General features: G+C 40.6%; 2 protein-coding genes across 3 annotated transcripts; both read left to right on the forward strand.

Moving 5' to 3' along the window:
• Positions 1-8,559: 8,559 nt before the first annotated feature.
• Positions 8,560-32,464, forward strand: LOC112431935 (protein NLRC3-like). Of its 2 annotated transcripts, XM_076881347.1 has the most exons (5): positions 8,560-8,689; positions 15,216-15,268; positions 26,420-26,704; positions 27,546-29,343; positions 32,077-32,464. In XM_076881347.1, the coding sequence occupies exons 2-5, from the start codon at positions 15,220-15,222 to the stop codon at positions 32,276-32,278; spliced, it is 2,334 nt and encodes a 777-aa protein (XP_076737462.1). In that variant the 5' UTR covers positions 8,560-8,689; positions 15,216-15,219; the 3' UTR covers positions 32,279-32,464. The 2 variants fall into 2 exon arrangements, with proteins under 2 accessions (XP_076737462.1, XP_076737463.1); XM_076881348.1 differs by lacking the exon at positions 8,560-8,689 and having other exon boundaries at positions 14,813-15,268.
• On the forward strand, positions 32,459-60,587 carry LOC143416079 (NACHT, LRR and PYD domains-containing protein 12-like). Its single transcript, XM_076881455.1, has 7 exons — positions 32,459-32,463; positions 37,179-37,358; positions 40,319-40,498; positions 44,878-45,057; positions 48,002-48,181; positions 54,731-54,904; positions 59,783-60,587. The coding sequence occupies exons 1-7, from the start codon at positions 32,459-32,461 to the stop codon at positions 59,973-59,975; spliced, it is 1,092 nt and encodes a 363-aa protein (XP_076737570.1). The 3' UTR covers positions 59,976-60,587.
• The last annotated feature ends 3,417 nt before the right edge of the window (positions 60,588-64,004 follow it).

Genomic DNA, 64,004 nt, shown 5'->3' on the forward strand with positions numbered 1-64,004 from the left:
GGTTCCATACCGGGACCAATTTTCTTTTCTTTTTACATTCATGATTTACCAAATGTCTGTCAGAACATCAATAACCAGCTGTGTGCAGATAATGCTGTTATTTTTACACAGGCAGAGTTTCTCCGGATTATAAACCATACAAACCTCAGGCTGTTCTTCCTGCTCAGGTCAAAGGTCCTCATCCCAGTCTGTGCAACCGCTTAGCAACTCCACTTCCTGTTTTTAACACCTCTCTCAGTCACTAACAGTCACATGAACACACACAGGAAGTTGACAAACTAGATGAAACTAGAAACTACTTCCTGTGCTTAAACAGACAGATGTACAGACACAGCTTTGCTTTCAGCTCTGTGGGTCTTCAGGTTCATGTCTGATTGGTCTGATTCTGATTTCCTGTCCAACCTGTTTAGTCCCAAAATAAAAGAACTTCAGATCTTACTTTCAATAACACACAGTACAGAAAAAAGTACCAAGCAGGTAGCTGGTAACAAAGATGTGTTTTCAAACAGTTTCAGTAAACCATCCTATTAAAACTGTAACTGTGTTTAACAGGAACATGAAAGCACCACATGATGCTGCTGTCTCCTGTGTCTGTACAGAGTTTGAAGAAGAAAGTTGAATCTTCTTCAGTCACACAATGTTCCTCTGTCTCTGCATCTGTTTCTCTGACTGCAGCTGTCCAACTCTGCAGCACGTTAACTCTGCTGATCCTCTTTGAATCCTGGATCAGGAAGTAAAGCCGTTGAATAACTGGTGGGGTTTTTTGCTTTTTTTTACTGTAGCAATCAGAATTATTGTCTGAAGGCCAAGAAAGATGCCCAACAGATTTATTTAATCCAGGTGGATCATTACTTGATTGATCTTTGTTATTATTATTTGTTTATTCATTTTAAGTTATTACAAAATGGACAGACATGACGGGGGAAGAGAAAGAAGAAAAGGGAAGGAAAGAAAACAGAAGGGAAGAGGGACAGTGAGAAAAGGCAAAAATAAAAATCTGCTGGATCACCTGTTGAAAGAAAAAAAAGAAAACAAGCAAAAAGAGAGCAACTCAGTACGGAGACCACAGCAACAACCTTCATAAGTATAAGTAACTAATTATACTAAAGTAATACTAAATATTAAATGTTATTGGGAAACGCGCAAGACCGACAGCACACAATATGCTCTGCGGTAGCAGCCAAGAAAGGTATAGTTTGTGTCTGTGTGCCCACACCTGTGTGGATGAGCGCGCTTGTATTCAAACGGTTTCTCAGTAAAGCTATCTACTAGAGGGTGTGGGGAACCATAGGCCCCCCAGGGCCCCAGAAATCCAGAGCACGAGAGCCCAAGGAGGACCACCAGAGGGGCAGCTGCGCCACCCTCCACTTCTCTACCATTGATTCATTAATGTTGAATTCTCTGCAGCTGCTCTATTCCCATGTTGTTGCAGTATATTAATAACTAACCTCATATTGTGGATGAATAATCTCAGTTGTTCTCCTGACTGAAGTTTGGCCCGTGTACAGCATCCTGCTATGCGACTGCATTTGTCCCTGACCACCAGAATCCCTCACGTTAACTTTTATTGAGTGGAAAACAGTTGGCTTCATCCTCCAGCTTCACTGTGCTAATGTTATGCTAACATAGCTGTGTCGCTAGCAATCACAACATTATATACCAGGTAGTCCAACTTCAGTAACCCTGCAAACGCCACTGCTTTTTAGTTTCCTGTCTTCATTTATGTTGGAAGTGGTAGCAGAGCTGTTTGAATTAGTTTCAAAAATCTCTGTCAGAACATGGTATGAAATGTTTAGGTGTAAACTAGCGAGCTAACTTCCTGTTAACTTCTAACTCCATTAAATTTAATAAATTCTGTTTTCATGGATATTAAACTTAATCAAATTAACAAACAATTAACAAAATCGGTTCGAGGTCAGTAAGCACAACCAGAATTCATACATAAGGCACAGTCTTGATTTTTGAGAAAATTAAAGGACTTTAAGTGGAAAATACGTTATACAGAACAAAAGAATATATCGTGATATATATTGTTACCGCACATGCTTCAAATTATATCGCGATATGAATTTTAGGCCATATCGCCCAGCCCTAGTTTAAGGGGTAAAAGTAGAGTATCAAAATGGAAAGAAAAATGTGATAATTTCTAAGTCATTACTACTGTTGAAATCTCCCAATTCTTTGAATCTTTGGGCTGAAGGAAGGACAGTACTCGGTGTATAAATGCTCAATCAACAATTCTTTATTTCCATACGATTCAACAATCAGAGCATTTACAGCGTCCGGACGGGAGAGATGCCTGCAGAGGGTCAGCAGCATGTCTCAAAATGGTAGCAACTTTCACAGACTTTTATAGCTCCTGACAGCCCCCCTCCTAGTCATAAAAGCTGCATCTTCACATGTTTTTCTAATTCTTAGCAAGACTGGCTCCTGGTTTTTCTAATTCTTAGCGAGACTGGCTCCTGACCTTGCCTCCCTGTCTTTCTGTTCTACAAGGTGGGGGTATGGAATGTGGTTTTATCTCTTCTCCCCAGACACCAAGTCTCCTGCTTACAACCTTCTTCATATGAAACATTCAGTAAAACATTTCAAGAAAACAGTGTAAGACATTCACAGCCGATCAAGGATACAGAGTGATGCACACTTTATCTAATGAACTACAAAATGATTATGTTCTTTTATTCAAACGTATAATGAAGACTAAACTACATACATAGCACACCATCTGGACTAAAGGATAATATATGGCCTACAGCTGTTAACCTAATTCACTACATTGACTACTGGTCATAAAATAACATATGTTTTACTACTAGTCTCAACACTACTCAATTACTTAAGTATTAACCGTTAATATCCAAGTAATACCATAGTAGATGGTGGTTACAGGTGAGTAATATTATACTGACATGTATGTAATTGAATAATAAGGGCCCAAAACTGGCGGTAGAAATTGGGAAATACGGCTGGTGGTAATAGTAGGGTAACCAGTTAGAAATGACCATAATGTGGTCATTTCTAAGTTATTACCACTGATTAAAGCTGGTAGTTTCTGTGTAGAATGCAAAATGCAAAACTGCCTGTTTCTATTTAATAACATGTTAATAACTTTTTAAAACAAAGTTAATAGTAATAGTAATAACTGCCAGGCAACACCTGTGGCAGTTTCTCTGTGACACGCAGGAATTTAATACCATGGTCATGATAGCTGAGTAAAACAAGCATTAGGAAGTCTGTAATGATGAAATGGAAGCATATTATGCAAAAAAACAAAACAAAACACACATATGAACTTACTTGCACTGGAGTGTAGAGAACTCTCTGAAAACACATAACGTTGTAAATATATTTCGGGTAAGAAAGTGCAGCACATTTTAAAAATGTCCAGTAGACAAAAATAAGATCCACGGTTCCTCTTTCCTACCGCTGTCCTGCAACACCTCCATCATTAACTGACCCCTAAAATTCAAAGATTCAGCTTCACCTGCAGCATGTAGCACCAATGTATAATGAATATTTTGACGTTTTAATGTTAATGCAAGTGTGATGTAATTAGCAATTTATTGAGCAACAATGTCACAGTTATAGATTGTGCTTTTGGAAAGAGAAAAAACAAACAAACAAACAAAAACAACATACACTGCTCAAAAAAATAAAGGAAACACAAAAGACGTCCCAGACCTAAATGAATGAAATATTCTAATTAAATATTATTTCATTTTATTAAATATTATTAAAATAATATAAATAAATATATAATAAATATAACATTTTTTGTCAAAACATTCAACTAACAAAAAATGTGGATGTGTGTGTGTGTGTGTGTGTGTGTGTATTGTGTCATTTACATTTAGTTGTGATTTTCATTGCTGTGGTTGAGAGACACCATCTACCGGAACCAAATTCCTTATATGTGTGCGCATATACTTGGCCAATAAACGCAATTCTGATTCTGAAAACTTAAGTGGAAACACACTACAGGCTGATCCAACTTTGATATAATGTCCTTAAAACAAGTCAAAATGAGGCTCAGTAGTGTGTGTGGCCTCCATGTGCCTGTATGACTTCCCTACAATGCCAGGCCCTGGTCCTGAAGAGGTGCTGGATGGTGTCCTGAGGGATCTCCTCCCAGACCTGGACTAAAGGATCCGCCCATTTCTGGACAGCCTGTGGTGCAACGTTGCATGTTGGTTGGAGCGGTACATGATGTCCCAGAGGTGCTCAATTGGATTCTGGTCTGGGGAACAGGCGGGCCAGTCCATAGCATCAATGGCTTTGTGTTGCAGGAACTGCTGACACACTCCACCCACTAATGGCAGTCAGGCTACCTTTGGCGAGCATATGGAGGGCTGTGCGACCCCTCAAAATGCCGCCCCACACCATTACTGTCCCACTGCCAAACCGGTCATGCTGGAGGATGTTGTAGGCAGCAATGGTCACCAGACTGTGAAGAGCACAGGGCCCCAGTGGCGAAGTTGCCAATCTTGGTGTTCTCTGGCAAATGCCAAACATCCTGCACGGTGTTGGGCTGTAGCACAACTCCCACCTGTGGATGTCCGGAGTATGTTTCTGACAGTTTGAGCATACACATGCACATTTGTGGCCTGCTGGAAGTCATTTTGCAGGGCTCTGGCTGTTCTCCTCTTTTTCCTCCTTGCAGAAAGGCAGAGGTAGTGGTCATGCTGCGGGGTTGTTGCCCTCCTACAGCCTCCTCCACGTCTCCTGATGTTCTTGTCTGTCTCCTTGTAGCGCCTTCATGCTCTGGACACAACGCTGACAGACAAAGCAAGCCACTTTGCCATAGCTTGATGTGCCATCCTGGATGAGCTGCACTACCTGAGCCACTTGTGTGGGTTGTAGACTCCGTCTCATGCTACCACTAGAGTGAAATCACCGCCAGGATTCAAAAGTGACCAAACCAAAAAGCAAAGGTACTGAAAAGTGTGGGCGATCGTGGCAAAAGAGTTGGCAGTTCGTCTTATAATCGGAAGGTTGCTGGTTCGAGCCCTAGCTTGGACAGTTTCATCGTTGTGTCCTTGGGCAAGACACTTCACCTACCGCTTACTGGTGTTGGCCAGAGGGGCCGATGGTGCGATATGGCAGCCTCACTTCTGTCAGTCTGTCCCAGGACAGCTGTGGCTACAACTGTAGCTTTCCTCCACCAGTGTGAGAGTGAATGAATAGTGGTATTGTACAGCGCTTTGAGGTTCTTGAAAAGCGCTATATAAATGCAATCCATTATTATTATTGAAAGTGGTCTGTGGTCACCACCTGCAGAACCCCTCCTTTATTGGGGATGTCTTGCTAATTGCCTATAGTTTCCACCTGTGGTCTATTCCATTTGCACAACAACGTGTGAAATTGATTCAGGGGGCCAATCAAATTTCAGCTGGGATCAGTGCCCCTGTGGCGCCACCCCTGGAACCACTCCTGGCACCATCATACCCGCCACAATGGTCATTTAACTCATCTCGTCAGCACACAGATGCAGTTGTTTCTAACTGTCCTTAAGGCGGGAGAAGGCGCTGCACTATTCTCCTAAATTAGACCATTCAGACAAGATCACACCACACGAGCTGATAAGGAGAAGCCAAAACTGGAAGCCACGACTTTGTTGAGGGTGTTTTTTGCAAAGTTCTCTCCACAAATTCAAGTTTTCAAACTGCTTCAACATCTCACTCTGTGTATTCGTGTGTCTCTGAGCTTCGGTGCAGGATTATCATTAAAATGGTGGCAAAATGAGCATGATTGCAACGACCACGGCACAATGGATCAAGTTACAAAAATTAAGCGATACTGACCAACGCACCACAACGATTATGTCGCACGACACAGGATGTGATGTCACAACTGGTGCGAGACTTGCTGGCCTGCTCCTATGAGGGTTTTTTCCGGGGATGTCTTGTTCCTCTTAGCTGCGCGGTCGGGGTTCCCCCAGGTGTCGGGTGGTTCTTGGGGTCCAGGGTCCCGTCTTTGGCTTTCTCTGAAGTGGCCGGCCTCTGCAGTGGCTGGCTGGCCGCTGCACTGGACCGCTAGTACTCCTTCCCCTGACTGTGGGAGCTCCATCTGTGGCAGCATGTAGAGACCCATTGTGTACATCTGCTTCACCCTCGACTTTTCCCCACCACCCTTCTTTTCTGTCCCTTTTCTTTCTTCTATTCCTTTGCTTTCTTCTATCTTTCACTGATCTGGCCTTCACTCTGTCCACGCTATAACATCCACACAGGTGGCTAACGGCATTCTGGCCAGACAGGAGCTCTTAGTGGTAAATCCTGTGGTTTATGCATTTATATGACACATTTAGACCAGAAACACTGGATCTTTCTTAGGCGCAAATAATGATTTTAACTGTCTAAAACTGAACGTCAAAGCTCTTCAGAGGTGACAACAGCAAACAGATCCCATCCTGGTCTGTTCCACTGCAAAGGTGGACTCCAGTCCAGACCTGGTCTACAGATCTGGTCCAGAGTCATGTTGCTATCGGGGCTGTGTGACAGTATATGCTGCTCTTCTTCACTGCAGTCATCACATGGTTCTGTAATCAGCACAAACACAACCTGAACATCATCCACTGGATTTAGAAGATTCACAGCAGTCATTTTTATTATGAACTATGTGATTTTGTATCTGTTGTCACTGTTTTCAAATCAAAACGTAATCGTTTATTTTCTAGTTTTTTGGTTTTTTTTGTTTGTTTTTTTGCCTCCTATTTGGTTCTTTAGCCGTCAGAATTGTTGTCTGAAGACCAACAAGGAGACCCAATGGATTTACTTTGCCAAATAGATCATCACGGCCTTGCTTTATTGGTCCATTTGATCTACCTTTGTTGTTATTATTTATTTTATTTTCAGTTGTTACAGACGGGACAGACAGAAGCAGGCATGGAGGCTGGATCTCCTCCATGCCTGCTTCATGCCCTGGGGGCGGGGCTATGGCTCTCTACATCCTCTAGCAGACCATTACATGGGGAAACCTTTTGAATACAAGCGCGCTGATCCACACAGGTGTGCACACGGGTGTTCACTGTTCATAGACATAAACTACACCTCTATTGGCTGCTACTCCCAACCACATTGTGCGCTGTCGGTCCTGCTTGCTACACAACAACATTCAATATTTAGTATTTACTGCTGTTTACACTTAGCTAGATTAACGTGATGGTGTTGTGTTTAGTATGTTGCTCTGAGATGTTTTTCTCTTCTTTCTCTTTTTAAGTGCCCTTTCTCTCTGTCCCTCTTCCCTTCTGTTTTTCTTTTCCTTCATCTTTCTTTCTCCCTTTCCTATCCCTCAGTCATGTCTGTCCCGTCTATTATCTAGTTTTGACCCTTTCACGCATGAATTATGACAACCTCAATCAGGATTTTGTTCTTAAGTGTTTTTATTCATCTTTAGGCATGAAAAAAGATTTTTGAACTTCATTTAAACGTGTACTTTTCAAAGAGTGTTTTTTACATGTCCAGTTAGGTGGACAACAGGTTTTGACAGGGTATGGAGGGACACATCAGTGTCGAATGTAGTGGTTTATGTGCAAGTATACCATCAACACTGACACAAATACAAGCCTTTGAATAGCTGTAACTGTAGTGACCACTGTGTGTGAAAGAGTTAAGTGATCAGGTTTAAGAGATCAGTGATAAATCTGTGCTGTTGGATCAATAATGAAACAGACTGCTGTTAGAAATAACTCTGATTCTGCTGTTTATATCCTGATCAAATAGATGATAAATTGTTTCAGTGCGTAACTCACAGAAAGAAGCAGAACAGTTCACATCAGGCTGAAACCTCTGCAGTGTCTTCTTGGCTTCGTCTCTAAATTTTAAAGTTCTGTAGTATTTTGTAAGAAACTCCTTTAAATTGTCCTTCAAGTTTGTTTCCAGTTAATTCCTCCATATAAAGAAGAAGAAATGACTTGTGTTTATAAAGGATCTTCCTGTTGTTCCACGTTTGTTGGAGAGAAGTTATGCTTATAAGTTTCCATGTGTAACAGTCGCAATAGTGTGGTGTCTCTTTAAGACAACTTTATGTTTCGTGATGTCACAAGCATGCGCCCTGCCCTCTGTTGTATGAACGCTGCTGGCTTCATGTATGATAAGACAGCAGCCGTTCAGTGTTTCAGTCATAAAAACACTTCCTGTCACTGTGGTGGTTACAGTGACATCATGCAGTTTGTGCTTTGACCTCCAGAGGGCGACAAATCAGCACAGACAGAGCTCCATTCAAACTTTGCTGCCATCAGGAATAATTCTTCAAATATAATCATCAGTGTTTGAGCAGTTATGATATCAGGGACAATCTAGACATGTGTGACAATACTGAACATGTCACATGACACACCTCAAACATCATGTGATCCACTCTCAGTCTGCACTTTCATTCATGACTTCATGAATTTATGATCAGTTTAGTCCTGAAATATTCAAATGCTGCAGGGTGAAGAACAACAAAGTGCTGACACATGTTTGTGTTTCAAACAAGAAAACCAGCAGAAATAAATCATCTTTGGACAACATGACAGAGATTAGTGAGTTTCCAACTTGCACTTGCAGCACAGACAGATTCTGATGTTCGTGGTTGTAAACGTGTCCTCAAACGCCGCTCTGACTCTTTCCTTCCTGCTCAAAGTTCCTCTTTTCTGAACTTGGTGTTTGTGCCTGACGCTGATCGTCTCCGTGTGGAGCTCCGTGTGAAGGTAACGTTAGCAGTGTGTAATGTTTCCTGGCTAACATCAGCTGTGTGCAGCTCAGTTCCAGCACAAATCTGCCGCTCCATAGTTCATGGTAACGGACTCATGAGGTCGACCGTTAAACGCTCTCCCGCCTTTTTGTCTGTGTGCGCGGATGTGTATGTTTTTGTTACCACTGTCATCTCATCAATAGCCTATTTGTAAAAGATCTCTGTTCATAGTTTAGTTGGATTTTAAAACTCTGTAGTTGGACAGTTTTATTTTGGACTGATGCTAAAATTCTTGCTGATTGTTTCTGTCGAGGTTTTGTACTTGACATCCGCCATTTTGGATGTGATAAGCTGTAGAGAGTGCGTCCAAAAAGAGAAACCAGAAAGAGAACCTGTTTTATTAATAACCTCTTGCAAATAGAAGAATATGAAAAAAACAACAACAAATAGGATAAAACCTTTAAATTACTTGAATTTTTAAAATCACCATCATCTGTTAACACAAATTTGATCATTTCAAATTTGTGTTTTCATTTTCTCTTCCCAGTTACTTCTTTCTCATTCTCTTCATTCTCCTTGTCACCTTACGTCTCACTCCTTAACTGAAGTTATAGTTCTAACATAAGAAGTCCCACCAACATCCTTTATTTAATCTCTGTGTTGTCACAGTTATTATCATCAGATCAGACATGAGACCCAGACAACAACATAAGTTTACAAGCTAACATCATGTCAGCTAACATTAGACGATAGCATCATAAACTTTAAATTACTTTGCCTCTGATCAACAGTTTGATTACATTCTCACATCACAAGTTTATTTGCTAAGTGTGAGTCCGCCCACATTAGATCCACTTTTCAGCAGGTGGAATAATTTGTAGTACTGCTGTGTTTAGCAGCATGTTTTGCAAATTACTGCATTTTGTTTGACTTCCTTGTGAAATCCTGTTTCAAGATGCTGCTGTGAAAGAAAAGATTTGCCAGTTGCCTTAAATGATGAAAACTGGACTTCACCACTGCTCTGATTTGGTTCTCCAATTTCAAATCACGTCCAACTTAAAACCAAGATCAGTAACAACAGGTTTAAAATAAACTTCCATGAGTCCCAAATCTACAGAGGACTCGCAGGGACCAGTGGGTCCAAACACCAACAACTTGTTTTCTTTTTATTAAAATTTAAAAAGTTTAGAGCCAACCAAGCTTTAATGTCATCTAGGCATGTCATGAGAGGTTTTATGCAGATGACACCCTTCTGCTTCAGTGGCAAATGAATTTGGCAGTCATCGGCATAACAATGAAATGAGATCCCATGCCTTCTAAAGATGGAACCCAGAGGCAATAAATACAGTAAAACGAGCAATGGCCCTAAAATTGAACCCTGTGGGACGCCGCATGACAGAGGAGCAGAAGATGATTTGGAACCGAGAAGGCTGACAGAGAAAGTTCTGACAAATAAACCTAACCAATTGAGTGCAGTGCCACCAACAGTTTTGGGAAGGTTAGTTTTAAAATGTATTCCATTACAGATTACAGAATACATGCCCCAAAATGTATTCTGTAACGTATTCCATTATGTTACTCGATGAGAGTAACGTATTCTGAATACTTTTGATTACTTAACATATTATCATGCTGTTTACAACTACATGATGTTAGGTAATCTTACACGGATGGATTAAGTGGCAGAAACACACACGGGCACAGGATAGTTGTGATGTAAGTTTATATACCAGAATAGGGAATATTTACAAGGAAGGTGGCTATATACAGTGACAGATAAAAATGTGCCAGGAGAGTAACACCGAAGAGATGAGACGAAGCCGAGGTATGCAGATGACGCACCGGAGCTACCTGACAACGAGGAACAAAACAGAGTTTACGGAGTACCGTTGATAGCCGAAAGTTAAACAAAAGTGGACGGGGAGAGTTGGAGAGCTTACTTGAAACACAAACTACAGCTGCAGCAGTGATCACAGCCTGATGGAACGTAGCTCTCCGTCGCGGATCCACAGTAGCCAACACCAAAAACGAGGCAGGCGAGCAGGCAGCGGAACAGGCTAAAACAAAAGAGAAGCAGGCAAAAAGTGGATCCTTAAAACATGCAGCTCCACAGCGTGGAATCAGCAGATTCAGCTTGCACTAACACGTTACCACTTGTGACAGCAGCAATACTCCGACACCAGACGTCCGTGACTCGGCTCTATAAAAGCGCTCACTGATGACGTCCGATGTGCCGCAGGTGTGCCGGAATGCCATCAAGCCCCGCCTCACCTACCTATGCCAAAAAGGAAAACAAAACCCAAACAACAACAATACACCTACCCACCACCTCCTAACACATGAATGTACTATTGCTGTGACTTATTACTATTACTGAAGGTCCGCGGCTCCGAACCGTAGTAAAGGACCTCTGGCTAATACGTCGGGTTCGTGTCGGCTCGTAGCTGAAAACTAGCTTTACTCTGTTGTCTGGGTCAACTTTTCTTGCGAGAGACAGAGAGAGGCGTTGAAAGGCTGCTCCAACAGAACTTATTGTTTCGGAGGAAAACACGAACACGGTGTACAGTCGAGTCTTAATAGCTTACTTACAGCTGGGCTCGTCAGGCACTCTTCTTGGCTGCAGTGGTTATTATTATATTTACATGCTTCCAGCTCCCGTTTTTGCTCAATGACAACTCGTACTTTTCCTTTTTCTCCCTCCTCGCGCTCACAGACACATAACGGGTATGGCAGTCCATTCTCCCTGCAGCACGGACTACACTGCCCATGATGCTACATTCTTTAGAGCTATACCTGTAGCATTCTGCCTGTTAGCTTAGCACAACAACAACAACAGCAACAACAAAAAGGCGCTCTCTCAGCGTCACCCTGTAACCATGGCAACCGTAACGCTGCCGCCTGGAACAACAGAACGTAGCTGTCAAACAAAACCCAAACAGTCCTGACCCGCGACAAAATGAAACAGGAAAGTACCGCAGTGTAATCCATTTATTTCAACAAAGTAACTGTATTCTGAATACCACCTTTTTAAACGGTAACTGTAACGGAATATAGTTACTCATATTTTGTATTTTAAAAACGTAACGGCGGTACATGTATTCTGTTACTCCCCAACACTGGCCACCAATACCCATCACATCACTTAATTGAGGAATTAGAGTATTGTGGTCTTCAGTGTCAAAAGCAGCAGTTAGATCAAGCAAGACAAGAACAACATGGTTACCAGAATCACATGCCAGAAGGATGTCATTAAAAACCCTTAATAATGCAGATTCATTGCTAGGAAGGGTTTTAAAACCTGACTGAAAAACCTCAAGGATGCCGTTATCATCTAGTCATCTTTCAGTTGACTAAAAACAATTTTCTCTAAAACCTTGGAAACTAAAGGCAGCTTGGAAATAGGCCTATAATTAGCTAAAATGTTGTGATCAAGGCCAGGTTTCTTAGCCCTTTGAGGTCCTCACCAAGAAAAAAAGCAATGTAATTTTCTTTTTTGCATTTCTTATTGAGTTGGGTGAGTAATAACCACAATAATTTTTTTCAATAGACCCTGTAGTTTTTAAAATATTGATCTGTACCAAACGGTTGAGTGTCATGCAAATACAAGTACATTAGATAATACAGTTGAAAAAAATGAAATAAAGTGCCGAATTAAAATTAAATGAATAACAAAACCTATCCAGGGCATTGGATACAGTTTATTTCTAGCAGCATGCCAGTGAACATTGCTGTTTTCATTCCATCAAAGGACAGTATAATATCAAACAACAAAATACATAGTTTTTTCATCTGCAAATGTGAAAAATGTGATACAGCACAAAATACTCACATTCAGGCCGCTTCTGATTGAATGCTACTGTGCAAAATCATTTTTGTTTTTTTAAAAAAAGAGAAAAAAAAACAGTGCAAATCAAGCACATCTGCTTGTGGTTTTGGTCATTGGGGTCTTAGGGTGTAGCATTTATTCTGTGGTCTTGGAGAGCTGGATCATGTTAATCAAATTAACACTTAATTTGATTTATCAACAGCAATGGATAAACAATGATTTTATAGCAAATAATCAACATTAATAACATTTAGGTTATGTTAGCATTAGCACCATGAAGGGACAAATCAACTGTTCGGTTGACCACTTTTTAAAAAAAAAAATTAAATATTTAATTTCACTTTTTTAATGCTGTCAGGTGACATACATCTGTTTAGTAAGTCCTCTAACACTATCATATATCAAAATTATATCTTCCTATCTTAGTTTAATCAAAAACACTGAAAATATGTTGGATGTTTTTTTTTGTTTCTGACTTCCTGTTTGGGAGAGGTATAAGAAGAGCCAACTGTTTACATTCACAGCGCCTTCTGGTGGATTTTTTTGGCATTACAGATGTAAACCAGGCCATCTGTCAGCTCTTTGTTACTTCGGAAACATGGCTTAAACAATTTCTCTTCCACGACGCAATCCGATAAAAACCGATCTCTTTATCCGTCGGCTTCCTGTGGCTGTCATGCGACTATTGCACTTAATAACACAACAGCTTCTTGCCATTCTTTGTGTGTCTTTTTATCGCTGTGTGATTGTTTTCATGTGAAAGCCTGCTTGCACTAGTACCGCTTGCCACTCGTTCCCAGAATCCTTTGCGCTTTTACCCTGGACTGACGTCACATTTTCAGTCTCTATAATGGCAGTTGTTGATGGATGTGGCTCTGATGCAGCCGTGGTAGCTGCTGATAATCACGATGCTATCAGGTACTGGCAAAAAGGAGGAAATCTGTCTTAGCACATTTGCGCCGCTGTGTGTTTTTGTGGTCTTCTTTTGGAACTATTTCAATGAGTTTTAGTCGGAGTGCGGTGAAACTTGGTGTTTGGAATCGGTGATAGCTCTGGGAGCTAACTAGCCTTTCTTTAGCCGATTACATGAAGTCTGTTTGGTTTTGTTTGTTTATGGACTTTTGGGCATTTATGTAACTACTCTTTTAATCATTGCTTGTTTCGTGTGTTTGGTGGTTGTAGAAATGTTTTCTATCAGACTTTAGCAGAGATTTCTGTGGATACCACACATGTCTTTTGCCCCCGGTACGGGAGTGCGGGGCTTATTAAAGTAAATTTGTAAGAATCAGCAATTTATTTAAGCTTTTCTCTCTTTTTCATTTTCTTTTGCTAACTGTGTTTAATAGGAACGTGGTCATTGAGAGCATCTCAGTCGGTGCTGCTGTTTCCTGTGTCTGTACAGAGTTTGATCTTCAGCACATGATGTTCGTCTGTCTCTGCATCTGTTTCTCTGACTGCAGCTGTGTTTGGAACATCCAATCCTCCAACACCTCAACTCTGCTGATCCTTACTTACTTATTTATACTTATTTTCCACCCTGATTTACGAATAAATTCTTTACAAATCCTACCATGTGAATTCATGGATTTTTTTTTTTTTCACATTCTGTCTCTCACAGTTGAAGTGTACCTCTGGTGCAAATTACTGACCTCTGTCATCATTTTAGGTGGGGGAACTTGCACAATCGGTGGCTGACTAAATACTTTTTTGGCCCACTGTAAAATCAAAATTCACGTTTTATGCAACTGAAGTGTTTCATTATGTAGGCTACAGAACATAATTCAGTTATAGACGATATATGAAACATGTATACTTACTGCATTTGAATCATTTAAACCATATGTGATATAAACACCTCCACGTGTGTTTGAAAAAACAAACGCTTTGATTTTGACACCCCAAGAAAATCTTCCTAGATCTGCACGTGTTCAGAGTAAGAGCCGAATAAACAGCAGCAGAAGCTGATTGATGAACAGCTGAATGACATATCAGCTGTAGCTGCAGCATCTGCACAGAGTTTGATTGGCTAACGCTGATTTGTTTGTTTTTTCAAACAGTACAGCAGAGAGAGAGAGGAGGAGATGAAGAGTGCAGCAGATTGATGAGACAGTGAAGCATCTGACAGAGCAGAGCCAGTTTAAAGGAGCCTCACAAGCTCACACATGACAGCTTCATCAACATGGAGCTCTGAGTGTTTATTAAAGGATCATTGGACGCTCTGACACAGCTGACTGCAGCCTTTAGCTGTGAGCACACAGTGTCTCACATTTACATTCACTTCCCTGTCAAACTCAGTAACTTTAAACAGCTGCTGTTATCAGGTGAAGATAGCAAAGCTTTCAGGGCTGAGCCCCAGTGTTTCAGGATAATGGCCCCAGAGACCACAGTCACATATGTGGGGAAGGATTTTAAGTTTAAAACTTCCTTTAAGCACTAACAGCAGAGACGCACAAAGTCGCAGACAGGGAACAAAGTATTTTAGGTTTGTATTGTCAGATTATTTAATCATTATACTGAACAAATATGTGAAAAAGTAAAAACCTCTATTATGATGAGGTTATCACTACATTCACATGTCGTCGATGTGTTCTTTCACACAGATCAGTTTCAGTGTGTGTGGCCCGTACACTAAACCATGACACAAATTCATATGATGTGACACCCAGACTGTGTTCACTGTTTCTTTTGGTAAAATCATCTTCTCGTGTTTTTATAGAAAGATGATGGAAGAACCTAAAGAACAGCCAGCCAAAGCAGCTCCATCAGCAGGTAGGAGATCAGTGCTTTGTATGATGAGACGTATGGATGTATAGACTTCAGGCAGATTCTTTTTTGTAACTGTGACAAGTACATGAAATTCACGAGTTGTAACCTGTCCTAATCTTTGCCTTAATCTTTCTGTGGGACATTAATATAACATGAGAACTTCCAGTCTAAGGAGTTTGGCAGAGAAACAACTGGACTTTTTTGTACTTTGAACCCACATATGAGGTTAAAACGATGCCACCTTAAAATGAAACTGAAGAAATATTGAAACTGAAACAAATGTATTGAAAGTGAAATGATAGTGAAAAAACATAAATATAGAAATTTAAAGAAAAAACTCACTGTTCATGTGGTTTTCACACTTACATCGTTTTTTTCCACGTACAGTTATTTTTTCAGCTTCAATTAGTTGGCACTGCTTCGGCATCTGAGGGTGCGCTTGAGGGGCGGGGCTTCAGAGCCACATATATGAGCCACATATGTTTGCGCACATTATATTGCTGACCAGTGACTGTAGAAATCATGGACGACCTAATATCTGCAGCAGCCGCAGTCATGAAGAAACTTGCGTATCTCTGAACGGCACATAGAGCGGGGACGCTGAGAGGAGGTCCAGCGTTTACCGACTGTTTCAAACTGACAGACTCAGGTGTTCTTCAGTGTCTGCCTGACAGAAGGACCTGAGAGCCGCCACAATATTTTTGGTAAGTGAAAGGTGTTTGTAAGCTAATCTGTAGCTAACATCCTTAGCTAGCTAGCTAAGATGGGCACTCGGCTATCGGCAAAACTTGTTTTGTAAAGTTTGTTTAGCTAACCCGTGCAGGTGAACGAAATGAGCAGAAACGCACTGGGCTGCTCCGTCAGTAACTAACCACAGTTACTGTACTTTTATTACTGTATTACACTGTAAGAGCAACAGGCTGCACTCTGCTGCAGCTCCTGTGCAGAGCTGATTATTCAATATGTGCAAACAGCAGCATGTTTTCACTCTTTTGCCACATCTGTAAGGATATTAACACATATTTTAAAAAAGGCTTGCACTTCAGTAACCCCTCATTAATCATTAATTACAGATTAAATAGCAAAGCCTAATATTTATGTACTCAAACCAAATACTTCTGCTTGGCAGCTTAAGTTAAAATGTGTGTTTCATTTTTCCTCAGATTACATTTTTAGCACTGACTCTGTGTATTGTTTTTACTAAGTTTGTTTCAAATATTCAGGTTACATAAAACAGTCTGAATCATTCTTATTGAGGTAAGTTCACAAAGTTACATGTGCAGTACAGCTTACATCCTTTGAGAGGGAAAAAAGCATTAATATTTGTTATGATACCTCTGTATGTTGGTGACCACGGTGCAGCAGCAGACTGAACCAGGACTGAAACCTGCTCCGTCTGCTCATGTATGCAGATTCACATTCACAAAGCACCAACAACTCAAAGGTTAACATTATATTGGAAAATCTGTTGGTATATACGGCTTTAAGAAATAAACAGCTCGTATGTGAGCAGAGCTGAAGAACTAAAGAAATGTAAGAGAAGAACTTCAGATCCTGGGTGTGTGAGGACAGAAGGATCAGCTCTATTTCAGATTTGAGATAAACTTTATATTTCAGTTTGTGATGGTTCTGTTCTCTTTGTGATTACAGGAGCTGCCCTCAGATTCAGACCTCAGCACCACCCAGTGACAGCAGACAGATCATCCAACATGTTCACATGTTAACTGCAGAATGAACTGATGCAAACAGTACAAAGGTTAAAGCACCACATGTGCTGTAGTGAAAGCTGCAGCTGTTTTATGGATAAAAACAAAGTCAAAAGGATTAATCACCCATGTATCATATGAATGTTGGGTTTTTCTCTGTATCTGTTATTGTACGATCTACTGTACAATATAAAGCACCTTCAGGTGACTGTTGTTGTGATTTGGCGCTATATGAATAAAATTGAATTAAATTGAAATGTAACTGTGTCACTATATATCAGCATTAACAGGACCTCAGCTTGGTGTTTCACAAAGCTGCTGATCTCAGACCTGCACAGCTTCCGTTTTAAACACTGAATGTTGTAGTGGAGATATCAAAGATAGGCACGGCTGTGGCACTGATTCAGTCTTTGAGCACTACGGTCACCCCGGTGTGTCGGCCAGAACACCACTTAAGGCCAAATTGCCCAGAGCACGAAAGAAGGAGGGAGCTTGAGGTTCCGTTTGAGGCACTTTATTGTCACCACTTAATTTCTGGGGCTGTAAACACAGCGGGTGTACATAAGTGTATGTCTGGGTGTGTGTGTGTGTGTGGTTTCCTACAAGGAAATAAACAAGGGAAATAACAATCAATAAAGATAATAGACAAGTCAAATACTCAAATATAAACATAATACAACATAGTTAACATTATCAAATATAAAGATCAGAAAAATATAATACACTTCAAACTGCTCACACTATGCAACTAAATAGCATCAGTGCGAGGTTAAGCAACCGTCAGTACACAGGAACTACTTCCGGTAGTTATACAAAATAAAAGCATCCCCCGTTATAATCCGCTATAATGCTCTTATTGTGAAGGGCAAGCGGGACGCTATACTTCCGGTCAAACTACGTTCGCTATTTTATTAATCCACGTACCTAATTGTTCACTACAAACCCCGCTACTTCAAAGTAAACAATCACAAGCATCACATACAACATATAGAGAAGGTCTGATAACACAGGAATGACATTATGGACATACGAGCGACCGTACATGCGTCAACAAAGCTAAACCGGGGCCAAGCTAACAACATAAGTTAGCATATGAAATGAGGGTGAACTCACGCGTTGCATGCGTGGCCTACCGCTCCAACTATGGACTACATTAGCTCCTAAATGGTAACATACTACAGTACTGACACAACAAAGGCAAAATACGACACAGGTCACTACTTACTTGTCATTTACGCACACCTAACATGCCCCAGGAATCAGTGCACCCCCTCCAGACCAACACTGCTCAGCCGCCATTAAACTGCCCACCTTACTAACCGGATGATGTCACTAGAAGGTGGGCTGGCCCAAACTGACAGAAGACGGAACATTACATGAACTTATATAAACTTATAAACACCAGTAAAACTATTATATGAACTTTGGGGCCTTTTATACAGAATGTACTCAGCTGCATGAAGAGCACGTTTGAGTTTCTCTGACACAATTAAATAAAAACTGATGAAGGTCAAAGGTCGTCACTTGTATGTCGAACTACAGACTTGTCATCTGGAATTCTTTCACAGTTTGCAAATTTGCAAATAGTGTGTTATTTACCATTAAGTGATTCAGAGTCATTCATACCAGAGTAACCAGAGAGGATCATATATTTTTAAATATATAACTATCCACAGGACTGAATATAATATCTCTAAGTAAAAGTCCAGAGACTCTGAGGATTATCCAAGTATTTATAACATTACACAAAGCAAAGTTCTCCATCACACAATGCTCAAAAAGAGATTTCTAAGCCGAGTATGCATCATTCTCAGACTCCTCTCATACTGCCAATAAACTCTTCCAGCTCCTCCTTCCCTCCAGGAGGCGCTACAGGAGCCTTCAGACTAAAACCAGCAGGTTTAGGAACAGCTTCTTCCCCACAGCTGTCACCCTACTGAACTCAGTCCCCGCTGAGCCTTTCCATCCACACTCACCTAACCCTTCTACACTCCTCCTCCCAGTGACCATGATCCTTTCATTATCAACATTCACCACGTTGGTTACTGCTGTAGTTTTAGGACACTGACATGGTGTAGTCTCTGTTATAGTGCCTACACTGTTATAGTCTGTTCAGAGAGCTACGCTTCCACTACTGTAGATATTTTCATAGCACTCTGTAGATCTGTTTACCTCACAGTGCTTCATCTTTATATATGTATATTTGTTCATAGTATACCTGTATACTTGCCCGTCTGCAGAGGTGGGTAGTAACGAGTTACATTTACTCCGTTATATTTACTTGAGTAAGTTTTTGGAAAAAAAATTTACTTTTAAAGTACCCTTTTTGCACGATACTTTTTACTTTTACTTGAGTACATTTGTGAAGAAGAAACGGTACTTTTACTCTGCTACATTTCCAAAATTTGACTCGTTACTTTTTAAAAAATAATTAGTTTAACACATTAGATAACATGCCGCCAGTGGAGTTTCCGGTAACTTTTTTACCAATCAGATGTGGCCATGCAGTCACATGACCAGCTTGAAACTGTGGCGGGCAGAGCGGCCCAAGCGTTTCAAAGTAGCGGACACACGGAAAGAAGACACACATGAAAACATGGCAAAGCCAGTTGTCTACGCTAGAGCTGAAGAGGATGAACAGCATTTTCCTCACATACAAAGAATGTTTCGCTTAAAGGCAAGGCAAGGCAAGGCAAATTTATTTGTATAGCACAATTCAACAACAAGGTGATTCAAAGTGCTTTACAGAGACATTAGAAACAAAAACAAATAAAAAGCATGATTTAAAATTGATTAAAACAAGCAAACAAACAAACAAACAAACAAAACAGTATATAAAATCAAAACAGATAAAATCAGAACAGTAGATAAAATCAGTAGTTAATGTAAGTTTTGAAATTTAAGCTTAAAAGTGTGGATTTGGTGCTTTATTCAAATGCAGCTGAGAACAGGTGAGTCTTCAACCTGGATTTAAATAAACTGTGTTTCAGCTGATCTGAGGCTTTCTGGGAGTTTGTTCCAGATATAAGGAGCATAAAAGCTGAATGCAGCTTCTCCGTGTCTGGTTCTGACTCTGGGAACTGATAAAAGACCGGATCCAGATGACCTGAGGGATCTGGAAGGTTCATACTGGGTCAGGAGGTCACTGATGTATTTTGGTCCTAAACCATTCAGAGCTTTATAGACCAGCATCAGAACTTTAAAGTCTATCCTCTGATGGACAGGCAGCCAGTGTAAAGACCTCAGAGCTGGACTGATGTGGTCCACTTTTTTGGTCTTAGTGAGGACTCGAGCAGCAGAGTTCTGAATGAGCTGTAGTTGTCTGACTGATTTTTTAGGTAGACCTGTAAAGATGCTGTTACAGTAATCAAGCCTACTAAAGATGAATGCATGGACTAGTTTTTCCAGGTCCTGTTGAGACATCAGATCTTTTATCCTTGAAATATTCTTGAGGTGATAGTAAGCTGACTTTGTTATTGTCTTAATGTGTTTTTCTAAGTTTAGGTCTGCATCCATCACTACACCCAAATTTCTCGCCTGGTTTGTGGTTTTTAGATGTATAGATTGAAGTTCTCTGGTGACCTGTAATCGTTTTTCTTTGGCGCCAAAGACTATTACCTCAGTTTTGTTTTTGTTTAGCTGGAGAAAATTGTACGGGGCCTTGGTCTCCTGGTGACATTGTGATATATATTTGTGTGTCATCTGCATAGCTACGACAGTTTATTTTGTTGATCTTTATAATCTGTGCCAGTGGGAGCATGTAAATGTTAAACAGAAAGGGTCCCAAGATGGAACCTTGGGGAACTCCACATGTGATACTTGTCTGCTCAGATGTGAAGTTACCTATTGATACAAAGTATTTCCTGTTTTCTAAGTATGTTTTGAACCAGTTTAGTACAGTTCCTGAAAGACCTGTCCAGTTCTCCAGTCGTTTGAGTAATATGTTGTGGTCAACTGTATCAAATGCTGCACTGAGATCCAGTAAAACTAAGACTGACATTTTTCCACTGTCTGTATTCAGACATATGTCATTAAACACTTTGGTCAGAGCGGTTTCAGTGCTGTGGTTCTGTCTAAAACCTGACTGGAAGGCATCGTAGTAGTTATTCTGTTTTAAGAAGTAACTGAGCTGTTGAGAAACTGCTTTTTCAATGATCTTACTTAAAAATGAGAGATTTGAGATCGGCCTGTAGTTGTTCATTTGTGTCTTGTCAAGATTGTCCTTTTTCAGTATAGGTTTGATTACAGCAGTTTTTAGTGGTTCTGGAAACACACCTGATAATAAAGAAAAGTTGACGATCTGTAACAGGTCTGACTCTAAAGTCTTTGAGACCTTTTTGAAAAAACTTGTTGGCAGGACATCTAAACAGCAGGAGGAGGAGTTCAGTTGACCTAAGATGTCCTCCAGGTCTTTTACTGTTAATAGGTTGAAACTGTTTCATGGTGTTTAAACAGTTTTTTGGTGGACACAGTACATATCCTGGATCTGCTGTTGATGTACCAATTGCTTGTCTAATTTTTTGGATTTTTTCTGTGAAGAATTTGGCAAAGTCATTGCAGGCCATGGTCGAATGAAGTTCAGCTGCCACTGACACAGGAGGGTTTGTTAGCCTGTCAACTGTAGAAAATAAGACCCGAGCATTATGGCTGTTTTTAGTGATGATGTCAGAGAAGTAGGACCTCCTTGCATTCCTCAGTTGTAAATTAAAATTGTGAAGTTTCTCTTTATAGATGTCATAGTGAACCTGCTCAGCTTTCCTACACTCTCTTTTTTCATTTTTCACCAGTGTGGAGTTTCTCCATGGAGACTTTTTCCTTCCAGAGATAACCTTCACCTTAATGGGAGCAATAGTGTCCATTACATTTAACATGTTAGCATTGAAGCTATTGACGAGCTCATTGACTGACCCTCTGGACAGGTCAGGTGTTAATGGGAAGACCTGGTTAAAAATTGCACTACTGTGTTCAGTTATACACCGTTTTGTGATCACTGTTGTTGATATATTTGTGTGGGCTGAGATTTTACTTTCAAAGAAAACACAGTAATGATCAGACAGGCCCACATCAGACACAGTAACCTTTGAAATGCTCAGGCCTTTGGAGATCAGTAGGTCAAGAGTGTGTCCTCTATTATGTGTGGCCTCTGTTACATGCTGAGTCAGCCCAAAGTTGCCCAGAGTGTTACTCAGGTCTTTAGTCCCTTTGTCCTGAGGGTTGTCCACATGGATGTTAAAATCCCCAGCAATAATTACACAGTCAAAATCAACACAGATCACAGACAGCAGTTCACTGAGGTCATTAAAAAAGTCTGTGCAGTATTTGGGAGGCCTGTAAACATTAAGAAACACAACTTTGGATGGGGCCTTCAGCTGTAAAGCCACATATTCAAAAGACTGAAAACTTCCAGGAGATAGCTGCTTACATTGAAATGATTCATTAAATAAGACAGCAACCCCTCCTCCTCTCCTGCTCACCCTGGCCTCACTGATAAAACTGTAGTTAGGAGGGGTCGTCTCGATGAGAACAGCTCCACTGTTACTTTGGTCCAACCAAGTTTCAGTTAAAAACATAAAATCAAGGCTGTGCTCAGTGATTAAATCATTAATTAAAAATGTTTTCCCAGCTAGAGATCTAATGTTTAATAAAGCCAACTTAAGTGTTTTAGAGGCATTACTTGTCCCCTCGTGTTTGGGAGCAGTCTGTGGCACACAAGGTATGTTTACTATGTTTAAAGATCTTTTAGAGTGCAGCTCTCTGTGTTTTGACCAGGCCACATGTCTCCTTCTGTCACCTAAAAGTACAGAGATTTTAAAACCTTCTAGTAAACAGGGTCCCAGCTTCTCCTGGGAAAAGTCACCACTGCCATAATCCTCGCAGCCCGGACCCTAAACACATCAGACTGTGGAGACAAAGCATGAAGGTGGTAAGGAGGAACTAAGGGGGGCGAGGCTGGGCAATGTGACTTCGATTGCTCTGATGAGGGCGGGGCTCGATGGCGAACCTTTGGCCGCTCTGGTGGGGGGTTTATGGGGGACAAAAAGGGATTGGGACGGGGGGTAGATCTGAGCCCAGCTTTGACCCGCTCCATCATCTCCTCAGTGAATTTCAGGTGTGGGGAGGAGGGAGAAAGGGAGGGGGAGGAGGGTGATGGCCTGTCAGGGGTTTGGGGGACTGGGGAAGATCGTGGTCCCTGGTCCTGGTCGTTGGTGTTGTTGAGAGAGTTGGAGGCAAATAGGGACCCCTCTTCTTGCCTCAGATGTCTCTCCTTTCTGAGGCTCTTCCCCGGTGGGGGCAGATGGAGCTCCTCCTCAAGGTTTCTGCTGGGCTTTGTCTGTTCTTGGAGTACTGTTTGTTCCTCTTTATGAGATAACTCCTCGTTTATCTCAGCCTTGGCACCAAGCACATATGGATGACGTATGGAATAAAACAAGTTGGAGGTGAACAGTTTCACCCCTGACTTGTTAAAATTAAATCCATTTGCTTTAAACAGATGCCTGCGTTCCCAAAAAATATTAAAGTTGTTGATAAAATGCACCGAGTGGTCAGTACATGCTGATATAAGCCATTTATTCAGTGTAAACAACCTGCTGAATCTCTCGTCTCCTCCTCTGACCGGCGGTACAGGTCCACTGATGAATACAGCTGCATTCAGAGAGTTTACAGTATTTAGTAATCCAGTAAAGTCCCGTTTCAGAACCTCCGACTGTTGTTTGGACACATCGTTTGACCCTGTATGCAGAACAATGTTTGTCACAGTTGGATATTCATCTGCAATTTGAAGAATTCTCTCCTTCAGGTTGTTGACCATATCGTTAGGAAAGCAGAGGACTTTAGTTTTCTTACCGTACATCCTTTGTACATCCTTTACGGCAGAGTCACCCACAATCAGAGTTTCAGGCCTAGCCTTTAGCTTTCCCTGTGGTCTTTTACTTTTCAACAGATTTTCAGACCTTACTTCGCTGCTTTTAGATGGATGGTTGTCCGATATAGATCCAGGGTCCTTTGATAGTGGAGCAAGTCTGTTGTGCAGTTTCACATTCAGTTGTTTTGGAGGTTTGTTGTTAACCTTCCTATTCACTGTTGTCCAGTCCTGTTTCCTCTCGTATACAGGGGTAGAAGAGCTTCTCTGTCTCGTAGGAAGTGAAGGCCAGTCGGTTTCAGAGATTTCAGCTCGCTGTGCTCTGCCCGTGATACGTCCTCCGCCTTCCAGGAGACATGATTTATGTCTTGGTTTTGCACCAAGACAGTCCAAGGGGGGATTATCACTTGAGGATTTATAATAATGCACAGTCTACTTTCTTGGTCATGTTATCTGTGCTCCTTAGCTGTGTACTAGCTTGCTCATCGCCATTGTTTTGAATCAAAGGCAAGGTTGTTTCATTTCCACACAGTCCATTTACCTCCACGTTTACTTCTAAGCGATGAATTTTTGTCTCCAGTACTGCAATCTTCTGCAGGAGGCTGTGGTAGTCATCTGTGGATAGGGAAGGCATCTTGTTGCTAGTTAGCCTAGCGGTTAGCACCTTTCCAGGCTATTGGGGCTGTTCGGTGCCCAGACACTGTAATCAGGCTTCAGCTGTGTCTAGGCCACAGACACACGGAGCGCTGAGGATAAGGTAACTATAAAAATGTTGCTGTTTCTGTTAAGAACACTTTAGTCCTAATGATCTATAAGTGTCCAGAGGCTATCGCAGGTAAGCTCATACGGAAAAAAGGGAAAAAATCAGCATAAAAATCAATAAAAGAAGAAAAGCATTTAAGGAGCAAACAGATGACGCGTCCACACTCGCAAAAGATACCATTGGGTAAAAGCAGCACAAAAGAGTAGCTATGTCTTCAGTGAGAGCCAAAACAAACCAACTTTTCAGCGTGAAACAACTCAGTTCATGTAACCTGAGGAAACTGTAAGTTTTCTCTAAATATCTTTTAGCTGTGGTTAGCTGGATGTCAGTCTTATGTTACAGACGCTGTGTCGAGCTTGAGCTGCGAGTCATATTTTCGGCGCTACATTGTAGTGAGATAAGTTTGTGGGTATTTTGTGCAGCTTCAGCTGTCCTTTTAACTGCTCGCTGGTTAGCTAGCATGAGCTATAAGCTAACAGCTAGCATGGTTAATGACGCTAGAGTTCCACACACATGCAAACAGCTCGTATCTACTGCTTTAACTGTTAAAACAGAAGACAATACTGCAGCTGACAGGGTTTATTATGTGAAACAGCAGCTTGTTTAGTTTAAACAGTCTGCATTAAGCTGGGCAAACACTGTGCGATTTTTTTTTTTCAGTCGCGTTATTCAGCTCCTGCTCAAACTGTACAATTAAATCGCAGAGGTTAGAAGTTCATAGGTCACGATGCAGGGTCTCACACTATATGGCCTGATGCTCTGATGCGACCAGAGTGCTCAAACTGTGCCTTCATAACATGAAGCTTATCATACAAAATCTGTCCCTCGCTCTCCCTCTCTCTGTCTTACAGACACACACACCATCAACTTTGCTAAATTACTAATGAAAAACATTGACCAGGCAGCTGTGATTGAGTAGCAATGTCCATCCAACTCTTTTCATGGTTGTTGTAGTCATAATAATTTTGTGAGGCCACATTGAAAAGTGTTGGATACAAAAGCGTAGTACGGAAGCGTAGAGCCGCCACCCAGGCAAAAGAAAAATAGAGCTATGTCACATTATAACGTGAAAAGTTTATTATTATAGTATACTATTGTTCTAACAATATTAGATATAGTTCTAACAATATACTTTTCATGTTTGTACAATATACTATCATTTAGGTACAATATACCTATTACAATATACATAATTCTCACGTTCGTACTTGCACTCGTTCTTATTTTAAACTTAATCTGGAATGCAGGATATGAATGACAAGATTTTGTTTTTCATATTTTTCATTATTTTTCAGTTTCAATTTTTTCTTCGGTTTCATTTTAAGCTGGCATCATTTTAACCCTACACACCCTAAAATTTAGTATTTGTTGATGAGATGTTGAAGTGTTAATTGAACAAAGTTAAAATACAGTGGAACCCCGACTTACGAAATTAATCCGTTCCCGAGGGTCTTTCGTAAGTCGAAAATTTTCTTAAGTCGAAACAGCCATTGCACCTTTTGAGTGAGGTGATGCTGAACGATAGGCTAATTGCTAACTAGAACAACAATATGTCGTTCAAGTGGAACAGCGAAGCACGAGTACGGAAGCCAAGGGGTTGTCACATGATTCGGAAGGCCTTGTGGGCATTGTAGGCTCAGCCAATCAGAGCCAGCGGATTTCGTTACACCGGCATTTTGCCGTACCATGGGCAGAAATATTGCCGTTCATTGCCTTCGTAACTTGAATTTTTTGTTAAATGGGGTATTCGTAAGTTGGGGTTCCACTGTATTTTTCACATGATTTCGACTGAGAAGCATGTTTATGTCTCTTTCTTCTTCCTGTAGAGGAGGAGCTTGCCAGGGTACGGTCAGCCTTTGTCTGGAGGGTAACAATAGAAATCCTTAAACTGCTCCTTGAGGCCCTTGTAAGTGATGGTATCTTAAATAAGTTGGAGGAAGAATCGATACTGGAGGGGAACCCACTCAGAGCAGATAAGGCACGCAGCTTGATCGACACAGTGAGGAAAAAAGGAGACAAAGCATGCAAGATAACAATCAAGCATCTTCAGATCAAAGATCCTTTTCTTTTCTCTCAGCTGCGTTTGAACTCTGATCCATCTGCTCAACAAGGTGAGGTCATGCATCATATACCATGAATAAAAATGGTCACCTTGCAGTTTGTTGAGATGTGAAAGTGAAACCTCAGAATTCATTGTAAGAAAAAGGAGAGGGCAAGAACGTCATTCTACGACGAATGTTTGGATTTGTTACATGCCTGCAAATGTATTTTCTAAACTACATGGAGGAATTTTGATGATCATCATAAACCTGTGAAACTACTTAGATCTAATGTGAGCTGTATTTAATTAAACACAAGTGTTCTTTACTTTTAAAAACCATGCAAACTGATTGCCTTAAAGAAGAAAAGTCAGAGTGTTTCTCTAACAAGAGGACACTCTTTAAGCATCGGTCATTTGACTTAAATGTTTAATGAAAAAAATGCCACATTTATATATCATAAAGTAAAGCACGTGTTTTGTGTGGCCAGAAACGGTTTACATTGTCTTTCGCCATTGTAATATATGAGAAGAATTAATGAATCTCTCTCAGATGCGTCTTTAAATAACATAGCAGTGGGGAACATTATGAGACTTCAATGTTGTTTTTTTTGGTTACAAAGTTTGGAGAAGAGGCACAGAAAGCATAAACCTGTTTAGCCTGCACATGTTGGCATCAGGTACATATGAAAAGCTGCAAAGCAATGCAGATGTGGAGGTTCAAAACATTTAATGTGGCTGTTTTCAGGAAATACATTTAGGAATTCCTGTAGCGCCTTTTTGATGAATTTCTGGAAGAATGAGTATATTAAAAACTAAAATGTATGATAGGCTCAACAAAGGGCAAAGTATGTCAGATAGCTCCTTGAGACCAGATTTGTACTTTTCCTTCTTTTTTCCTTTTTTTGATTCAGATGCTCTTCAGAAGTGTCAGCCTAAACTTAAGTCTGTCTTGAAGAAGAAGTTCCAGTGTGTGTTTGAGGGCATCGCTAAAGCAGGAAACCCAACCCTCCTGAATCAGATCTACACAGAGCTCTACATCACAGAGGGAGGGACTGCAGAGGTCAATGAGGAACATGAGGTCAGACAGATTGAAACAGCATCCAGGAAACCAGACAGACCAGAAACAACCATCAGACAAGAAGACATCTTTAAAGACACACCCAAAAGACAATACCTGATCAGAATAGTGCTGACAAAGGGAGTGGCTGGCATTGGGAAAACAGTCTTAACACAGAAATACAGCCTGGACTGGGCTGAAGACAAAGCCAACCAGGACATCCAGTTCATATTTCCATTCACTTTCAGAGAGCTGAATGTGCTGAAAGAGGAAAAGTTCAGCTTGGTGGGACTTGTTCATCACTTCTTTACTGAAACCAAAGAAGCAGGAATCTGCAGCTTTGAAGACTTCCAGGTTGTGTTCATCTTTGATGGTCTGGATGAGTGTCGACTTCCTCTGGACTTCCACAAAACTACAATCCTAACTGACCCTAGAAAGTCCACCTCAGTGGATGTGCTGCTGATAAACCTCATCAGGGGGAAACTGCTTCCCTCTGCTCGCCTCTGGATAACCACACGACCTGCAGCAGCCAATCAGATCCCTCCTGACTGTGTCGGCATGGTGACAGAGGTCAGAGGGTTCACTGACCCACAGAAGGAGGAGTACTTCAGGAAGAGATTCAGAGATGAGGAGCAGGCCAGCAGGATCATCTCCCACATCAAGACATCACGAAGCCTCCACATCATGTGCCACATCCCAGTCTTCTGCTGGATCACTGCTACAGTTCTGGAGGATGTGCTGGAAACCAGAGAGGGAGGACAGCTGCCCAACACCCTGACTGAGATGTACATCCACTTCCTGGTGGTTCAGGCCAAAGTGAAGAAGGTCAAGTATGATGGAGGAGCTGAGACAGATCCACACTGGAGTCCAGAGAGCAGGAAGATGATGGAGTCTCTGGGAAAACTGGCTTTTGATCAGCTGCAGAAAGGAAACCTGATCTTCTATGAATCAGACCTGACAGGGTGTGGCATCGATATCAGAGCAGCCTCAGTGTACTCAGGAGTGTTCACACAGATCTTTAAAGAGGAGAGAAAACTGTACCAGAAGAAGGTGTTCTTCTTTGTTCATCTGAGTGTTCAGGAGTTTCTGGCTGCTCTTCATGTCCATCTGACCTTCATCAACTCTGGGCTCAATCTGATGGAACAACAACGAGCAAAATTATGGTCTAAATTATTTAAAAAGAAAAATAATTTAAAATCTCTCCACCAGAGTGCTGTGAACAAGGCCTTACAGAGTCCAAATGGACACCTGGACTTGTTCCTCCGCTTCCTCCTGGGTCTTTCACTGCAGACCAATCAGAGTCTCCTAGAAGGTCTGCTGAGACAGACAGGAAGTGGCTCACAGACCAATCAGGAAACAGTTCAGTACATCAAGAAGAAGCTCAGTGAGAATCTGTCTGCAGAGAAAAGCATCAATCTGATCCACTGTCTGAATGAACTGAATGATCGTTCTCTAGTGGAGGAGATCCAACAGTCCCTGAGATCAGGACGTCTCTCCACAGATGAACTGTCTCCTGCTCAGTGGTCAGCTCTGGTCTTCATCTTACTGTCATCAGAAGAAGATCTGGATGAGTTTGACCTGAAGAAATACTCTGCTTCAGAGGAGGCTCTTCTGAGGCTGCTGCCAGTGGTCAAAGCCTCCAACAAAGCTCTGTGAGTACATTTGTACTCATGTCTTTACTTTTAACATCCAACTGTGTCAATAATTTATTTCACCAGGCTTTCTGTCTTTGTATGAATTTGTAAAGTTTTGGGATTTCTCCAATACAACTGTGACCTCTTTGATGCCTCCAGAACTCGAGACGCTGGATTCACCATAAACTCTGATCATCACTGCTGCTGTTATGTTATCAGTCTTTGTTTAAACACTTAGGCTGCATGTGCCTGATGTTGTGATACTTTATCTTCACATGCATGCTCCTAGATACATTTCTACTGCAGGTCTATTTTAGTCACAAATGTTGGTGAAACACTTGCTTTTACATGCATGGTGGGTCCTGCATTAAAGAAAGCATTTGAATTACTCAGTGAATCCTGGCAGCCAGAGAAACATCCTTAGTTCCACTTTAAACTAAACTCTGCTTCGGTCTTCCACAGTGTGTTTGTTGTTTCTTTGTTGTTGTTGGCCTGCTCTCTCCTCTCACTCCAATCTGGTTGCAGCAGATGTTTGTCCCTCCCTGAACCTGCAGACTTGGGTGCAGCACCTCAGTTCATCTTCAGTCTGAAACCAGCTGTTGTAGCTATATCCCCTCAAGCACACCTTCCCTGGTCATCTCTGCTGTGGTTGCTATAAAATTTAATCTTGATTTAAAAAAAAAAAAAAAGAACAAAAAAACCTCAAGTCAGACTTGATGCCATTTGTTGGCAGCATGGTGCCTGTTTGTCTTTGATGATAAACTGCAGCACAGTCTAAAGCAAACCTTCTGACTTTATTGACTTTATGCATGTATATATTCTTCCTGTTCACCTTGGACACACAACAGCTCTCTGTTTGTTGTGATTGGATCTAGAACAGCCAACATATCCTAATCTAGATGATTTCTAAGGTGGTATCTGGGAGGAAAAGTTAAAATCAGCTTGGATGGCCTGTACTGTATGATGGCCTTGGTTGCACCACATTGATAGCCATGCAGGGTGGTTCACTCCTTGGGCAAGAAGACCGAGGAGTGAGCCACCCTTGGTCAAAGCTTGGTCATTCAAGCTCACTGTTTTCCCCTTGTTGGTTGATGATAAGTATTTTTTTTACCTGACTTATAGTCGTCATTGTCTTCAAATTAACTCACACACTGCTGACTGCTGTAGCTTACCTGGCTGAGCAGGTGACCCATGTACTGAAAGTAAGAGTCGTGACTCCAGGGCCTGGTTTGAGTCTGCCCAAGACCATTTCCTGTGTGTTATTCTCCTCACTTCTCCCTCCCTTCCTGTCTTCTTTGTCCTATACAGTGAAGACAAAAGGCCTCAAGTTGTGAAAACTCTTCCCCTTCATCATCTTCCATCTCTCTCATCTAAAATCTCCAGTATTCTCTGAGTAGAGAATCTCTTCACAATCTTGATTGATTGATTGTGACGATGATGATGATGTACAAAGCATGATGATGATGTACAAAAATGATGATGTACAAAGCATGTCATACTGGATGGCTGCAACAACCAGAGTTTTACCTACCTTTGGTATTTCTTGACAGCATGAGCGTAATATTTACTGAACAGAGTCCTCTTCTGTAATCTTTTCAGATTCAGATTCAGAACACTGTATTTATTTTCAAGGGGCAATTAGGATACTGACCTTGCCAACCGTACATACAATACACAAACATCACATTGGGGAGACAGGTCAGGCTAGGTAGCTGGCCGGTCAGCTGCTAGAGCAGCGACCCGGAACCGAACAGCAGAAAATGCACAACATCAGGAAAGATGAGGAGAAAAAAGAACTCCTCCCAGACTGAGCTCCAACAGGGAGATCAGTTTGAGAACAGACAAAAAAAATGACGTTAGCGCAGAACACATGAAAACTCTTAATGCGCCATAGAAACACATGACAAGCAACAGGGATGGGTAAAAGGTGAGAGACAGCCGGTGTAGACAGCGCATCCGGGCCTGCAGCATTTGCGCTGGTCCCCTCAACCCACCGTCTGCACCGGGAGGGGATAAGCATGCTTAGGATGGGAAGGAACAGTCTAAACACCGTCTGTTATCAGGGTGAGATTTGTTATGTTCAGCTCCAGCCTTGAGACCACAGCTGGCGCCGGCATGTTAGCCGCATGAATTGATGGTGGCTTTCTTTGGTGCGAACAACTGCATGTCAATTTCACAGCTGATCTAACAGTCCGTCACTCGTCTCTCAATCTCCCGTTGGAGAGCCACGAGCTTCTCTGAGAGGTTATCGGTTTTGTGCTCAAAGAGCAAAGTCTGAGAACTCACGACCGCCATGAGCTTCTTCAAGATCTTATCCGTGCTGCGTTCAGTGAGCCCATTTTGAGAAGTCACGACCCGTCCCATTGTTTCAGTCACAGCGGGCAGCCTTGTGGGGGTTTGAACAGCTGATTCCGCTTTCTTTAATCTTCAATAAGCCAGGGCCAAGCCAGCTCAGATCAGCAAGAACCCTTTGCTGCTGTGAATGTCCGTGCTGCTATATTTCAGGATCAGGCTCTAAATGTACAAATGGATCTGAGAAGATTTCCAATCATGTTTCTACTAGATTTACAGTTTGTTTTCATGTCTTCTGACTCAGATGGTGGAGCAGGTGGAGCTTACAAGGAGTAAGTGCTGCTATAGAAGAAGAGTTGTGTTTTATTGAAGCTATTTAGTTAACCAATAATTGTAATGCATGCTGGCATTAAAAATGTTTCATTTGACTGATTTAATTGTTTGTTTGTTTTCTTCCAGACTGAGTGGCTGTAACCTCTCAGAGAGAAGCTATGATGCTCTGTCCTCAGTTCTCAACTCCCAGTCCTCTAGTCTGAAAGAGCTGGACCTGAGTAACAATGACCTGCGGGATTCAGGGGTGAAGCTTCTGTCTGCTGCACTGCAGAGTCCACATTGTACACTAGAAACTCTCAGGTCAGGATCCAAACATATCATTAAATGATATTATTGTATAAACAACCAAGCTTTATAGAATTGGCAGGTGAACTTTTCTTTATCTTTGGATTGCTTAGGAGATTCTTAATTACTGTCTGAACATTTTTTACAGTCACATATTTTGTTTTAATGGTCAAACAGAATTATTGTTCAGTTCAATGAGCAGGTAGCTGTGAGATTCATAATAATGAGGTATATTTGTATTAAAGATGACTAAACGTGAACAGTAGCTGTGAGTTACTTTGTTTACTCATGTGTGCTGATGTTGTGAGTAATTTAAAGCTGAAGTAAACTTGTAATGAGTTTAATAGAGTTTCTGAAGTAAGTGTACTTGGAGACATTTATGTGTTTACTAAAGTCCAGGAGCAGGAGGCTGTGTGTAGCATAGAGGAACCCAGACCTCAGCTTTGTCTCCTGGTTTCTGTTGCTGCTGTTACAGTTTCCCCTCATCGTTCCTTCAACAGTCTCCTCACTGTAACAAATCAAAGTGTTACTGTATAGATTCACGTCTGAATGTTGCCATGTGCTATTAAAACTAAAAGCGATGTTTCATACACCCACGTGGTTCAGTCACACAGTAACTGATGGTAAATAATGTTTGTGTTGAGCACATCGTGCAGGTCAGCTGCTCTACACAGATCTCAGGTTTACATGCTGGAACAGTTTGTGATCATGAAGGATAAACCTCACTTCCTCTTTGTTTCATACAGATGTGACATGAACAATAACACGTTCATGAAATCCTTTTAGGAACACAAACACTATTGTAGCTGGAGAATATATTTGAATGTAGGATAATGTAGGGGATCATAAACAACAGTAATAACTAACCACCACCTCACCATTTGGGTTGGTAGCTGCATGTTGATTGATGAAGTCATTTTCTTCTTCCTCCATTTCTACCTTATTAACATCAGATTAAAAGCTGCACAGAGACAGGCACTGGACGTGTTTAGCCTAGCTTAGTACAAGGACTGGACATGGGGGAAACGGCTCTCATCACTGGATCAAAACATGAAAACAAATCTGAAGTAAAGTTTTGTTGAAGTGAACTGTGGTGGTGCCCAATGTTCCCTCTAAGCTGCGGTCGTGCAACTGCGCGCTGCTGGCACGTCTCTGCACACAGAAAATCTGTGTTGCACACAAAAAAAAAAATCAAATCTCAATTGAAATTAAAATTAAATCTTTAACAATTCTGTTTTGCAGTGTTAGTCAGTGACTGGCTGCTCCCATATGGGATTAGAACGATGCCACCTTATCCCGTAGTCCAGCCAATGATGCGATTCACATTCGTATATACGCAGCTAATCAACGTCGCTGACAGGCTATGACAGCGTCCTTATGTGCCGACAATGGTGTTATAGCGAGCAAAGTGGCTGATGATGAGGTGAAGCCACGTTAATGACAACGTGTACAACCATTGGAGATGTGAGCAGGACAGACGGAGCAACTGAGGGAAAAAGTGTGGACTTTATACCAGTTTTTAAATTGTGTTGATCGGCCGCGTAAAACCTGAGCTATGATAAAATATCTGCAATGTTTGGTTTTCTTCCTGAATAGTGTTGTTGTTTATAACAACGATAGTATTCAGTATTTATTGCAACAAACTTTGTTGTTTGCAAAACTCAGTAACTTTTTTGAAGAAGTAACTATATAATTAATTGTCCAACATTGGTCATTATATCCTGTATTTTGCAGACAGAGTTACAGACTCTCTCCCAGACCACAGACTCATAATACAAGTCAGAGCTTTATAAAAATAGAAAAAATAAAGTTGTGTTTTCAAAATTGGAGTTCAAGTTATTTTTACTTCCAATAGTGTTAACATGCTACAGGTCATGAACAAGGTTGTTTTTAATTTTCATTGTAAGTGGGCTAAAGCAGTTAATTAAAAGTAGTCTAACATAAATGTAAATGCTGTAATTTGATTACTTTAATAAACCGTGTAACTTGGATGGATAAGATGCTGGCGTGACCACAGTGCACACGTCTGCTGTTGCTCACAGTGGTCCAAGGGACGATCAGGGAGTTTGTGTGTTCGCTCAGACACATGAAACATTAGCGGTGACTGGCAGGGAAAAGGGGAATGATAAGACTTACTGTAAATATAATTATGTATGTATTGAAAAAGGAACAACTAAAATGTTCCAGCTGAAAAATGAAATCAGTTTCAGTTTGTTTTCTTTACAATTCCAACCTTTTATTTTGAAATGAGCTGCTCATTCCTGTTTAGAGTTGATGAGCTGATGTGGGTGAGAGGACTCAGGCAGCCTGACAGAGTTGATGTCCAGGTCTTCCCTGCTTGTCCTGATACACATAAACATGAGTATCCTTGCAGGTCAGATCTCATCAGTCACACCTGTTAGTGCAGCTCTCCTCTAGATTGTAGTGCTTGTAAAACTAGGATGATTTTAGGAGCCTGGACCGCAGATCTAAGGGAAGATATGACTTGGAAAGACTAAACCAACCTATTAGAGGTGTTTGCACTAACATAGATAAATACTCAGATTTACACCTTTAGTGTCTCACAAAGGGTTGAAAAGTGAATGTGCACAGAGAGGTTGGTGGTGAGACGGGCACTTCCAGCACTGTAGATGTGTTCCAGCTCAGTGTTCATGGAAATAATCCGGAGAGCAGGATTCCTTGATGAATGTTACATCTTCTTAAAGTTATAATCCACAGGGAAAACTGTGAAACTGTCGATCTGATATCTAGTCAGCCAATCAGGTGTTTACATGCCCTTCACTGATCTCCAGCCCCACCTTATTATCAGTTTCTCTCTCTTTTACATCTGAATTATCTTCACTTCACATTTCAGTCAGTTCAGATTTCATTAGCACGTTCACTTTAGCATAATCCATTTTAATCCAAACACCTTTCTCTTTAAACTCTGTTTGTCAGTCACAGTATATCCAGTACAATCCTCTTTTTCACTGCGTCACACACATTCAGAGATCAGAGTGTCCTGTGTGTGCTCTCATTCACTCACACTCACTCTCATATGGCTGAAGTCTGTTTGTACACAGGCTGTCAGCTGGCCTGAGTTAGGCCTGTCTCTAAAATCATTATTTTATTACTTTTATTCTGATTCATCAAAGCCAAACTCAAACATATTTATATTTACTGATTATGTTCTCATCAGTAATTAACAGTCAGTACATTCAGATATGAATCATAATTCGGTGTTTAACATATTATCACAGATGGACTGCACAGGAGATCTCCTTTATGAAGAAACTGTGAAAGTTTGTCCAACAGTGGGAAACATTTCAGAGAACATCTCAGAGAATATCTGTGAAGCAGAAACTAAACATAATAATAGAAGAAAAGCCAAATAATGATCCAAATCCTGCTCTGAGACTATCAGACAGTAAAGGCTTCCAAAGACTGCTCACCTCTCAGACTTACTTAAAGATGCTGGTGCTGTCCTCAGATCAGCTGACCTGCTGGGTCTCCATGATCAGCTTTGTTTCTTGGAGATAAAGGCTGAAGCCTTTAGAGCTTCAGTTCTCCAGAGCAGCAGGATGTCTGAGGTCCACAAAAACACAAAAACACAGCAGCTAAAAATAGTTGTTCAAAGAAAACGAGGTGGGAGCTGCTGATTCCTGAGCTTTGATACTGGATTAGCTTCAGTAGTTATTCAAATCACTGCTGTAGGAGCTACATTTAGTCACAGCCTACTGTCTTCTTTGAACAATCACAATGACTACTGTTCTAAAAAACAAGCACACAAAGAACCAATGAGAGTGTAGAACATGATAAAGAGCTCCTGTGATGGTGGCAAAGAAATGAGCAGCAGACGGCCGTCTACATGTTGTAGTGGTTTACAGTCACCAGGGGGCGCCGTCACGGCCACGCAGTCAGTGGGCTGCTCTGCTTGTGCTGTTGTTGGTGAAGCTGAAGTGAAAGCGAATGTTAAAACAATGAAAAGTGTCCACTGCAGCCTCCATCTGAGCTTGTCATGTTCTTCTTCTTTGATCCTTCGTGTTTGTGCTGAACACTGCTGTCGCTCTCTTCCCTGTTCCCGCCCACTTTCTAACCAATCAGCATTGGAGCGTGCACAGCGTCGTCCACACTGAGCTTTGTTGTGAGCGCATGGACTCGTCTGCAGAACATTTGTATGGGCTCAAAATGTGGTCATAAATATTTTGTACTTGTAAATCAGGATTTGTATGTGTAAAAAAGATTTGTGTGTGTGTAAAAAAAGATTTGTGTGTGGACTTAGCCAAAAAAAACCCCTGCAAGTTACAAGTACGAATTTTGACCCTATTTTTCTTCCTTTCATCTGATTGGTCAATGTCATGTCAATCACAAATGTAACTATCCAATCAGAGAACAGATGGGTTTGGCTGTCGGAGGGGCACTTTTTTGACCTGACGTTCCCGTCACAAGTGTCTTCTAAGTGAAGTTACCAGGTTCAGGTCCAGCTCTGTTTATCTGGAGCTGCAGTAAATGATCCGTCCTCACAAAGCAACACAGACACCAGATATGCAAACACAGCATCATACAACACAACCAAGAGATCCAAAGAATCATCTCTGCATTTCTGTGGCTGATGCTGCTGGAACGAAGCTGTTTGAAACCTTGTTGTTCTGCACTTTGGGACCTGAAGAGGAACCTGAACCTCTGTGCAGAGGGTTCAACTCTGAGGATTCCTGTTCAGTTTTGTTATTTCACACGGCAAAACTTGACAACTTTATGATAAATGTACGACTTCAATGTGAAAAATTCATTTTTTTCTCTTGTTTGTTTGAAGCTGCTTCCTGTTGGCTTCAGCTGTTTGGAGTTTCCATTTTCTAAACTTCTACATTCTGAACCTTCTTCAGCTCTGAACAGATGATGAAACACTGAATGATTTCAAGCTCACACTTTGTCTAATAAACTTACATCTTTCATTTTTTATTCAGATTGAAGGACTGTGATTTGTCAGAGATCAGCTGTGATTATCTGGCAGCAGCGCTGAAGTCCAACCCCTCGTATCCCAGAGTGCTGGACCTGAGTGGAACCTACAACAACCTGCAGGATTCAGGAGTGAAGCAGCTGTGTGTTCTTCTGGAGAATCCACGATGTCGATTTGAAACTCTGAGGTCAGTCACATGTTTTAGTTGTGCTGAGATGACTATGATGTGAAAGTTGTGCTGACACTGTGGATCAGTAGGCCCACACACCTCTATACAGGAAGTCTGGTTCTACTCTTTGTAGAATTTCTGATCCCTGATCCTCTGAGTCTGACTCAGTAGATAATGCAGAGTTCTGAGCTGATGTGGGTGAGAGGACTCAGGCAGCCTGACAGAGTTGATGTCCAGGTCTTCCCTGCTTGTCCTGATACACATAAACATGAGTATCCTTGCAGGTCAGATCTCATCAGTCACACCTGTTAGTGCAGCTCTCCTCTAGATTGTAGTGCTTGTAAAACTAGGATGATTTTAGGAGCCTGGACCGCAGATCTAAGGGAAGATATGACTTGGAAAGACTAAACCAACCTATTAGAGGTGTTTGCACTAACATAGATAAATACTCAGATTTACACCTTTAGTGTCTCACAAAGGGTTGAAAAGTGAATGTGCACAGAGAGGTTGGTGGTGAGACGGGCACTTCCAGCACTGTAGATGTGATCCAGCTCAGTGTTCATGGAAATAATCCGGAGAGCAGGATTCCTTGATGAATGTCACATCTTCTTAAAGTTATAATCCACAGGGAAAACTGTGAAACTGTCGATCTGATATCTAGTCAGCCAATCAGGTGTTTACATGCCCTTCACTGATCTCCAGCCCCACCTTATTATCAGTTTCTCTCTCTTTTACATCTGAATTATCTTCACTTCACATTTCAGTCAGTTCAGATTTCATTAGCACGTTCACTTTAGCATAATCCATTTTAATCCAAACACCTTTCTCTTTAAACTCTGTTTGTCAGTCACAGTATATCCAGTACAATCCTCTTTTTCACTGCGTCACACACATTCAGAGATCAGAGTGTCCTGTGTGTGCTCTCATTCAGTCACACTCACTCTCATATGGCTGAAGTCTGTTTGTACACAGGCTGTCAGCTGGCCTGAGTTCGGCCTGTCTCCAAAATCATTATTTTATTACTTTTATTCTGATTCATCAAAGCCAAACTCAAACATATTTATATTTACTGATTATGTTCTCATCAATAATTAACAGTCAGTACATTCAGATATGAATCATAATTCAGTGTTTAACATATTATCACAGATGGACTGCACAGGAGATCTCCTTTATGAAGAAACTGTGAAAGTTTGTCCAACAGTGGGAAACATTTCAGAGAACATCTCAGAGAATATCTGTGAAGCAGAAACTAAACATAATAATAGAAGAAAAGCCAAATAATGATCCAAATCCTGCTCTGAGACTATCAGACAGTAAAGGCTTCCAAAGACTGCTCACCTCTCAGACTTACTTAAAGATGCTGGTGCTGTCCACAGATCAGCTGACCTGCTGGGTCTCCATGATCAGCTTTGTTTCTTGGAGATAAAGGCTTAAGCCTTTAGAGCTTCAGTTCTCCAGAGCAGCAGGATGTCTGAGGTCCGCAGAAACACAAAAACACAGCAGCTAAAAATAGTTGTTCAAAGAAAACGAGGTGGGAGCTGCTGATTCCTGAGCTTTGATACTGGATTAGCTTCAGTAGTTATTCAAATCACTGCTGTAGGAGCTACATTTAGTCACAGCTGACTGTCTTCTTTGAACAATCACAATGACTACTGTTCTAAAAAACAAGCACACAAAGAACCAATGAGAGTGTAGAACATGATAAAAAGCTCCTGTGATGGTGGCAAAGAAATGAGCAGCAGACGGCTGTCTACATGTTGTAGTGGTTTACAGTCACCAGGGGGCGCCGTCACGGCCACGCAGTCAGTGGGCTGCTCTGCTTGTGCTAATGTTGGTGAAGCTGAAGTGAAAGCGAGTGTTAAAACAATGAAAAGTGTCCACTGCAGCCTCCATCTGAGCTTGTCATGTTCTTCTTCTTTGATCCTTCGTGTTTGTGCTGAACACTGCTGTCGCTCTCTTCCCTGTTCCCGCCTACTTTCTAACCAATCAGCATTGGAGCGTGCACAGCGTCGTCCACACTGAGCTTTGTTGTGAGCGCATGGACTCGTCTGCAGAACATTTGTATGGGCTCAAAATGTGGTCATAAATATTTTGTACTTGTAAATCAGGATTTGTATGTGTAAAAAGAATTTGTGTGTGCATGAAAAAAATTTGTATGTGTAAAAAAGATTTGTGTGTGTGTAAAAAAGATTTGTGTGTGCGTGAAAAAAACTTTGTATGTGTAAAAAAGATTTGTGTGTGTGTGTAAAAAAGATTTGTGTGTGTGTAAAAAAAGATTTGTGTGTGGACTTAGCCAAAAAAAAACCCTGCAAGTTACAAGTACGAATTTTGACCCTATTTTTCTTCCTTTCATCTGATTGGTCAATGTCATGTCAATCACAAATGTAACTATCCAATCAGAGAACAGATGGGTTTGGCTGTCGGAGGGGCACTTTTTTGACCTGACGTTCCCGTCACAAGTGTCTTCTAAGTGAAGCTACCAGGTTCAGGTCCAGCTCTGTTTATCTGGAGCTGCAGTAAATGATCCGTCCTCACAAAGCAACACAGACACCAGATATGCAAACACAGCATCATACAACACAACCAAGAGATCCAAAGAATCATCTCTGCATTTCTGTGGCTGATGCTGCTGGAACGAAGCTGTTTGAAACCTTGTTGTTCTGCACTTTGGGACCTGAAGAGGAACCTGAACCTCTGTGCAGAGGGTTCAACTCTGAGGATTCCTGTTCAGTTTTTTTATTTCACACGGCAAAACTTGACAACTTTATGATAAATGTACGACTTCAATGTGAAAAATTCATTTTTTTCTCTTGTTTGTTTGAAGCTGCTTCCTGTTGGCTTCAGCTGTTTGGAGTTTCCATTTTCTAAACTTCTACATTCTGAACCTTCTTCAGCTCTGAACAGATGATGAAACACTGAATGATTTCAAGCTCACACTTTGTCTAATAAACTTACATCTTTCATTTTTTATTCAGATTGAAGGACTGTGATTTGTCAGAGATCAGCTGTGATTATCTGGCAGCAGCGCTGAAGTCCAACCCCTCGTATCCCAGAGTGCTGGACCTGAGTGGAACCTACAACAACCTGCAGGATTCAGGAGTGAAGCAGCTGTGTGTTCTTCTGGAGAATCCACGATGTCGATTTGAAACTCTGAGGTCAGTCACATGTTTTAGTTGTGCTGAGATGAATATGATGTGAAAGTTGTGCTGACACTGTGGATCAGTAGGCCCACACACCTCTATACAAGAAGTCTGGTTCTACTCTTTGTAGAACTTCTGATCCCTGATCCTCTGAGTCTGACTCAGTAGATAATGCAGAGTTCTGAGCTGATGTGGGTGAGAGGACTCAGGCAGCCTGACAGAGTTGATGTCCAGGGGCCTGTTCTTCGTACCTTGCTAAGTAAGTTAGCTGGATTAGATTGTTGACGATTTCGCGTGATCCTGGATCGTTCGGTTCCCCGAAGCTCATCCGGGACTTGCTGTCATAGCAACAGAGCCGTAAGCGTAAACCTGCTCGGGAGCAGGTTTACTTTATGTAAACAGGATTAGATCGCGGCCACGCAGGTATGTCCGCTTCATGTATACGAAAGCAACAGCGATATTTTACCACTGTTTCACCATAAATAAATATTATCAATGTAACTAAAGATAATGCAGCACTTGATCCTTTTATTGATGTCACACAGATACATACAGGTCATTCCCTAAAAAAGGGAAATGTACTATTAACATTCTATTACATGTATGTGATTATTACAGATGTAATTCATATTTCACAGTAGTAATTGTAAATTACTTCGTGTAATCAAGATGAGAGACCACGGCTATAAAAGCGAAGGTGGATTTGGGAAGTCTGTCGCAGCCATGTCCTGTCCGTATACGCGACCAACCCATTGCGGAAGGTGCAGGATTGATAAGGAGAGTTGTCAGAATTCAGCGTATATTGCGGGACAGACAGGATCCTTTAGCTCAGCGCGACAGTGTGCTCATTGAGAGATATCGATATTCCCGTGAGGGTATTATTTACTTAACCAACTTGTTGACGAGGGGGTGCAGGACCACCACCTGTCTTTTTTTCCTCTGCCCTTTTCTTGGTTGCTGTTATGAACAAACTAACAGAGTATTACAGGCCAGTATTACCTTGCCAAGAGACGCAAAGCAATCTAAGAGATAAATATTACCATTCTGTAGAATACTCCTGTATTCCACTTTTACTTGTTCCCATGTTCTTGTGGGTCCTGTTGTGGCTCTAATGTGAAAGGGGATATAATATAACATATTATAATATAATATAATGCCATATGATATTGGACAATATAGTGTCATATGATAGATCTACCCTACCGCCTACTGGTGTTGGCCAGAGGGGCCGATGGCGCGATATGGCAGCCTGGCTACAACCGTAGCTGCCTCCACCAGTGTGTGAATGTGGGAGTGAATGAATAGTGGTATCGTAAAGCGCTTTGGGTGCCTTGGAAAGCGCTATATAAACCCAATCCATTATTATTATTAAATTACCTACGAGTTTGATTTGTCAGCAACTTTCTGCCAGCCCTCTCTCCTTGCTTTTGCAGCCTTTGCAGTGTTCTCTTGCGTTTTAATTAAACTCTGAAACTCCTGAAATCCCTCACTCATGAGTTCTTGCTCTGCTGCCGGAAAATACCGAGCACGCCCCTTCGACATTTTCGCCGACCAATCAGCGGGTTGCCGATCAATGTTTCTACTATCGATGCGTAGCCCCTTTTACGACACCCAGTGATGTCACATTACTGCGTCCAGCTGTACTAATCGTCAACAGCAGGCGTGTTCGGGGAACCGGATTAGCGAGCTCACGGTTAGCGCGATGGTTTGATCTTGGATGTAGTAAGCGAAGTACGAAGAACAGGACCCAGGTCTTCCCTGCTTGTCCTGATACACATAAACATGAGTATCCTTGCAGGTCAGATCTCATCAGTCACACCTGTTAGTGCAGTTCTCCTCTAGATTGTAGTGCTTGTTAAACTAGGATGATTTTAGGAGCCTGGACCGCAGATCTAAGGGAAGATATGACTTGGAAAGACTAAACCAACCTATTAGAGGTGTTCAAACTAACATAGATAAATACTAAGATTTACACCTTTAGTGTCTCACAAAGGGTTGAAAAGTGAATGTGCACAGAGAGGTTGGTGGTGAGACGGGCACTTCCAGCACTGTAGATGTGATCCAGCTCAGTGTTCATGGAAATAATCCGGAGAGCAGGATTCCTTGATGAATGTTACATCTTCTTAAAGTTATAATCCACAGGGAAAACTGTGAAACTGTCGATCTGATATCTAGTCAACCAATCAGGTGTTTACATGCCCTTCACTGATCTCCAGCCCCACCTTATTATCAGTTTCTCTCTCTTTTACATCTGAATTATCTTCACTTCACATTTCAGTCAGTTCAGATTTCATTAGCACGTTCACTTTAGCATAATCCATTTTAATCCAAACACCTTTCTCTTTAAACTCTGTTTGTCAGTCACAGTATATCCAGTACAATCCTCTTTTTCACTGCGTCACACACATTCAGAGATCAGAGTGTCCTGTGTGTGCTCTCATTCACTCACACTCACTCTCATATGGCTGAAGTCTGTTTGTACACAGGCTGTCAGCTGGCCTGAGTTCGGCCTGTCTCTAAAATCATTATTTTATTACTTTTATACTGATTCATCAAAGCCAAACTCAAACATATTTATATTTACTGATTATGTTCTCATCAATAATTAACAGTCAGTACATTCAGATATGAATCATAATTCAGTGTTTAACATATTATCACAGATGGACTGCACAGGAGATCTCCTTTATGAAGAAACTGTGAAAGTTTGTCCAACAGTGGGAAACATTTCAGAGAACATCTCAGAGAATATCTGTGAAGCAGAAACTAAACATAATAATAGAAGAAAAGCCAAATAATGATCCAAATCCTGCTCTGAGACTATCAGACAGTAAAGGCTTCCAAAGACTGCTCACCTCTCAGACTTACTTAAAGATGCTGGTGCTGTCCTCAGATCAGCTGACCTGCTGGGTCTCCATGATCAGCTTTGTTTCTTGGAGATAAAGGCTGAAGCCTTTAGAGCTTCAGTTCTCCAGAGCAGCAGGATGTCTGAGGTCCGCAGAAACACAAAAACACAGCAGCTAAAAATAGTTGTTCAAAGAAAACGAGGTGGGAGCTGCTGATTCCTGAGCTTTGATACTGGATTAGCTTCAGTAGTTATTCAAATCACTGCTGTAGGAGCTACATTTAGTCACAGCTGACTGTCTTCTTTGAACAATCACAATGACTACTGTTCTAAAAAACAAGCACACAAAGAACCAATGAGAGTGTAGAACAGGATAAAGAGCTCCTGTGATGGTGGCAAAGAAATGAGCAGCAGACGGCCGTCTACATGTTGTAGTGGTTTACAGTCACCAGGGGGCGCCGTCACGGCCACGCAGTCAGTGGGCTGCTCTGCTTGTGCTGTTGTTGGTGAAGCTGAAGTGAAAGCGAATGTTAAAACAATGAAAAGTGTCCACTGCAGCCTCCATCTGAGCTTGTCATGTTCTTCTTCTTTGATCCTTCGTGTTTGTGCTGAACACTGCTGTCGCTCTCTTCCCTGTTCCCGCCCACTTTCTAACCAATCAGCATTGGAGCGTGCACAGCGTCGTCCACACTGAGCTTTGTTGTGAGCGCATGGACTCGTCTGCAGAACATTTGTATGGGCTCAAAATGTGGTCATAAATATTTTGTACTTGTAAATCAGGATTTGTATGTGTAAAAAAGATTTGTGTGTGTGTGTAAAAAAGATTTGTGTGTGTGTAAAAAAAGATTTGTGTGTGGACTTAGCCAAAAAAAAAACCCCCTGCAAGTTACAAGTACGAATTTTGACCCTATTTTTCTTCCTTTCATCTGATTGGTCAATGTCATGTCAATCAGAAATGTAACTATCCAATCAGAGAACAGATGGGTTTGGCTGTCGGAGGGGCACTTTTTTGACCTGACGTTCCCGTCACAAGTGTCTTCTAAGTGAAGCTACCAGGTTCAGGTCCAGCTCTGTTTATCTGGAGCTGCAGTAAATGATCCGTCCTCACAAAGCAACACAGACACCAGATATGCAAACACAGCATCATACAACACAACCAAGAGATCCAAAGAATCATCTCTGCATTTCTGTGGCTGATGCTGCTGGAACGAAGCTGTTTGAAACCTTGTTGTTCTGCACTTTGGGACCTGAAGAGGAACCTGAACCTCTGTGCAGAGGGTTCAACTCTGAGGATTCCTGTTCGGTTTTTTTTATTTCACACGGCAAAACTTGACAACTTTATGATAAATGTACGACTTCAATGTGAAAAATTCATTTTTTTCTCTTGTTTGTTTGAAGCTGCTTCCTGTTGGCTTCAGCTGTTTGGAGTTTCCATTTTCTAAACTTCTACATTCTGAACCTTCTTCAGCTCTGAACAGATGATGAAACACTGAATGATTTCAAGCTCACACTTTGTCTAATAAACTTACATCTTTCATTCTTTTTACAGATTGAAAGACTGTGATTTGTCAGAGATCAGCTGTGATTATCTGGCAGCAGCGCTGAAGTCCAACCCCTCGTATCCCAGAGTGCTGGACCTGAGTGGAACCTACAACAACCTGCAGGATTCAGGAGTGAAGCAGCTGTGTGTTCTTCTGGAGAATCCACGATGTCGATTTGAAACTCTGAGGTCAGTCACATGTTTTAGTTGTGCTGAGATGACTATGATGTGAAAGTTGTGCTGACACTGTGGATCAGTAGGCCCACACACCTCTATACAGGAAGTCTGGTTCTACTCTTTGTAGAATTTCTGATCCCTGATCCTCTGAGTCTGACTCAGTAGATAATGCAGAGTTCTGAGCTGATGTGGGTGAGAGGACTCAGGCAGCCTGACAGAGTTGATGTCCAGGTCTTCCCTGCTTGTCCTGATATACATAAACATGAGTATCCTTGCAGGTCAGATCTCATCAGTCACACCTGTTAGTGCAGCTGTCCTCTAGATTGTAGTGCTTGTTAAACTAGGATGATTTTAGGAGCCTGGACCGCAGATCTAAGGGAAGATATGACTTGGAAAGACTAAGCCAACCTATTAGAGGTGTTCAAACTAACATAGATAAATACTAAGATTTACACCTTTAGTGTCTCACAAAGGGTTGAAAAGTGAATGTGCACAGAGAGGTTGGTGGTGAGACGGGCACTTCCAGCACTGTAGATGTGATCCAGCTCAGTGTTCATGGAAATAATCCGGAGAGCAGGATTCCTTGATGAATGTTACATCTTCTTAAAGTTATAATCCACAGGGAAAACTGTGAAACTGTCGATCTGATATCTACTCAACCAATCAGGTGTTTACATGCCCTTCACTGATCTCCAGCCCCACCTTATTATCAGTTTCTCTCTCTTTTACATCTGAATTATCTTCACTTCACATTTCAGTCAGTTCAGATTTCATTAGCACGTTCACTTTAGCATAATCCATTTTAATCCAAACACCTTTCTCTTTAAACTCTGTTTGTCAGTCACAGTATATCCAGTACAATCCTCTTTTTCACTGCGTCACACACATTCAGAGATCAGAGTGTCCTGTGTGTGCTCTCATTCACTCACACTCACTCTCATATGGCTGAAGTCTGTTTGTACACAGGCTGTCAGCTGGCCTGAGTTCGGCCTGTCTCCAAAATCATTATTTTATTACTTTTATTCTGATTCATCAAAGCCAAACTCAAACATATTTATATTTACTGATTATGTTCTCATCAATAATTAACAGTCAGTACATTCAGATATGAATCATAATTCAGTGTTTAACATATTATCACAGATGGACTGCACAGGAGATCTCCTTTATGAAGAAACTGTGAAAGTTTGTCCAACAGTGGGAAACATTTCAAAGAACATCTCAGAGAATATCTGTGAAGCAGAAACTAAACATAACAATAGAAGAAAAGCCAAATAATGATCCAAATCCTGCTCTGAGACTATCAGACAGTAAAGGCTTCCAAAGACTGCTCACCTCTCAGACTTACTTAAAGATGCTGGTGCTGTCCACAGATCAGCTGACCTGCTGGGTCTCCATGATCAGCTTTGTTTCTTGGAGATAAAGGCTTAAGCCTTTAGAGCTTCAGTTCTCCAGAGCAGCAGGATGTCTGAGGTCCGCAGAAACACAAAAACACAGCAGCTAAAAATAGTTGTTCAAAGAAAACGAGGTGGGAGCTGCTGATTCCTGAGCTTTGATACTGGATTAGCTTCAGTAGTTATTCCAATCACTGCTGTAGGAGCTACATTTAGTCACAGCTGACTGTCTTCTTTGAACAATCACAATGACTACTGTTCTAAAAAACAAGCACACAAAGAACCAATGAGAGTGTAGAACATGATAAAAAGCTCCTGTGATGGTGGCAAAGAAATGAGCAGCAGACGGCTGTCTACATGTTGTAGTGGTTTACAGTCACCAGGGGGCGCCGTCACGGCCACGCAGTCAGTGGGCTGCTCTGCTTGTGCTAATGTTGGTGAAGCTGAAGTGAAAGCGAGTGTTAAAACAATGAAAAGTGTCCACTGCAGCCTCCATCTGAGCTTGTCATGTTCTTCTTCTTTGATCCTTCGTGTTTGTGCTGAACACTGCTGTCGCTCTCTTCCCTGTTCCCGCCTACTTTCTAACCAATCAGCATTGGAGCGTGCACAGCGTCGTCCACACTGAGCTTTGTTGTGAGCGCATGGACTCGTCTGCAGAACATTTGTATGGGCTCAAAATGTGGTCATAAATATTTTGTACTTGTAAATCAGGATTTGTATGTGTAAAAAGAATTTGTGTGTGCGTGAAAAAAATTTGTATGTGTAAAAAAGATTTGTGTGTGTGTGTAAAAAAGATTTGTGTGTGTGTAAAAAAAGATTTGTGTGTGTGTAAAAAAGATTTGTGTGTGTGTAAAAAAAGATTTGTGTGTGGACTTAGCCAAAAAAAAAAAACCTGCAAGTTACAAGTACGAATTTTGACCCTATTTTTCTTCCTTTCATCTGATTGGTCAATGTCATGTCAATCACAAATGTAACTATCCAATCAGAGAACAGATGGGTTTGGCTGTCGGAGGGGCACTTTTTTGACCTGACGTTCCCGTCACAAGTGTCTTCTAAGTGAAGCTACCAGGTTCAGGTCCAGCTCTGTTTATCTGGAGCTGCAGTAAATGATCCGTCCTCACAAAGCAACACAGACACCAGATATGCAAACACAGCATCATACAACACAACCAAGAGATCCAAAGAATCATCTCTGCATTTCTGTGGCTGATGCTGCTGGAACGAAGCTGTTTGAAACCTTGTTGTTCTGCACTTTGGGACCTGAAGAGGAACCTGAACCTCTGTGCAGAGGGTTCAACTCTGAGGATTCCTGTTCAGTTTTTTTTATTTCACACGGCAAAACTTGACAACTTTATGATAAATGTACGACTTCAATGTGAAAAATTCATTTTTTTCTCTTGTTTGTTTGAAGCTGCTTCCTGTTGGCTTCAGCTGTTTGGAGTTTCCATTTTCTAAACTTCTACATTCTGAACCTTCTTCAGCTCTGAACAGATGATGAAACACTGAATGATTTCAAGCTCACACTTTGTCTAATAAACTTACATCTTTCATTCTTTTTACAGATTGAAAGACTGTGATTTGTCAGAGATCAGCTGTGATTATCTGGCAGCAGCGCTGAAGTCCAACCCCTCGTATCCCAGAGTGCTGGACCTGAGTGGAACCTACAACAACCTGCAGGATTCAGGAGTGAAGCAGCTGTGTGTTCTTCTGGAGAATCCACGATGTCGATTTGAAACTCTGAGGTCAGTCACATGTTTTAGTTGTGCTGAGATGAATATGATGTGAAAGTTGTGCTGACACTGTGGATCAGTAGGCCCACACACCTCTATACAGGAAGTCTGGTTCTACTCTTTGTAGAATTTCTGATCCCTGATCCTCTGAGTCTGACTCAGTAGATAATGCAGAGTTCTGAGCTGATGTGGGTGAGAGGACTCAGGCAGCCTGACAGAGTTGATGTCCAGGTCTTCCCTGCTTGTCCTGATATACATAAACATGAGTATCCTTGCAGGTCAGATCTCATCAGTCACACCTGTTAGTGCAGCTGTCCTCTAGATTGTAGTGCTTGTTAAACTAGGATGATTTTAGGAGCCTGGACCGCAGATCTAAGGGAAGATATGACTTGGAAAGACTAAGCCAACCTATTAGAGGTGTTCAAACTAACATAGATAAATACTAAGATTTACACCTTTAGTGTCTCACAAAGGGTTGAAAAGTGAATGTGCACAGAGAGGTTGGTGGTGAGACGGGCACTTCCAGCACTGTAGATGTGATCCAGCTCAGTGTTCATGGAAATAATCCGGAGAGCAGGATTCCTTGATGAATGTTACATCTTCTTAAAGTTATAATCCACAGGGAAAACTGTGAAACTGTCGATCTGATATCTAGTCAACCAATCAGGTGTTTACATGCCCTTCACTGATCTCCAGCCCCACCTTATTATCAGTTTCTCTCTTTTACATCTGAATTATCTTCACTTCACATTTCATTCAGTTCAGATTTCATTAGCACGTTCACTTTAGCATAATCCATTTTAATCCAAACACCTTTCTCTTTAAACTCTGTTTGTCAGTCACAGTATATCCAGTACAATCCTCTTTTTCACTGCGTCACACACATTCAGAGATCAGAGTGTCCTGTGTGTGCTCTCATTCACTCACACTCACTCTCATATGGCTGAAGTCTGTTTGCACACAGGCTAATCTGGGACTCTCCACCATTTGACCCTAGAAATAAAGAAGCTTCTTGGATGAGAGGTGAAAGGCGAAACGACTTCAAGAAACTTAAAGAAGTCCAGATGCCTTTTTTTCTAAGCTCTTTAGATAACTGCGAACCTTCACAAACGCCTCATCAGTGGGACTCTCAGAGCTACCAGCCCTTTGCTACAATCACAAAGCTCTTCATTGAAATCAATGATATCAAAGCTGGAATCAAGCTATAGCCATATACACTGGTAAAGACTTCGTATCTCGAAATAATATACTGAAGTGGCAATGCAGAAATTGAAAATAGGCGGACGTGCTACCTATGCTATTAGTAGAATGGACATTGGCCTGCTGGCTAAGGAAGGCCCTGTCTCACATAGAGGTGAGAGAGGCCCCCCTCGAAGCCCCCTCTTTTATCGGGGCTTACTTAGGGTCATATCGGGGACCCCACAGTTGGAAGTCTTTTTTTTTTCTTTTATTTTTCTTTGACCAAATAAAGCTTATTTCTGTAGCTGTTGTTTTATACAGCTTTAATGTTAATATTAACATTTGCTTATGTATGTTCAGGGAGTGGTCTGATGGTACATGTCGTTGTTACATTAATAATATTCAAATAGTAAGGGTATGCTTAAAGATAAGGTAAAAATCATATCATATAATGTAAATGGCCTGTCGAATCCAATTAAACGTAATAAAATTTTAACTAAAATGAAGAAAGAACAAGTACAAATAGTGTATCTACAGGAAACCCATCTAGACTGTAAGGAGCATGAAAAACTGAAAAGAATGGGTTATACAACAGTTTCTCCTCTTCCTATAAAACTGGACGAAGGAGAGGAGTGGCTATCCTGTTATCAAGCAAATTACTCTTTGAAAAAATATCCGAGATAAGTGATAAAGAGGGACGTTATATTTTGGTAAGGGGAAACATTGAGGGGAACCCAGTCACGTTGTTAAATATATATGCACCCCCTGGAAGCGATATTTATTTCTTTAAGAAAATCATAGATGTGATGGTAACAGAGACAGTAGGTTTCCTAATTTGCGGAGGAGATTTAAATAAACATCTACAACCAAAGCTAGATATTTCCAATAGAAAAGCACAGAATACTAAAACATTAATTAAGAATATAAATACATTGATGAAGGAGGTGGGACTAATTGATATATGGAGAGACTTGCATCCCTACCAAAGGGATTATACTTTTCCTCACCGCACTCGTTATACACAAGAATAGATTATTTCATAACTTTTGGGAAAAATAAAGATAAAATAAACACTTGTGCAATTGGAGCAATAGAGTTAAGCGATCATGCACCAGTATACGTGTCTGTTGATTTAAACGTGCAACCAAAACTCAATAATTGGAAATTAAATTCAAGCTTACTGAATGATCCTCACTTTAAAGGACAAATTAAGAAAGAGATTCACTTCTATATGGAAACTAATGACAATGGTGAGGTGTCTCCTCCTATACTGTGGGATGCCTTAAAAGCTGTCCTGAGAGGGGAAATTATAGCAATATCCTCTTATAAGAAAAATATGAGAAATAAGAAATTAGAAGAGCTACAAAATAAGAATTAGAGAAAAGGCATGAAAGAAAAACATCTCAGGATATATTGAAGGAAATTAGGAAAACAAGAAATGAAATAAATGATTTGACCACATATGAAATTTTTAAAAAAATTAATGTTTCTTAAACAAAGGTATTATGAGGGAGGATCAAAAGCAAAGAATGTATTAGCCTGGAAACTAAAAAAGAAAATAGCAGATATTACAGTTCACATCCAGTGACAAAACTAATAAAAAATAAACCAATAGAAGTTCAGAGTGCATTTGAAACATTTTATAAGACTCTGTATGCTAATAACACAGAGAGTAGTATAGTTGAAATTAACAGTTTTTTAAATTCTCTTGATTTACCAGTACTGAATGAAGAACAGAATAAAACTTTGATTGAAGATATAACAGAAAAGGAACTAAGAATAGCAATAAGTAAAGTTAAAAATAAATAAATCTCCAGGATCAGATGGATATACGGCAGAATGGTACAAGGAGCTAAAAGAAGAATTAATACCAGTGATGCTTCTAACAATGAATTGGATCCTAAAGAAGGCTCAAGTACCTTCGAGCTGGAAAGAAGCAATTATCTCTGCCATCCCAAAAGAAAACAAGGATAAATTAGAATGTGGGTCATATAGACCAATATCTGTTCTTAATACAGATTACAAGCTGTTTACATCTATCATGGCTCGACGATTAGAAAAGTTCTTACCTAATCTAATTCATAATGATCAAACAGGTTTTATTCGAGAGCGCCAAATACAAGATAATGTGCGACGGACATTACAAATTATTAATCATATTCAAAAGAATAAAAAAGAAGCAATGATAATCAGTATCGATGCAGAAAAATCATTCGATTCAGTTAATTGGAATTTTCTTTACCGAGTCTTGCATACATTTGGCTTTCACGAAAATATAATTAAGACAATACAGGCACGTTATGATAACCCTACGGCAAGGATTAAAATTAATGGCTACCTATCAAATAGTATTAAGCTGCAAAGAGGAACAAGGCAGGGCTGTGCGTGCTCACCATTATTATTTGCGTTATATCTGGAACCATTGGCTCAATATATAAGACAAAATAAAGAAGTAGAAGGTATTAATATCCATTAAAAGGAGCATAAATTAGCCTGCTATGCAGATGATATTTTAATATTTTTGGGTCAACCATCAAACTCTTTACCTAAATTAATGCAATCATTTGAATACTTTGGTCGACTATCTGGATATAGGGTTAATATGAGTAAAACACAATTGCTTAAGTACAACTATATTCCATCAGAAGAAATTAAAAATAAGTATCAATTAGCATGGCAAACAGAGTACTTTAAATATCTAGGAGTCATAATACCGAAGGATCTTACAGAACTATTAGAACGAAATTATTTACCAATACAGAAAAAAATTAAGGAACATATAGCGAGATGGAATCTAATTCCATATTTAAGTTTATATTCGAGAATAGACTCAATTAAAATTAATATTCTTCCTAAATTATTATATTTATTTCAAACATTACCAATAGAAATGAACCAGAAACAGTTTAATGAATGGGATAAAATTTTGTCAAGATACATATGGCAAGGAAAAAGGCCCCGAATTAGATTTAAAACCCTACAACTTAACAACGGAAAAGGGGGTGGGGCTTACCTTCTCTTAGGGAATATTATTGGGCAGCACAATTAAGGCCTATGATATGCTGATGTAATCCTTCATATGACGCTCAATGGAAAGTTATTGAGGAGAGTCTGACCTCCATCCCCATATAAGCTATTATAGCAGACAGAAGCTTGCAAAATTTAATAAAAACTATTGAAAATCCATGGATCAAGTTGACTTTTAAAATTTGGGAAACAGTAATAAAAGAATATAAACTAGAAGAGGATATAGCAGTTCTTAAGTGGTGTGCATATGACACACATTTTGCTCCAAATAAATTGGACACCAGATTCAAAGATTGGACATATAAAGGATTAACAGCTTTATGTATGGTAATGGAGGAAGGCAGACTAATTAGTCTTGATAAAATGAAAGATAAATATTCATTAGAAACACAGGATTTTTATAGATGTCTACAGATGAGGCATTTTGTCAATAAAACGATAAAAGCTAAGGCTGAATTGAGTAAACAGCTGCTAGACGTATTTAAAAGGGCAGTTCAAATAAAAATAGAGGTATTATAGGTGACCTCTATAAAGGATTAACAAATATGAAATTACACTCAACCTTGTATATCAAAACAAAATGGGAAATGGAGGGAGGAATAGAGATAAAGGAGGAAGAATGGACAACAATATGGGTATATCAATGGAAATGTAGCAGCTCACAGAGCTGGCGGGAATTTGGGTGGAAATGCCTGATAAGATATTTTATTACACCTCGCCAAAAATCTCACTATGAAGGTAACCCTCCCGCTTGCTGGAGAAATTGTGGAAATACAAATGCAAATCACTATCATATTTTCTGGGACTGTCATGTTATTAAAACTTATTGGAAGGGAATACATGCAGCAATACAAGAGACATTTGGAAGATATTTACCTTTGGAAAGTAAAACTCTACGTTTTGGACTTATGCCAGAAGGATGGACAAAGAACGATAAATACTTGTTTAATATTTTACTGGCAGCAGGCAAAAAAGCCATCACAAACAAATGGCTTTCTTCAGAGAGCCCAGCTATGAACACGTGGATGAACATCACACTGGACATTTACAGAATGGAGAAAATGACAGCAGATGTGAACTACAAGAGGGACCTGTTTGTATCACGATGGAAGAAATGGATGGACTACATTAGAAAACGCAGGCCAGTTTTTGCTTTTGCGTTAGATTTTGACTTTGTTAACTACTAGAAGACTACAGGAAAAATTAGTTACATTAATGGAAACAAAAACACACTCCCTATATTTATTTATTTATTTTTCTTTCCTTTTTCTTTTTCCTTATGTATTTTTTATTTATGTTGTTTGTTGTTTCCTGTTTTGCTTCTTTTTCTTTTCTTCTTCTTCTTTCATTCTTATTGTATGGATATTTTAGTTGTTTAAATATAGAAAAAAATAAAAAAATATATGTACTGAAAGATAGCTGAAGTTGATGGTATTGTATAGTGATTCTAAAATGTCAATAAAAAAAAAAGCTGGAATCCAATGAGTCCAAGTCTTCTGCTGATTCAGCATCACATTCATCTTTGCTCCTTGTTCTGCATCCCCACCATGGACTTCATTCCTTTCCAAGCCAGCCTTGAGTGTCCTTTATTCAGCTCATCCTCTGCTTTACTTTTACACCTGATTTTAGCTGCTTTTCTTCTCTCCCTCATAACAAGACAGCTTCTTCTGCCTGAGAACATGTTGGAGTGATTTACTAATCCAGGGCTGATTTTTGGGGAAAATAGTTCCCATTTTCAAAGTAATCCCCATTTTTCCCAGAATGAAATGTAAGTAGAAATAAATGATCTAAGTGAGAACATGAGCCTTTAAAAAGGCTCTTCTGAGGCTGCTGTCAGTGGTCAAAGCCTCCAACAAAGCTCTGTAAGTACATATGTGATCATAGCTTTAGCTTTTAAATGTTTATTCTAGTTAACACAGATCAGGTGGAACAACTCCAATGAAATATCAAAAATATTAAGTGGTCATCGGTACTCAGTTTGTTCAATACTGAATACAATGGAGCACAAATTGTCCACGTTTCTGAAATATTTCTGGGTGTAACTGTCACCAAAGTGCAATTTAGACCTGGCCTGTGGTTGTTATCTAAGTGATAATCATCAATTCTACTAAAACAAATACAAAATAAAGAAGTTTGACACATTCTGTTGATATCAAAAGCACACTGAACAATTCAGTGTTGTTTTACTGCTGTTCTCTCTTCACTTCTTCTCCTCTGATTCTCTCCACATGTTGCTCTGCATCAGTGCTCAGTTTCCTGACAAAACAAGATGAAATATTGCTAAATATAATAGTATCTCATTACACTTCAACATAAGTGTTTTATTTTTGTAATTGTTTATCTGTTATTTTTCAGACTGAGTCACTGTGACCTGTCAGAGAGAAGCTGTGAAGCTCTGGCCTCAGGTCTCAGCTCTCAGACCTCTAATCTGAGACAGCTGGACCTGAGTAACAGTAACCTGAAGGATTCAGGCGTGAAGCTTCTGTCTGAAGGACTGAAGAGTCCACACTGTACACTGGAAACTCTCAGGTGAGATCAAGCATTTTTCTTTCATCAACTGACAGAATTAGCAGATTAATAATAAGGCAGCCCTCTAATAAGAGGAGAAGTGGAGGTGTTTTGAAGGGCAACATACTGTTATGTTAACAAGACAGGAAGTAGTTCCTGGGAACTGCTTCCTTTGTTATTGTCTCAGTAGAAACATGATGGTGGAACAGTGATGAGTTTGCAGAGGTGGATCCACACAACACAACAATGCAGTTGCGAGCTGAAAGCAGACTTCTCACAGATTCTGAGGCTGCAGGTTTCATCACTGTCCAACCAAAATTCACTGAACCAGCAGTAAATGAACGTCCAAAACTACACTTCATGTTTAAAAAACAGATGATCAGGGGGATTTGTGTTTACATCTTTTTTGTGTGATCTGTTCACCTGCTGTTTCAGCTGTTTGGTGGTTGTTGAGATGGTTTTGTGACCTTTTAGCTGAGATTCTGACGTTTCTGTAGATACCACACATGTCTAATTACTTTGTACAGCATGAATGGCCATAACAAGGTTTTTAACAGTAAGAAAAGTTGTAAAACTTCAGAAAATATAGTTAAAAGTCCAAAACCTTCTACGTCTGGTGGCTTGTGGTAAGGAGCAGATCAAACGAGTAAAGAATTACGTTATAATTATAAATGGCTTCAACAGCACATTCAGGTCTGTGAGACTCATTCAGACACTGAGCCGTGGCTCTGTGCTACATGCACATATTTCTGCATCTCTGCCATTCAGACACACTTTATATATAGTTTATTTTATGTAGTATTCAATACTGAACTGTACATTTAGTCTTTTTAAAGGCAGCAAGTTTTATTCAGTGTTTTCATAAAAGCCTTATTTTTATCCATTTACTGCTATTAGGAAGAACACGTGAGGTTTAAGACCTGGACCAGTTTGAAACCTTTTGTCCTCCACAGTGGAAAATGGGTGGAAATAAAAATGGGTCTCACTTTAGCCAGCTCCTAATTTTATCAGTTCTGCTCTCAGCGTCTCCTGTATATCTCCTGTATAAATGTTGCACTCAGCTTTGTGGTCTTCAATATCACTGAAATGCAGCCAGATGCTGCTCATTTTGCCTTTTCACTCTTTCCTGACACGCTTGCATTTCAGTACAGCTCCCATTTCTCTGTGTACTGGTCTCTACCACTACCCTTGCTGTCTATGGGACATTTCCGTCCTCTTTCACATAATGGTATGATCCCAGTCTGTCTCTTAAAGTGTTTGGCCACATGGTTTGCTCATCAGAATAACATCTCAGCCGTGCTCACATTGATTATCAGCAAGCCTGAAAATTCATCAATATTTGACATATGAAATTATCTCAAGGCCTGGATTTGGCCCACGGGCCATATGTTTGACACCCCTGGTTTACACAGTTTGGTATTCAATGTACAAGTGAGCTAGCTCTCAGCTAACTAGCAGACAAGCTAACTGCTGGGACTGCGTCTTTCTAACAAGAGCGTCAGACACTCAGACTGGTTTCCTTTGTGGATGATGATGTGTTCTCACACTGATCCTTCATGCTGATGCTGCCATCCACCCACTGCTCCTGGATTCCTCATCATCATCTCCATCAGCCCTCACAATACTCCACCTTCTTCAGCTTCATGTTCAGCAGCCTGGATGGACAGTAATTCTTTCCATGGGTTATGGTGGGACATTGAGAGCTGAAGTCAAACAGCAGTGAGAATGAAAGACTGATTCATTTCTATTTAGTCTTGTGATGTGCAGCTTTGTTCAGAGCATTAAGGCCCAGCAAAGATTACTGAGGTCATAGAGTTCTGATGAAACCTGTGTGCTTATAGAAACTGAGACCAGATGAACCAGAATAGAAGGACATTAAAATGAAGTGTCAGCTACACAAAGGCAAAGCTATTCAGTTGTTGCTGTGAGTTATTTAAATGGAGGATGGAGTCAGACTTTAATCTAGTTTTTTACAAAGTTCCCTCAGCGTCCAGAGCCACCAACATACCTTTGATCAACAGCAAGTGAACATTTATAAATGTGTGTTTGCAGAACAGGAAGCAGCAGAACTATTGTTCTGTTATCAGGCAGCAGCACAAACGCTCATCAGCTCATTTACTGTGCAGGACTTTGAGTGTGTGAAGTGTGTGTTTGTGCTGGATTTCCTTTGGAGAATCTCAGTCAGAAACCAGACAAAGAAAAACTCTTTCAACAGTCCAGGTTGAGTTGACAACATGAACTGCATTTATCTTCCTCTGACTGACATGTTCTTCCTCCTCTGCACCGAGCCAGCTGCTGAGACTCACAAGCTCATTGACATTTTCTGATGATAAAGAAACTCTCTTCTTCTGCACAATATGAGCAGCAACAGAGAAGAAGCTTTCACAGGTACAGATGTTGCAGCTGTGGCCAAGTACATGTGCTGCATGTTTGGAGCAGCACTCTAATGGACAGGCCTCTGTATTGATGGTGGGCTCTGCTCTGTATCCACCACACTGTTCTCAGCTGAGTCTTCCTCCTGTTCACACTCTGATGAAGCACCAACAGGGCCAACTTCTTCTCTGGTGGCTCGGATGTTGTTGCTTCCACAGGTTTCCCTCCAACAACCCTCTGTTCCTGCAGTAAGTTCAGTAAGATCTGGGTAAACACTTGAGCTCCTTGAATCTGGCTCCAGCAGCAGTTTTCACATATACAATGTTGGCATTTTGCTTGCGTGTCTCCAGGTCTGTTCTGAATGTAGACTTGAATTTGACCACGTAGGCGGGGTCATCATCTGAGCTCTCCATCACCTGAGAGAGATGACAAAACACAGAATCACAGAGCATGAAACCAACGTTTCTCCTCCCAGAAGTTCAGTCACAGACCTGCAACAGAAACAAGAGTCAAAGATTCAAATGACGCAGAGCTTTCATTTACTTATATCCACAAACATGTCCTCTACATATTCATGCTGTATTTACACACACATACAGAGGCTGTTTGTCTCTCACACACCGACAGGACACTGAGAAATACATCATGTTAAATATACCTGCAGGCTTCCAGCTGTGCACTTTGTCCCTGTCAGCTGTGATCGCCATGGCAACCTTGGTGTTGTGCGCGATGCAGGGACGTGTTCAAAGGCAGACGTCTGGCAGCAGCATCATATTTGATGCACTATCTGTACTGAGTGTGCTGACTTTATTTCAAATGTCCCACTGCTGTGCAACATGAATCACATGTTCTGCACGTTTCTGTAACTCCCAGGTAACCATGGTTACCCAGCCACGCCCAGTAGTCTCCAGAGAGACCAACAGCTGGTTCATGTTGTAACGCCGTGGCTTTCGTAGTCTCTCCTTTTTCTACAGCTCATGTGTTCTTCTTGTGATGCTGCGTCTTGAGGCTCATACATGCCGTCATTTGTTGATCCTAAGAACGTTCCTCAGACCGACTTCTTCAACAACAGATAACTTTAGTTGTATCAACACTGCCTCCTGGAACAGTTTAAAATGAACATGTCAAAGATCTGTACCTGTCTCCATGTTTCTGTCCCCGCCCCTTTCTTTCTGTCCTGGGTCATGTGAGCGCTGCAGTAGTATTAGGCCCACCCTCAATGCTCCCATTGGCTGAGATGCATAATGACGCCCATTTCAAGCCAGCACTGATCAACATCCCTCCTGTGACCCATGGCTTTTATATTCAGAGCCAGTGAGCACTTTCACAATAATCATGATTTTAAAAACTGTGATTAAAATAATTGCTGACGTTAATCAGTTAATGAGTTAACGAGATTATAACAGGTTAAGTTGCCCTAATAATTAGACTTTGATGACAAACTGATGTGATATCCATGTTTCCTTTGTTGGACTGTGGGCGAGTGTCAGAACTGAATGTACTGAGTAACATGTAGAGTTTAAACATGTGTCAGTTCCAGTTTTAGAGCTCTAAAGTGCAGCTATCATGTTAGGAATATGTTAGGAATAGACAGGAACACTGAGCACACTGAGGTCAAATCTTTATTTTACCACTCGCTGCATTCTTGATGTTCATGAATTCAGCAGCTTCATGATTGTCTGCAGCATTAATCTCATATTTCCATTAAAAGTGTTGAATTTGACTGTTTGATGTTCTTTATGATCTCTGGCACCAGTTCATCTGTAGGCTGAGCTCAGTCCATCCAGTTAGTGAAATGATGTTTAAAGGTCTCCTTGTTCTGTGAGCGTGCACAGATCCTGAAGCAGAAAGCCTGGGTTACAGAGAAATGATCATCACTGTGATGATGCTCATCATCTCTGACTGGGATTTGAGGTTTTGTCAAAGCAGCAAAGAAAGCCTGGCTATGTTGGACTGGGTGTGGAAGCAGCTCCCAGTTTGAGTTCAGGAGACAGACACCCTCTCTACTTTGAAGATCAGCTTCAAACTTTCCTTTTTGATAAAGCTTATAGTTCGAGCTGGATCAGGTGAACCATCCCTTAGTTATGCTGCTATAGGCTCAGGCTGTTGGTGGACTTCCCATGATGCTCTGCTTTCTTCTCCCCACTTTTCACTCCTGATGCTTTTATATGTCACTACTGCATGTCCTTAACTTTTGTCTCTCTGTTTTGTTCTTGTCTCTCTGAGCTCATCTCTTCTCTTTCCCCTCACCCTGCAACCAGTCATGGTAGATGCTCCTCCTGGAGCCTGTTTTCACTGGGAGGATCTTTGTGTCAAAGGGAGTTCTTCTTCCCACCATCACCAAGTGCTGCTCACAGTGGAGGCGGTCACCTTACACTGTTAAACAGCTTCAGATGACTGTTGTTGTCTGTTGGGTATTGTCACTTATAAATAAAGTTACATTGAATGGATGTAAATGGATAGATGTTATTGTGACAAAGAGAAAACAACTGTTGACAGATAGATTGTTGTTTTGTGTGTTTGCAGTCTGTCAGGATGTCTGATCACAGAGGAAGGCTGTACTTCTCTGGCCTCAGCTCTGAGCTCCAACCCCTCCCATCTGAGAGAGCTGGACCTGAGCTACAATCATCCAGGTCCCTCAGGAATGAAGCTGCTGTCGGCTGGACTGAAGGATCCAGGCTGGAGACTGGACACTCTCAGGTATGGAGAGAAAATCTGATAGAGGAGGAAGAGCTGGAAACATTTCCCGTGTCTTTCACTCACTTCCTGTTTGTTTCCTGCAGATGAGACATGAACAATCACACATGCAGGAATATTTTCAGGGACAGACACACTAGTCTAGCTGGATAGTTCATGGATATTTATGTAGGGGTCTCCAAGGAGTCTGTTTGCAGGAACATTTAGGTCACAGGTGTACCTGATATAGATACCAGTGTACCTAATAAAGTGTCAGCTAACATTTGGAAATGGAAGCTTAAATAATGACAAACTGTACATTCACAGCTGAAGTCACAATAAATTTGTTCTCAAGTGCACATTTTTCTGTTATTGTTCTCAAACAACAGAATGAGAATGAAATATTGATTCTAACAGGGCCCATAAACAGCATTAGCTTAGTAGCATTAGCTTATCAGAGTTTCCATCATGGTCACACAAATCCTTAGCAGAGAAAAGTGGCCTACTTAGCAATAGCTGCTCAAGTTGTATAAAGAAAGGGAAAACAGTATTAGCATTAGCTGCTAATGGCAGCTTACTTAGCATAAACTGTTCACATCTTTATAATGCAAGGGAAAGGAGTCACTCATGGAAGCCTATTTAGCATTAACGTCTCACATCATTATAACACAAGGGAAAAGGGTATTAGCGTTAGCTACTAATGCTTATTCACCTCAAATTAGCTTTAGCTGCTAATGGTAGCCTACTTAGCATTAACTCCTCACTAATATAATGCTAATTCACATCAAATTATCATTAGCTGCTCATATTGTTATAAGGAAAGAGAAAACGGTATTAGCATTAGCTACTAATAATTATTCAGCCCTAATTAGAATAAGCCTCTAAAAGCAGCCTACTTAGCATTAACTCCTCACATCGTTGTTACCCAACGGAAAAGAGTATTAGTATTAGCTACTATCATTTTTAATAAGTAAGAGAAAACAGTGTTAGCATTATTGAATAATGCTAATTCACACTAAATTAGAATTAGCTATTTACAAGAGCGTACTTAGAATTAGCCGCTCACATTGTTAAAAAGTAAGGGAAAACAGTATTAGTATTAGCACATAATGCTAATTCACGTCAAAGTAGCATTAGTTAATAATGGCAGCCTACTTAGCATTAACTGCTCACTAATATAATGCTAATTCACATCAAATTAGCATTAGCTGCTCATATTGTTATAAGGAAAGAGAAAACGGTATTAGCATTAGCTACTAATAATTATTCAGCCCTAATTAGAATAAGCCTCTAAAAGCAGCCTACTTAGCATTAACTCCTCACATAGTTGTTACCCAACGGAAAAGAGTATTAGTATTAGCTACTATCATTTTTAATAAGTAAGAGAAAACAGTGTTAGCATTATTGAATAATGCTAATTCACACTAAATTAGAATTAGCTATTTACAAGAGCGTACTTAGAATTAGCCGCTCACATTGTTAAAAAGTAAGGGAAAACAGTATTAGTATTAGCACATAATGCTAATTCACGTCAAAGTAGCATTAGTTAATAATGGCAGCCTACTTAGCATTAACTGCTCACTAATATAATGCTAATTAACATCAAATTAGAATTAGCTGCTCACATTGTTAAAAGGGAAGGGAAAACAATATTAGCATTAGCTGCTAATAATTATTCACCTAATTAGAGTTAGCCCCTAATGGAAGCCTAGTTAGCATTAACTCCTGACATAGTTATAATGCAGGGGAAAAGGGTTACCATTATCAGATAATGCTAATTTACATCAAATTAACAATTGTTAATAATGGTAGACTTCGTATCATTAGCTGCTGTCGTTCTTACAAAGCAAAGGAAAACAATATGAGCATTAGCTGCTAATGCTTTTTCATCTAAAATTAGCATTAGCCACTAATGGCAGCCTACTTAGCATTAACTCCTCACTAATATAATGCTAATTCACGTCAAAATTAGCATTAGCTGCTAGCATCAGCCTACCTAGCACTAGCTGTTCACATTGTTAAAAGGGAAGAGAAAACGATATTAGCATTAGCTACTAATAATTATTCACCCCTAATTAGAATTAGCCGCTAATGGCAGTATACTTAGCATTAACTCCTCACATTGTTATAATGTAAGGGAAAAGAATTAGCATTATCTAATAATGTTGACCGTGGCCCACTGGAAAAGTTCAGAACTAAAGATTTAGGAGTGTTTCTCGATAGCTCTTTCTCATTTGAGAAACAAATGAATTCTGTTATTAAAACCAGCTGTAAGGTTTATATTGTTGATTGATGCTTAGAAATATTTACTCATATATGCTTAGAGTTGTATAATCGATTGCATAATGATAGAGGTTTGATCCTTAGTAGTGTGTAAAGACTCTGTGTGCCTTCCAGAGTGCTCTGGCATGCACACACCACTTGGGGCCATGAGAGAGGTCGTACCCTCTCTTACTGATTTATGGTGTAGGACAGGGGTCTCAAACTCAATTTAGCTGGGGGCCGCTGCAGGCAGAGTCTGGGTGAGGCTGGGCCGCATTAGGTTTTCCACAAGAAAGACATGGTTAAAAAATTCCAATCTTCTCAAATCTCTTTATTTTTATTTTTTAACACAAAATATGAAAAATAAATAAACAAATTAAGAATTAATAAGAAAATAAATCAATCTGTAAAACATAAATAAAACAATAATAAGATATTTTTAGTCAGTGAACTTGTGTGTTTTTTTCAGTCTTCTATATCTGCTGTATTTAGATTGAAATGTCCAGAGGTGTGGACTCGAGTCACATGACTTGGACTCGAGTCAGACTCGAGTCATTAATTTTATGACTTTAGACTTGACTTGAAAAAATGTTCTAAGACTTGTGACTTGACTTGGACTTTTACACCAATGACTTGGGACTTGAATTGGACTTGAACCGGTTTACTTGAAAAGACTTGATATTTTACCCCAAATATAAAATTTAACATGCATATTATATAGAGATTGAAAATGTGACGTCATTCACGGGTAGAACCGCAAAGGATTCTGGGAACTCGTGGCAAGCGGTACTAGCGCACGCAGGCTTTCAATTGAAATCAGTCACACAGCGATAAAAAGAAACACAAAAATGTCAAGAAGCTGTTGTATTATTAACTGCAATAGCCGGTCGCATGACAGCCACGGGAAGCCGACGGGTAAAGAGATCGGTTGTTATCGGATTACGTCGTTGAAGAGAAATTGTTCGAGCCATGTTTCCGAAGTAACAAAGAGGCGACTGGATCGCAGCCATTCAAAGATCAAATATAACGTCTCAGAACACTCCAGCTCACAGGTTAGTCTGCTCCAAGCATTTACACAAAGGTCAGTCTGCTGTTGTAGTTAATGCGTCATTTTTCTTAACATAATTGGTGATATAGGTTACAAGCAAGTCTGGCGCTGAACAGAAATTGTGGCGCTATGCTCCTTTATTTATTGTGCATAAATAGTGAATTGTCCTGACACAATATTGCGTTTCGCTTCTGTTATTATGGTACACTGACAAAAACATATACTTTTATTCACAGGATAAAACAGGTTTTTTGTATCACTAATTGCCCAGTACGATTACAGCATACAGTATTATTGTCACTGCTACATTTCTGTGATGGGTACCAGAAATTATTTCTACTACTAATTAATTACCGTTGAGCTCAAAGGTCCTATTAATAAACGGTTAACGAATGTGTATTTATGAAGACGATTTGTGAGACTGGTAAACTTATGATACGTACGATGGTCTTCCGTTCTACACGGTGCATTTCAAGGTCCTGCACCCATCCGTCGGTAAACTGTACCTGGGCTTGTTGCAGTGACCGGAAGTTACTAAACTTCATGAGTGTATGCACTCACTCCAAGAACCGTATGATTATAAATATGCATATAAATATGCTACAATGAGATAGCTGACTTCATCTAACTAGCAAATGTTTTCCAGGCTACGTTGGTGATGCAGTTTTTTTTTTAATGTGTATGATTTTTTTGTCATGCGATTTTAAAGCTGGTCCTACAACCGCATCCAAGAATAACATGCAGCTTATCTCAGAACTGTCG

The sequence above is a fragment of the Maylandia zebra genome, unplaced genomic scaffold (assembly GCF_041146795.1).
Source record: "Maylandia zebra isolate NMK-2024a unplaced genomic scaffold, Mzebra_GT3a scaffold11, whole genome shotgun sequence".
Lineage (NCBI taxonomy): Eukaryota > Metazoa > Chordata > Actinopteri > Cichliformes > Cichlidae > Maylandia > Maylandia zebra.

Bases quoted from the DNA above. Each gene is read 5' to 3' on its own strand.
- LOC112431935 (XM_076881347.1), top strand. From the start codon at position 15,220: ATGATGGAAGAACCTAAAGAACAGCCAGCCAAAGCAGCTCCATCAGCA. The intron at 15,269-26,419 runs GTAGGAGATCAG...TTCTTCCTGTAG, and splicing joins CAAAGCAGCTCCATCAGCAG to AGGAGGAGCTTGCCAGGGTA. The intron at 29,344-32,076 runs GTGAGTACATTT...GTTTTCTTCCAG, and splicing joins AAAGCCTCCAACAAAGCTCT to ACTGAGTGGCTGTAACCTCT.
- LOC143416079 (XM_076881455.1), top strand. The intron at 40,499-44,877 runs GTCAGTCACATG...TTCTTTTTACAG, and splicing joins TGTCGATTTGAAACTCTGAG to ATTGAAAGACTGTGATTTGT. The intron at 45,058-48,001 runs GTCAGTCACATG...TTCTTTTTACAG, and splicing joins TGTCGATTTGAAACTCTGAG to ATTGAAAGACTGTGATTTGT.